Genomic DNA, 71,823 nt, shown 5'->3' with positions numbered 1-71,823 from the left:
TGGAGCATATTTGGATGATGTTGGAGAGGATGAGACCATAAGAGACAAAGATCGTGAGACTGGGCACAATGATATTGATACCCACCACAATGAAAACCACCAGTTCATTCACGTAAGTACTTGTGCAGGAGAGCTGGAGCAGAGGGAGGATGTCACAGAAATAGTGGTTGATGGAGTTTGCATAACAGAAGGTCAGTCTCAGCATGCATCCAGTGTGAGCCATGGCACCAGAAAATGCCATCAAGTATGAACCAAACATAAGGCTGGAACACACTTTAGGGGACATGGCAACATTATACAAGAGTGGCTTACAGATGGCCACATAGCGGTCATAGGCCATTGATGTCAACACATAGCATTCAGAAATGACAAAAAAACAGAAAAAGTAGAGCTGAGTCATGCACTCCATATAAGAGATCATATTCTTCTTTAATAAAAAATCTACCAGCATTTTGGGTGTAAATACAGAAGAATAACACAGGTCTATGAAGGACAAGTTAAAGAGTAAAAAGTACATGGTGGTGTGTAGGTGTGAACTCAGCACAATTAGTGTTAACAAGCCAAAATTTCCCAACACAGTGACCATATACATTACTAGAAACAGGAAGAACAAGAGAAGTTGAAGATCTGGTTGGTCTGTTAACCCCACCAGAATGAATTCAGCCACAAAAGAACCATTTCCAGGAGCCATTCTTCACTAAGGGAATCTGTGGACACAGGAGAAAAGGGTAACATTAGAGAACAACTCAGCCCTTCTGACAATTATCTCATCCTACATGAAAGTATATATACTGAGCATGTCTGAGACTAGCCAACCTGGACCCATAGAATCTGCCTTTACCATTATCATGATAGTCAGTGACATAGACATTCCCTTACCAGAGGCTTGAGATGTAAATTACACAAAGAACATCGCAAACAGCTTACAGAGAGAGGGAAGTGCTGCCATATGCAAAATATGCCGGAGAAAACTAAAGAGAAGAGACACGGATATGCCAGGACAGAATCTTCCTTCCCACATCTCATCATTTCTTCATTCACTTAAGCCCTCCCCTCACCAGTAAAATTACACTTGATCTTAGCGAAAAGGCAGAGAAGCGATCACCAGTAAAATTAGAAGGCAGATACCCTAGCTCCTTGGTGCTGACCTCTAATACATTATAGACATGGTGGAGTGGGAACCACGGTGTCTCTAAACAAAAACTAAGGGACAAAAGGCCAGAGGAGGTTAAGTTACTGCTCCATTTCACAGAATAAAATCCATAAATGTAGAAAAGTGAGAGTCCATTCAGGTAGAAGGAACTTACTGACTGAGATACTGCATTTTCTGAGCCTCTTAATCTCTGAACCCTCTTTGATTGCCTGTGAACATACTCCCCTGACAGTTTCACTTGAATCTCAGGACTGCACACAACGGAAATGAAAGTGGCAGATCTTATACCTCTGGCCTTCCATCTCAAAACAGGACAGACATTAAATCAACAGAATTCAGAAACTCACTCTCTTTGGTGCTAACCCTGTAGTTCTGGAAATGCAGTTTCAGGTTTGAGGTTCCTTAAATTCTAAAAGGATGCAGCCCAGACCAAATTTCAGATATGCCCTGGAAATCTTTCTGACCTACACACAACACACACAAATGTTAATTTCAGATTATGACTTCAAGTCTTCTTAAGAAGCAGGGAAAATTAACAGCATTGTTAACAGGTTTGCTACTTGATAAGACACAGAAGACTGTGATTTAATGATGCATCATGCTTGATTATAAACAGGGTGGAAGCTTACTCAGTCTCTCCCCAGGGAATACAGTCTACATGTGTGCAAAGAAATAAGGGAGTTGGGTTTACAGTCAGGACCATGTTCTCTGTTTAGTTCTTTAGGGACCCAGTATTTGAATCCAGCTTACACATCACTCCAGGGACTGTACATTCCCCCAGGCAGAGACAAAAGTAGACTCCCATCTTCCTATCATCTTCATCACTTTAGAAAAATCTATTTACAGATTCTTACTCTGTGTCTTTCCACATCCTAAGTGGAAAATTTCCAGAGAGTGTTTATAGGTTTCTTCATATCTTTACTATAAATTTTGCAAAGACCCTAGTAACTGATTTCTGTTACTATCTTTCAAGAGTTATCTCAAAAATTTTTGAGTTACTTTCTCCATTCTGAAGTTTTTATGTTTAAACCCCTACTGGAAATTTCTAACTGAGGATCTAGCTGAGTCCTTAAATGTATTAAGTTATTTCATTAACTGAGGTCATCAATTCCTTCTCATCATATGGCTTTGAGTCCTACCACCATGCTTACTAACTTGGGCACAGTAATTCAACTCCATGCCTCAGGTTCATGATTTCTAAAATAGTGATGATAATGATAGCATCTTTTTCATTGTACTGTCTTGATGATGAAATTAAAAACTGTACAAAAATTGGTTAGCATAGTACCAGTCAAGTGGTATATAGTCAAACAATATCAGCTATTAATACATATGTTGTCAAAACTTCCAATAGGTCCTCTGTCATAACACTCACCAGGCATTCCTTTTCCCCTCTAGTTCCTGTGTCCCCCTAGACACTGTAAGATCTATAAGGACAAACTTGTCTTCTGTCTTATTACTTTTCTCACAGTGCTGTGATAGTGCAGAGTCCACAGCAGGCCCTGCATAAATAACTCTGTAAGTTACGTTGTTCTTTGGTGAAAGCCTTTTGAGTATTTCTCACGTTTCTCACATGCTCAGCATTAGGGTCTACAGCCACACTGACTTTAGTTTTTTTATTGAACTATTGAACTACATGCTGAAATATGGTGACTCCAGCTGTTACTCTAGATTTTCCCACAAACTCCCTCTTATTTGGCTATGGACGCAGATGTTAGAATAAGTTCTGAAAGCACAGATCTGTTCCTTCCTAGTTTAAAATGTTCCATGATCTGAAGCTACCCAATGGGCAATTGAAACACCATAATAAAGGCACACTGGAACACTGCAATAAAAACATAACTATCAAAACTATGATTCAGATTTGGATAAAAGTAAAGAAAAAGTCAAGTGAGATACTATAAAGTCAAGTGAGAAGGTTTCCTTCTTAGTCTGAAAGTGCCAGGCTCTTTAACTTTTCACACTGCTCAAAATACGAGTGCCTCCAAAACACATCATCAAGATGGTTGAAAAAAAAAAGACAAAAACAACAGCAAGTAGAATGAGAGAAATATGTTTGATAAGGACCTAGTATCCAAATGGGCTTTGGTGATAGTTTAGTTGGTAAAGAATCTGCCTGTAGTGCAGGAGACCTGGGTTCAATCCCTGGGTCAGGAAGATCCCCTGAAGAAGGGAATGGCAACTCACTCTAGTATTATTGCTTGGAAAGTCCTATTGACAGAGGAACCTAGTGGGCTACAGTCCATGGGGTCACAAGAGTTGGACACGACTTAGTTACTAAACCACCACGGTATCCAAAATACTTTGGCAAGCAAATTCTTTACCTCTAGTGTCACCTGGGAAGAAATTTTTTTTTTTTTAAATGAGACACAGGTTCAATCTCTGGGACAGGAAGATCCCCTGGAGGAGAAAATGGCATCCCCTTCAATTATTTTTGCCTGGAGAATCCCATGGACAGAGGAGCCTGGCGGGCTGTAGTCTATGGGGTTGCAAAGAGTGGGACACAACTGAGCAGGCATGCACATGTTTTTAGCATCCAAAATGCATAGACCACTCTTTCACTCAATAATAAAAAATACAATAGTCCAAAGAATGCATAGTTCCATGGATTGAAATACAGAGTCCATAAATAGATCCACATACATCAGAAACAATAATTTTGACAAAAAGACAAAGACAATCTAAAGAAGAAATGACAGGCTTTTTACACAGTGAGGCAGGAATAATTAGATACACAAAAAGCAAATAAATATACAAAGAACTCAATGTGTACCTCACAACAGTAACAAAATTGTCACAAAATGAATCATAGGTACTCATGTAAAATATAAAATTAAGAAGTTTAAAATAGAAAAAAGGACAAGATGGTGACAGAGTGTCCACTGACAGACAAATGGATAAATATTGGTATGGAGTACTACAACGTCGCTCAGTCATAAAAAAGAATGAAATATTGCCATTTATGTTATGGATACCTCTAATTGAAATAAGTCAGAGAAAGACAATAATGTATGATCTAATATGTGAACTCTAAAAAACAAAACAAAAATTAGACTCACACATACAGAGAACAAATGAGCAGTTGCCAGAGGAGATGGTGTGGGGGATGAGAGAAATAGGTGAAGGGAATTAAGAGGTGCAAACATTCAGTTATAAAGTAAATATCATGGGAATACACAACATAAGAAAAACGGTCAATACAAACCATTAGCAAGACTCATTAAGAAACAAAGAGAGAAAAACCAAATCAACAAAATTAGAAATGAAAATGGAGAGATCACAACAGACAACACTGAAATACAAAGGATCATAAGAGACTACTACCAGCAGCTCTATGCCAATAAAATGGACAACTTGGATGAAATGGACAAATTCTTAGAAAAGAATAACTTTCCAAAACTGAACCAGGAAGAAATAGAAGATCTTAACAGACCCATCACAAGCAAGGAAATCGAAACTGCCATCAAAAATCTTCCAGCAAACAAAAGCCCAGGACCAGATGGCTTCACAGCTGAATTCTACCAAAAATTTAGAGAAGAGCTAACACCTATCTTACTCGAACTCTTCCAGAAAATTGCAGAGGAAGGTAAGCTTCCAAACTCATTCTATGAGGCCACAATCACCCTAATTCCAAAACCAGACAAAGATGCCACAAAAAAAGAAAACTACAGGCCAATATCACTGATGAACATAGATGCAAAAATCCTTAACAAAATTCTAGCAAACAGAATCCAACAACATATTAAAAAAATCATACACCATGACCAAGTGGGCTTTATCCCAGGAATGCAAGGATTCTTTAATATCTGCAAATCAATCAATGTAATACACCACATTAACAAATTGAAAGATAAAAACCATATGATTATCTCAATAGATGCAGAGAAAGGCTTTGACAAAATTCAACACTCATTTATGATTAAAACTCTCCAAAAAGCAGGAATAGAAGGAACATACCTCAACATAATAAAAGCTATATATGACAAACCCACAGCAAGCATCAACCTCAATGGTGAAAAACTGAAAGCATTTCCCCTGAAATCAGGAACAAGACAAGGGTGCCCACTCTCACCACTACTATTCAACATAGTGTTAGAAGTTCTGGCCACAGCAATCAGAGCAGAAAAAGAAGTAAAAGGAATCCAGATAGGAAAAGAAGAAGTGAAACTCTCGCTGTTTGCAGATGACATGATCCTCTACATAGAAAACCCTAAAGACTCTACCAGAAAATTACTAGAGCTAATCAATGAATATAGTAAAGTTGCAGGATATAAAATTAACACACAGAAATCCCTTGCATTCCTATATACTAACAATGAAAAAACAGAAAAAGAGACATTAAGGAAACAATACCATTCACCATTGCAACAAAAAGAATAAAATACTTAGGAGTATATCTACCTAAAGAAACAAAAGACCTATACATAGAAAACTATAAAACACTGATGAAAGAAATCAAAGAGGACACAAACAGATGGAGAAACATACCATGTTCATGGATTGGAAGAATCAATATTGTCAAAATGGCTATTCTACCCAAAGCAGTCTATAGATTCAATGCAATCCCTATCAAGCTACCAACGGTATTTTTCACAGAACTAGACCAAAGAATTTCACAATTTGTATGGAAATACAAAAAACCTCGAATAGCCAAAGGAATCTTGAGAAAGAAGAATGGAACTGGAGGAATCAACCTGCCTGACTTCAGACTCTACTACAAAGCCACAGTCATCAAGACAGTATGGTACTGGCACAAAGACAGAAATATAGATCAATGGAACAGAATAGAAAGCCCAGAGATAAATCCACGAACCTATGGACACCTTATCTTTGACAAAGGAGGCAAGGATATGGAAAAAAGACAACCTCTTTAACAAGTGGTGCTGGGAAAACTGGTCAACCACTTGTAAAAGAATGAAACTAGAACACTTTCTAACACCATACACAAAAGTAAACTCAAAATGGATTAAAGATCTAAATGTAAGACCAGAAACTATAAAACTCCTAGAGGAGAACATAGGCAAAACACTCTCCGACATAAATCACAGCAGGATCCTCTCTGACCCACCTCCCAGAATATTGGAAATAAAAGCAAAACTAAACAAATGGGACCTAATGAAACTTAAAAGCTTTTGCACAACAAAGGAAACTATAAGTAAGGTGAAAAGACAGCCCTCAGATTGGGAGAAAATAATAGCAAATGAAGAAACAGACAAAGGATTAATCTCAAAAATATACAAGCAACTCCTGCAGCTCAATTCCAGAAAAATAAATGACCCAATCAAAAAATGGGGCAAAGAACTAAACAGATATTTCTCCAAAGAAGACATACAGATGGCTAACAAACACATGAAAAGATGCTCAACATCACTCGTTATTAGAGAAATGCAAATCAAAACCACAATGAGGTACCATTACACGCCAGTCAGGATGGCTGCTCCCCAAAAGTCTATAAGCAATAAATGCTGGAGAGGGTGTGGAGAAAAGGGAACCCTCTTACACTGTTGGTGGGAATGCAAACTAGTACAGCCGCTATGGAAAACAGTGTGGAGATTTCTTTAAAAACTGGAAATAGAACTGCCATATGACCCAGCAATCCCACTTCTGGGCATACACACTGAGGAAACCAGATCTGAAAGAGACACGTGCACCCCAATGTTCATCGCAGCACTGTTTATAATAGCCAGGACATGGAAGCAACCTAGATGCCCATCAGCAGATGAATGGATAAGGAAGCTGTGGTACATATACACCATGGAATATTACTCAGCCGTTCATTTGAATCAGTCCTAATGAGATGGATGAAACTGGAGCCCATTATACAGAGTGAAGTAAGCCAGAAAGATAAAGAACATTACAGCATACTAACACATATATATGCAATTTAGAAAGATGGTAACGATAACCCTATATACAAAACAGAAAAAGAGACACAGAAATACAGAACAGACTTTTGAACTCTGTGGGAGAAGGTGAGGGTGGGATATTTCAAAAGAACAGCATGTATACTATCTATGGTGAAGCAGATCACCAGCCCAGGTGGGATGCATGAGACAAGTGCTCGGGCCTGGTGCACTGGGAAGACCCAGAGGAATCGGATGGAGAGGGAGATGGGAGGCGGGATCGGGATGGGGAATACATGTAAATCTATGGCTGATTCATATCAATGTATGACAAAACCCACTGAAATGTTGTGAAGTGATTGGCCTCCAACTAATAAAAAAAAAAAAAAAAAGAAAAAAGAAAAACGGTCAATAAAGCTATAATAACTTTGTATGAGGACAGATGGTTACCAGACTTATTATGGTGACACTTTCATAATGTGTTTAAATATTGAATCACTATGTTGTACACCTGAAAATTACATAATATTTACATCACGTATATTTCAACAAAACCAAACAGCAACAACAACAACAAAATCTTAAAGAAGCCAAGGGCAAGAAGTGTTTTACCCATAAGGAACAGAGACAAGAATTACAGAGGGACTCTCACTGCAAACTATGCAATCAAAAAGAATGGAGTGAAATATTTGAAGTGTTGAAAAAATCACTAATCTGTAATTTTAAATCCAATAATATTATCCTTCAACTGGAAAGTGAAATGATGACCTTCTCAGACAAACAAAATCTGAGAGAGTCTGTTGTCAACAGAACTGCCTTGCAGAAAATACTAAAAGAAGTTTTTTAGGCAAATGAAAAAGAATATAGGTCAGAAGCTTGAACTGACATTTAAAAAAGAGCATCAGAGGGAAAAAGTAGTCTTAAAAAGTTTGTCTTATTCTTCTTAATTTATCTAACAGATAATTGTGTGTTTAAAATAACAGTAGCAACAATGCATTAGTAATTACAACATGGTTCTGTGAAATGAATAACATCAGTGTCATAGGAACACAGAAGGAAATAAGTAGAAACCGTCCAAGCTCCCTGCACTACAGATGATGTCGGATAGAGTTATTAGAAAGTGGATTCGATTAAATTAAAACATGTATTGTAAACTTTAGGATAACCAGTGTAAATATTTTAAAAGAAGGATAATTGATATATTAGGATAGGAGATAAAATGGAATGACAGAAAATGCTCAATTAAATCTGGAGAATAAGAAAACAAAGGGGAAGATTAAGAAACAAAGAACGCATCATGTGCACAAGTAGAAAACACTTATCAGCATGATATTAACTCAGGTTTATTAATACAGATGGTTCCTGACTTAGGACGGTTTGATTTATGATTTTTCAACTTCACCATGGGTCTAAAGCAAATATGGATCAAATGCCACAAGCTGCAATTCCCCATCAATCATTCGACCATGAGGGTAAACAGCCCATACTCTTACAATTCCAAAGCCTTTGACTTTCAGCACAGTATTCAATAAATTACATGAGGTATGCAACACTTTATTATAAATAGCTTTTTTCCTTTGCATATTTTAATCAAAACAACATTCTAGCTTTATGTTAGATGATTTTGCCCAACTGTAGGCTAATGTAAGTATGCTGAACACATTGAAGGGAGGCTAGGCTAAGCCATGACATAGCCTCAGAACCCCATCGTGAGTTGAGAAAGTTTTGCAATCAATTTAAATGTATGTCGTACAGATACACCAATAAAAAGACAGAAATTTCCATAGTGGATAATGAAAGAAACACCAAATATGCACTGTCTAGAAGAAACTCATTTTAAATGTAAAGATTTAAGTTAAGAGTAAGAAGATGGAGAAATACATACCATGCTAACACTCGAAAGAAAGCTGGGGTCACTATATTAATTTCAGAAAACATACTTTAAGGACATAGGAAGCTTACCAGGGACATTTAATCTTTAATAAAAAAGAGGCATTACAGAATGATAATAATTAAGCAGGTAGAAACACTGTAAGGATCCAATTAAAATTGGGAGATGAAATAGCATCCAGCAACAGCAGTATGTACATTTTTCTCAAGCTCACACGGAAAAATGAACGGGTTTCTCTTTCACCCACAGCCTGGATGCTTGTGGTAGCTAAGAACAGCAGAAAGAGGAAAGCAGTTGCTGCAGCCTGCTGGCTCTGAGACTGGCCTTCCTGTGCCTTCCCCCCAGGAAATCCGGGGCAGAGAGGAGCCTGCCTCCTCCATCCTGACCTTTCCAAGACTTGTCCTATGACCCGAATTCCAGGAAAATTTGCTCTGAAAGTACTAACTCTGCACAAACATAAAACTATTCACTTCCTGACATCTTGATGAATATCATTTTTAATACAGTCTTGAAATTCAGTGAATTAAGGAAGAGACTCAAGTAAAGAGAGCCTAGTCTTTCAGTAAAAGTAAGTTTGTTAGGGACGGCTTTTTGACCATTAAATTTGATGCGACTATATTTAGCATTAAAAGAAGATGTTTATATCATTAAGTCCAAACTCTTTTAAATATATTTCTTTTTTTTAATTTTTTTATTTATTTTTATTATTATTATTATTTTTTTCCAGTGGGTTTTGTCATACATTGATATGAATCAGCCATGGATTTACATGTATTCCCAATCCCGATCCCCCCTCCCACCTCCCTCTCCACCCGATTCCTCTGGGTCTTCCCAGTGCACCAGGCTCGAGCACTTGTCTCATGCATCCCACCTGGGCTGGTGATCTGTTTCACCATAGATAGTATACATGCTGTTCTTTTGAAATATCCCACCCTCACATTCTCCCACAAAGTTCAAAAGTCTGTTCTGTATTTCTGTGTCTCTTTTTCTGTTTTGCATATAGGGTTATCGTTATCATCTTTCTAAATTCCATATATATGTGTTAGTATGCTGTAATGTTCTTTGTCTTTCTGGCTTACTTCACTCTGTATAAGGGGCTCCAGCTTCATCCATCTCATTAGGACTGGTTCAAATGAATTATTTTTAATGGCTGAGTAATATTCCATGGTGTATATGTACCACAGCTTCCTTATCCATTCATCTGCTGATGGGCATCTAGGTTGCTTCCATGTCCTGGCTATTATAAACAGTGCTGCGATGAACATTGGGGTGCACGTGTCTCTTTCAGATCTGGTTTCCTCAGTGTGTATGCCCAGAAGTGGGATTGCTGGGTCATATGGCAGTTCTATTTCCAGTTTTTAAAGAAATCTCCACACTGTTTTCCATAGAGGCTGTACTAGTTTGCATTCCCACCAACAGTGTAAGAGGGTTCCCTTTTCTCTACACCCTCTCCAGCATTTATTGGTTGTAGACTTTTGGATAGCAGCCATCCTGACTGGCGTGTAATGGTACCTCATTGTGGTTTTGATTTGCATTTCTCTAATAACGAGTGATGTTGAGCATCTTTTCATGTGTTTGTTAGCCATCTGTATGTCTTCTTTGGAGAAATATCTGTTTAGTTCTTTGCCCCATTTTTTGATTGGGTCATTTATTTTTCTGGCATTGAGCTGCAGGAGTTGCTTGTATATTTTTGAGATTAATCCTTTGTCTGTTTCTTCATTTGCTATTATTTTCTCCCAATCTGAGGGCTGTCTTTTCACCTTACTTATAGTTTCCTTTGTTGTGCAAAAGCTTTTAAGTTTCATTAGGTCCCATTTGTTTAGTTTTGCTTTTATTTCCAATATTCTGGGAGGTGGGTCAGAGAGGATCCTGCTGTGATTTATGTCGGAGAGTGTTTTGCCTATGTTCTCCTCTAGGAGTTTTATAGTTTCTGGTCTTACATTTAGATCTTTAATCCATTTTGAGTTTACTTTTGTGTATGGTGTTAGAAAGTGTTCTAGTTTCATTCTTTTACAAGTGGTTGACCAGTTTTCCCAGCACCACTTGTTAAAGAGGTTGTCTTTTTTCCATATCCTTGCCTCCTTTGTCAAAGATAAGGTGTCCATAGGTTCGTGGATTTATCTCTGGGCTTTCTATTCTGTTCCATTGATCTATATTTCTGTCTTTGTGCCAGTACCATACTGTCTTGATGACTGTGGCTTTGTAGTAGAGTCTGAAGTCAGGCAGGTTGATTCCTCCAGTTCCATTCTTCTTTCTCAAGATTCCTTTGGCTATTCGAGGTTTTTTGTATTTCCATACAAATTGTGAAATTCTTTGGTCTAGTTCTGTGAAAAATACCGTTGGTAGCTTGATAGGGATTGCATTGAATCTATAGACTGCTTTGGGTAGAATAGCCATTTTGACAATATTAATTCTTCCAATCCATGAACACGGTATGTTTCTCCATCTGTTTGTGTCCTCTTTGATTTCTTTCATCAGTGTTTTATAGTTTTCTATATATAGGTCTTTTGTTTCTTTAGGTAGATATACTCCTAAGTATTTTATTCTTTTTGTTGCAATGGTGAATGGTATTGTTTCCTTAATGTCTCTTTTTCTGTTTTTTCATTGTTAGTATATAGGAATGCAAGGGATTTCTGTGTGTTAATTTTATATCCTGCAACTTTACTATATTCATTGATTAGCTCTAGTAATTTTCTGGTAGAGTCTTTAGGGTTTTCTATGTAGAGGATCATGTCATCTGCAAACAGTGAGAGTTTTACTTCTTCTTTTCCTATCTGGATTCCTTTTACTTCTTTTTCTGCTCTGATTGCTGTGGCCAGAACTTCCAACACTATGTTGAATAGTAGTGGTGAGAGTGGGCACCCTTGTCTTGTTCCTGATTTCAGGGGAAATGCCTTCAATTTTTCACCATTGAGGGTGATGCTTGCTGTGGGTTTGTCATATATAGCTTTTATTATGTTGAGGTATGTTCCTTCTATTCCTGCTTTTTGGAGAGTTTTAATCATAAATGAGTGTTGAATTTTGTCAAAGCCTTTCTCTGCATCTATTGAGATAATCATATGGTTTTTATCTTTCAATTTGTTAATGTGGTGTATTACATTGATTGATTTGCAGATATTAAAGAATCCTTGCATTCCTGGGATAAAGCCCACTTGGTCATGGTGTATGATTTTTTTAATATGTTGTTGGATTCTGTTTGCTAGAATTTTGTTAAGGATTTTTGCATCTATGTTCATCAGTGATATTGGCCTGTAGTTTTCTTTTTTTGTGGCATCTTTGTCTGGTTTTGGAATTAGGGTGATTGTGGCCTCATAGAATGAGTTTGGAAGCTTACCTTCCTCTGCAATTTTCTGGAAGAGTTCGAGTAAGATAGGTGTTAGCTCTTCTCTAAATTTTTGGTAGAATTCAGCTGTGAAGCCATCTGGTCCTGGGCTTTTGTTTGCTGGAAGATTTTTGATGGCAGTTTCGATTTCCTTGCTTGTGATGGGTCTGTTAAGATCTTCTATTTCTTCCTGGTTCAGTTTTGGAAAGTTATTCTTTTCTAAGAATTTGTCCATTTCATCCAAGTTGTCCATTTTATTGGCATAGAGCTGCTGGTAAGTAGTCTCTTATGATCCTTTGTATTTCAGTGTTGTCTGTTGTGATCTCTCCATTTTCATTTCTAATTTTGTTAATTTGGTTTTTCTCTCTTTGTTTCTTAATGAGTCTTGCTAATGGTTTGTCAATTTTGTTTATTTTTTCAAAAAACCAGCTTTTAGCTTTGTTGATTTTTGCTATGGTCTCTTTAGTTTCTTTTGCATTTATTTCTGCCCTGATTTTTAAGATTTCTTTCCTTCTGCTAACCCTGGGGTTCTTCATTTCTTCCTTCTCTAATTGCTTTAGGTGTAGAGTTAGGTTATTTATTTGGTTTTTTTCTTGTTTCTTGATGTAAGCCTGTAATGCTATGAACCTTCCCCTTAGCACTGCTTTTACAGTGTCCCATAGGTTTTGGGTTGTTGTGTTTTCATTTTCATTCATTTCTATACATATTTTGATTTCTTTTTTGATTTCTTCTATGATTTGTTGGTTATTCAGAAGCGTGTTATTTAGCCTCCATATGTTTGAAGTTTTAACAATTTTTTTCCTGTAATTGAGATCTAATCTTACTGCACTGTGGTCAGAAAAGATGACTGGAATGATTTCAATTTTTTTGAATTTTCCAAGACTAGATTTATGGCCCAGGATGTGATCTATTCTGGAGAATGTTCCGTGTGCACTTGAGAAAAAGGTGAAGTTGATTGTTTTGGGGTGAAATGTCCTATAGATATCAATTAGGTCTAGCTGGTCCATTGTGTCATTTAAGGTTAGTGTTTCCTTGTTAATTTTCTGTTTAGTTGATCTATCCATAGTTGTGAGTGGGGTATTAAAGTCTCCCACTATTATTGTGTTACTATTAATTTCCTCTTTCATACTCGTTAGTGTTTGCCGTACATATTGCAGTGCTCCTATGTTGGGTGCATATATATTTATAATTGTTATATCGTCTTCTTGGATTGATCCTTTGATCATTATGTAGTGTCCTTCTTTGTCTCTTTTCACATCCTTTATTTGAAAGTCTATTTTATCTGATATGAGTATTGCGACTCCTGCTTTCTTTTGGTCTCCGTTTGCATGAAATATTTTTTTTCAGCCCTTCACTTTTAGTCTGTATGTGTCTCTTGTTTTGAGATGGGTCTCTTGTAGACAGCATATATAGGGGTCTTGTTTTTGTATCCATTCAGCCAATCTTTGTCTTTTGGTTGGGGCATTCAGCCCATTTACATTTAGGGTAATTATTGATAGGTGTGGTCCCGTTGCCATTTACTTTGTTGTTTTGGGTTCACGTTTATACAACCTTTCTGCATTTCCTGTCTAGAGAAGATCCTTTAGCATTTGTTGAAGAGCTGGTTTGGTGGTGCTGAATTCTCTCAGCTTTTGCTTATCTGTAAAGCTTTTGAATTCTCCTTCATATCTGAATGAGATCCTTGCTGGATACAGTAATCTAGGTTTTAGGTTATTCTCTTTCATTACTTTCAGTACATCCTGCCATTCCCTTCTGGCCTGGAGGGTTTCTATTGATAGATCAGCTGTTATCCTTATGGGAATCCCTTTGTGTGTTATTTGTTGTTTTCCCCTTGCTGCTTTTAATATTTGTTCTTTGTGTTTGATCTTTGTTAATTTGATTAATATGTGTCTTGGGGTGTTTCGCCTTGGGTTTATCCTGTTTGGGACTCTCTGGGTTTCTTGGATTTGGGTGGCTATTTCCTTCCCCATTTTAGGGAAGTTTTCAGCTATTATCTCCTCGAGTATTTTCTCATGGCTTTTCTTTTTGTCTTCTTCTTCTGGAACTCCTATGATTTGAATGTTGGGGCGTTTCACAGTGTCCCAGAGGTCCCTGAGGTTGTCCTCATTTCTTTTGATCCTTTTTTCTTTTTCCCTCTCTGCTTCATTTATTTCCACCATTTTATCTTCTACCTCACTTATCCTATCTTCTGCCTCCGTTATTCTACTCTTGGTTCCCTCCAAAGTGTTTTTGATCTCATTCATTGCATTATTCATTTGTAATTGACTCTTTTTTATTTCTTCTAGGTCTTTATTAAACAGTTCTTGAATCTTTTCAATCTTTGTTTCCAGGCTATTTATCTGTAATTCCATTTTGTTTTCAAGATTTTGGATCATTTTTATTATCATTATTCTAAATTCTTTTTCAGGTAGATTCCCTATCTCCTCCTCTTTTGTTTGACTTGGTGGGCATTTTTCATGTTCCTTTACCTGTTGGGTATTTCTTTGCCTTTTCATCTTGTTTAGATTGCTGTATCTGGAGTGGGCTTTCTGTATTCTGGAGGTCTGTGGTTCCTTTTTGTTGTGGAGGATTAACCCAGTGGGTGGGGTTAGACGATTGGCTTGTCAAGATTTCCTGGTTAGGGAAGCTTGCGTCAGTGTTCTGGTGCGTGGAACTTGATTTCTTCTCTTTGGAGAGCAATGGAGTGCCCAGTAATGAGTTTTGAGATGGGTCTATGTGTTAGGTGTGACCTTGGGCAGCCTGTATGTTGATGTTCAGGGCTATGTTCCTGCGTTGCTGGAGAATTTGCGTGGTATGTCTTGCTCTAAAACTTATTCGCTCTTGGGTGGTGGTTGGTTTCAGTGTAGGTATGGAGGCTTTTGGACAGTCACTTATTACTTAAAGTTCCATGTAGTCAGGAGTTTTCTGGTGTTCTCAGGTTTTGGGCTTAAGTCTCCTGCCTCTGGATTTCAGTTTTATTCTTCCTGTAGTCTCAGGACTTCTCCAACTATACAGCCCTGATAAGAAAACTTCTAGGTTAATGGCTAAAAGATTCTCCCCCGTTAGGGACACCCAGAGAGGTTCACAGAGTCACATGAAGAAGAGGAGAGGGAGGAGGGAGATAGAGATGAACAGGAGGAGAAAAAGGGGGACTCAAGAGGAGAGAGACAGATCTATGCAGCTGTCTGTTCCCAGAGTGTTCTCCGTAGCCCAGTTACCTACAAAGATTCATAGAATTGGATTGGGAAGAGAAGGGGAAAGGAGGAAATAGAGGTGTTCTGAGGTAGAAAACAGAGAGTCAAGATTGGGAGAGAATAATCTTCGGTTTAAAAATAGGGCTTCTCTTCTTTTTTTTTTTTTTTGTAAGGTTATAGTGTATTGAAAATGAAAATTAAGGAGTAGTAGAGGAGTACTAGAGGACTTTAAAAGAAATAAGAGAAAAAGAAAAATAGAAAATAGAAGAGAAAAAGGAAAGAAAAAAAAGAAAAAAAAAGAAAGAAAAAGAAAAAAAAAAATAAAAAAAAATTTTTTTTCCCCCCTAATTAAAAAATCGTAAAAGTCTATGGAAATGAAAGTTAAGGAGTAATGGGGGAGTAGTAGGGGATTTTAAAGGAAAATAAAAGAGAAAAAATAAAAAAGAAAAAAGAAAAAATTAAAAAAAATTAAAAAAAAAAAAAAGAGAAAAAAGTAAAATTATATCTAGGAATTTCTCTGGAGCTGTTGCGGTCAGTGTGGGTTCGGCTCAGTTTCAGATAGCTCCTCGTTCCAGCTTACGCTTCTCGATATCTACAGGCTCCTCCGGTGTAGTCAATGTTTCCTAGAGGGATTTTAATCTGTTGCACCAGTCCCTTCTGAAGCGGTTCCCTTTGTTTATTTGGCTTCTGTTGGCCGGTCTCTTCAGAGCCTCATTTCCGCCCTGACACAGGCGGGCGGAGGTGGAGTCTTATTCAGGTAGCTAGTTCCGTAGCTCTGCGGGGAGTGGCTTGCGCTGCAGGGAGGGGCTGGCGCTGTGGGGACAGGCTTGCGCCGCGGGGATGGGCTGGGGCTGCCGGGAGGGGCTGACGCTGCTCTCTCCGTCTGCGCTGCTCAGGCTCCCGGCTGTTCTATATGGAGCGCGCCCCGCGCTGCGCGAGGTTCCAGCCCTCGGGTGTTCCACAAAAGCGCGGAAGGAAAAGCTGCGCCTGCTCTCTGTGCCTTCCCCGTCAGAGCGGTCCAGGCAGCCAGGGGCTCGGTGGGCGCACTCTCCCCAGGTGTGGCGCGCCCCCTCCCTTCCGCGGACCCAGTCTCAGTTTCCGCTGGCGCCAGTCGGGTGCGCGCGCCTTCTGCCCTCCGCGTCCCCAGCCCCAGTCCCCGCCCGCGCCGGTCGGGTGCCTGCGCCCTGTGTCTCGCCGCGACCTTCCCCTCCCCCCTGCCTCCTGCCTCCGGCGGAGCTGGGCCGGTCCGCAGCCTGCGAGCTCCTCTCTGGACCCTCTCGGTCTCTTTGTTCTGCGAACCGCCGGCAGTGTGTTCGGGCCGGTTAATTTACTCTCTCTCTTTTGGTCTCCCACAGTTCATGTTGGCAACTCACAGAAGCTCCCTCCGATTGTCCTCAGGGCACTCAGGCCCGGACCCTACCCTAAGCAATGCCGCCTAAGAGCTCCCGGGACGGATCTCCGTCCTTAGCTCTTTTGTCTCACTTTTTATCTTTTATATTTTGTCCTACCTCCTTTCGAAGACAATGGGGTGCTTTTCTGGGTGCCTGATGACCTCAGCTAGCGATCAGAAGTTGTTTTGCGAAGTTTGCTCTGCGTTCAGTTATTCTTTTGATGAATTTGTAGGAGAGAAAGTGGTCTCCCCGTCCTACTCCTCTGCCATCTTGGCTCCTCCCCCTCTTTTAAATATATTTCATAGTGTTCAGTAAATAGTCCATGCATTAGTTTGTTAGGGCTGTTATAAAGAAATGCTATACTAGGTGGCTTAAAAAATAGAAATTTATTTGTCACAGTTCTGGAAGCTTTAAGTTCAGGATCAAGGTGTTGGCAAGTTTGTTTTCTCCTTGGCCTGCAGATAACCACTCTGTCCCAGTGTCCCCATGTGGATTTTCCCCTGTGAAAAATATTCTTATCTCTCTGTGTGTCCAATTTTCCTCTTCTCAGCTAAAATGTCTCCTTCTCAGAAAAATCCTTCCTGAACACCCAGTCTGCAGTAACCATGGTTACTTCCTGTACCATCTCCTTAATTCAAGACTGCATGGCCTTTCCCATCTATACACATGTATCTGTTTATTTGCTCATAATCTGACTCCTCCTGCTGCCCACTTGCACCCCACCTCCACCTTCCCATAGACAATTAGCCTTATGAGAACACAAGCATTGCCTTGTTCACCGTGGTATCTCTGCTGTTTAAAAACACAAACTGATACAGAATAGGTACTCAGTTTCAATTTGTTGATTAAGTAAACTATATTATTTGTACCTGATGTCCCTGGGACACCTAAAGAGAAACTTTTGAAATCTTTATTTAAAATTTTATTTCATTTATTTTTTAAAATGGGAATATAAATGCTTTACAATGTTGTGTTAGCTTCTTTTGTACAATAACATGAATCAGCTATGTGTATACATATACCCCCTCCCTCTCGAGCCTACTTCCACCCTATACCCCACCCCTCTAGGTCATCACAGAACATCAAGCTGAGCTCCCTGTGCCATACGGCAGCTTCCTACTAGCCATCCATTTTACACACAGTAGTGTATATATGTCAATGCTACTCTCTCAATTCTCCCTACCCTCTTCTTCTCTACCCCCTATGAAAAATCTGACAATCTTACCATTACTTGATATATTACCATTCAAATTTCTCAATTTAAAACCTTATAGGCTCTGAAAATAAGCTGAACAATGACAACTTCCCCTATTTTCTATGAAAGGATGAAGAGCTGATCCTCCTTTTCCTTATAGTGATTTTTCTTATGAAGTGATTTATATAATGAGCTTAATTTATGCTATGATTTAAATCACTTGCATTTCTACTTTAATTTCTATGTTCTCCATGTCTTTATACATTGTGTGTCCATACTAAGATGTGGCATCAATAACTAACAAAATTTTCATTCAGAATACTCTTTTCTTCAAGGTCTTTCTCAATGCAATTTGGACATCTTTGTTCCTCAAACTGTAGATGAAAGGATTCACCATTGGCCCCACAATGGTGTAAAAAATTGTGGACACTTTATCTTCATCTGGAGACCGAGCAGGGAAAGGCTTAAGATACATGAATGCAGATGATCCGAAGAAAAGAGAAACCACAATTATGTGGGAGCTGCAGGTACTGAAGGCTTTGGACCTGCCCTCTGCAGAATGGATACGAAGGATGTTCAAGAGGATCAAGGTGTAAGAAATGGAGATGGTGACACTGGGCACTATGACATTGACACCCACCACAATGAAAATCTCCAACTCATTGATGGAGGTGCTTGTGCAGGAGAGCTGGAGGAGGGGAGGAATGTCACACATGTAGTGATTGATGATGTTTCCATCACAGAAGGAGAGTTGCAGCATGCACCCAGTATTGGCCATGGCACCCACAAGCCCCATCGCGTATACACCCACCATCAGCATGAGGCAGACCTGATGGGACATGGAGACCTTGTAGAGCAGGGGCTTACAGATGGCCACGTAGCGGTCATAGGCCATTGACGTCAAAATATAGCACTCATCAATAACAAAGAAGGAGAAGAAACACAGCTGAGTCATGCACTCTGCATAAGAGATGATGTTCTGGCTCACAAAACTCATGAGCATTTTAGGGGTAATGACAGAGGAGTGGCAGAGATCAATGAAGGAAAGGTTGAAGAGAAAGTAGTACATGGGAGTGTGCAGGTGAGGGTTCAGAGCAATAAGAATAATCAAGCCAACGTTCCCCACCACAGTGACCACATAAATTGCTAAGAAAATGAAAAAGAGAGGCAGCTGGAGTTCTGGCTTCTGTGTTAAACCCAGCAGGATAAACTCAGTCACTGAAGAGTCATTCTCTGGGACCATTCTTCCCTAGGACACACCTGGAGAACAGGACAGAGGGTAACGTTAAAATGAGTACCCCGCTCTCTCCACCCAACCCCACTCTAACGAGAGAGACCCAGAATGCGAGAAGGAACCCCAGCCCACCCTTCTGTGTGCCTTTGTTTTCTCCTCTGTATAAAGGCTGAGGAAACTTTTAAAGAAGTGTATCAAAAACACTAATGGGCAAGTTCTACAGAGATAAAATTCCGTAACCCGTGGACTCATGACAACAGCCTCTCTGCTCCACTTCTGCTCTGACAGTTTACCAGGCCCACCCGATAATCAGTGGTCATCTCAGCAGAGAGAAAGCTGTCATTTCAGGGAATCCTTGGCTTCCACAGATGAGGTGTGGAAGACGAGTAACAGGACAGATAAAATTCAACACTCACCCTTCTGTATGGAGACTTCAGTGTTGGGACTTGCTACCTCTGCTTCCTTATTTTCAAGGAAGAGCAAGTGGCTCTGATGAATTTTAGAGATGAACATCCCAGAACAGAGATTCTTCTTCTTTCCTATTGTTTCTGTTTTGAGTGCGTTTTGGACTGAGAGAGTCAGAGCACAGACCTCGGTACCCCAGGCTCTGAGGTGCCATGAGTTACAGGTCGTGGTTTCTGATGGTGGTTCTGCAGAGTGTCCTCTCCAGCCTAGGGGGTGGAAATAGCATCTGCTGGTGCCCAGGGAGCCACCTGCTAATATGACCCAGGGGTTATTGTGAATTGGGAAATCCTGGGGACCTGATTAAAACTTAGAAGTCTTAGGTTTTCACTGTGTTTTCCCCAGAGATCATGATTTGTAGCAAAGAGAAATTACCTACTCTGTATTTAAGTTGAGTTCACTATAACACTGATGTATTGGAAGTAAACCATTTTGCACACATTTTTGTTTGTTGACAAATGGGGCACATCCTTAAATAGAAAAGCAGGTGACCTTTCCTGAATGCACAGCACCTACCCATCTGTGAAATACTAGTCACTTATTTGTTCAATTAGTTTGTTTTCTCACAACACAAACACACACATTGATATGCTCAGGTGCATTGGAATCTAAGTTACATAAGGGCAGTGATTTTGTTTATTTAGTTCAGTGCTATTTTTGTAACAACTTAGAGTAACACCAGGCATATACAGTAGGTATTGAATAAATATTTGCTTAATAAACACTGAAGGAATGAAAATCCCTTTTCCCCATGTTTCTTGGGACCAATTTTAGATGTTACAATAGAATTATTACCCCACAGGCAATTAAGTCAATGTTTTTCTTTGTAGACCTGAGTGTAGGGCAGGGAAAACATCAGTAAGTTATGCTCTGGGGCCTCAGTTCTTAGGGCCTACACTTTTGTGGGTTTCTGATAGGTACTATTTCAGATGCTGAGGAATTATTAGGGGACAATCCTATGCCTTCTAGGAGCTTATGGTTTAAGAAAAGTACACATATATAAAGAAACACTTTAGTATTTGTTACAAATAAGAAGCCTGAGTGTGGAAGAATTGATGCTTTCGAGTTGTGGTGCTGGAGAAGACTCTTGAGAGTCTCTTGGACTGCAAGAAGATCAAATGAGTCAATCCTAAAGGAATTCAACCCTGAATATTCATCAGAAGAACTGATGCTGGAGCTGAAGCTCAATACTTTGGCTACCTGATGTGAACAACCAACTCATTGGAAAAGACCGTGGTGCTGGGAAAGATTGAAGGCAAAAGGATAAGGAAACAGCAGAAGATGAGATGGTTAGATAGCATCACTGACTCAATGGACATGAGTTTGAGCAAACTGTGGGAGATAGTGAAGTACAGGGTATCCTGGTGTGCTGCAGTCCATGGGGTTGCAAAGAGTCAGACACGACAGCAAATGAACAACAATAACACAGGTAATTATCATATTGAAAACACTCTCTGATACAGCTGGTTTAGTCCTAAACACCCAAGAGAAACTCTAGCTCATGGGCAGAGAGAACTGTGTATAAGAATATTCATAGCAGCACCATTTGTAACAGAATAAAGAAAATAAGGCAGCCCTGGTGGCTCAGGGATAAAGAATCTGCCTGCCAATGCAGGAAACATGGGTTCAATTCCTGGGTCAGGAAAATCCTATAGAAAAGGGAATGGCAACCTACTCCAGAATTCTTGCCTGGAGAATCCCATGGCTAGATTAGACTGGTGGGTTACCGTCCATGGGGTCACAAAAGAGTCGCATACAACTTAGCGACAAAACAACATCAAAAGAAAACTGCTAGTTTTTCATCAACTGGACAATGAGTATTTCACATTATATCCCTAAAGGGGAAAACTTAACAGTAGTCTGAATGAATGAAGTAGAACAAAACTTATCAATGAATCACAAAACCATAGAGTCAAGTGAAAAAAACGAGTTGCTAAAAATGATCTGTACAGTACAATATTTAATGATCTTTGAATGCTTGGATAGCTACTCTCTACAATTTTTATAGATGCATAAAGTTGTAGGAAAGATGACATGAATGTAAAATTATCAACAATGCATCATTAAAGGTGTTTTACAGTGAAACAAATGAGGGAATTAAGATTAGAAAAACAATTGGGGCATATCAGTTATGTCTATAATGTGAAAGTTGGGTGATGTATACATAGGTATTTATCATGTTGTTTTGTGTTTTTTCTGAAGGGTTGAAATATTTTACAATAAAATCAATGAGACTAAAGGTAATATACATTATTCCAAATCATTGTGATATATAAAGTTAATGATACAGCAAGTATCAGTTATATGATATTTATTATATTAGTAACAGATGCTATTAAATGGTGAGAACATATAAAAGCTGGTCAGGGTAAAACAATTTTTTTAAAGTTTCTTCTGGATCTTCTTATAGACCCCAATCCAGTTATAGTTATTTACATAATTCCAAACCAGACCATACAGCTGGACCTTCACACACCACATATGCACAAGCTGTTGCCATTAAGATGAACATATACTGAAAGATAAATTGTCAAATCATAGAGCCTAGGTTACACGATGTGCTTGGACGTGTGATATTTTTGGAGAATCTTCTTTCACGTGGGCAGAGTGTACCCGGACAATACTATGAGGCATTGCAGTACCGCTGGTAATGAGACAACTTTGACAGAAACCCCATGTTGCTCCATAACTTGACTTTCTCTGGCAGATTTGCGGATGGTGATCAGGCTGCCAGAACCATTGATGGACTGCTTGTACTGTAAGAGAGAGAGGAATCCTGGGAAAAAGAGAAGCCAGGGGAGGGTGATGAAGGTACAATAAAAAAGTCACAGAAACACTTCCCTCCCTATGGGCCACGAAGCCCAGACCTAAAGCCTAATGTCTCCCTTTGAACTGGCCCAAGGCATTCAGGAGGGGGATGCTTTAGCAGGAGAGTGCTGGTGGCTCAGACAGTAAAAGCATCTGCCTACAATGCGGGATACCCGGGTTTGATCCCTTCGTCGGGAAGCTTCCCTGGAAAAGGAAATGGCAACCCACTCCAGTACTCTTGCCTGAAAATCTCATGGCCAGAGGAACCTGGCAGTCCATGGGGTCTTGGAAGAGCTGGACATGACTGAGTGCCTGAGCACACACAGGCAGTGCTCAACTCAACACAGTTGAGAATTCTTTCTGACAGAGGCTGTGCTTCTGAGTTAGGAAGTTTAATTCCAAGGGAAATTTTAAAGGCTTCTTAGAAGAGTCCCTGGTGTTTGTAGGTGGTCACTGTGCATCAGACACTGAATCTGTCTGCCTTCAGGCTGTCATGGCCTGACGCTATGCCCCCAGGGCCACTGCCTCCACATGAGTGAACATTCCCTATCAGTTACTCTGTTTAGTCTTGAAGTTAGCAGTTATCTCCACTCTGAATGGGGCAGGTATGAAAGAAAAGGTGGAAAGGAAGGATTCCCTTGGAGGCAAGCATATTGAACATCTCACTCAGCCCACATCCTTGTAGGAACCATCCTCAGAGTGAGTTTAACTCCCCCCCTGGCCCTTTAAAATGCAAAGGTTGGGAGACTTCTCTGGTAGCTCAGGCTGTAAAATGCAAAGGTTGGTAAAATTTCCCTCTATTTTCTTTCCCATCCTCTCACTCTCCCACCTATCAAAGATGGATTGGTTCTTAGCATCCATCAAGGGCCCTGAGGACACTCACCAGAGGTGAATAACAATAAAATGTTTAAGTACGCAGTGAAAATGATCCAGGAGACCTTGTAACTCGAATAATACACGGATTCACCTTGAGTTAGCATGCGGTGATACAGTAGGAGTGCACTGAGCAGAAGGATGCCTGATGTCTGGACAAAAGGAGAAAGAAAAGTCCCTTCTGATGGACCCTGGCTCTCGTACTTAAGTCTTCAACCGAGATATGCTTGACTTCCAAACCCCTAGCACGCACAACTGCACCTTGTCCAATGGCCCATGCCACTTGAGTGGTGGATCCAATTTGGCAGCTGTGTATCTAAACCAAAGAACTGGGAAGGCTGAGTTAGTCAGAGACCACAGCCTGGACCTACAAACCAAGTATGCCTCCAATCCTATATTAGGGAAGACAGGAAGTTACCTGTGAGGAAAGCAAAGCAGGCAGTCATAATGAGAGTATATTTGGTTTGAGGAATCATATAGGTGAATTCAAAACCCAGGAGCAAGTTATGCATGAAAGAAAGGCTGAACACCACAATCAGAATGTTCCTGACCACTTCCAGGCCATCCTTGAAAAGAAGAAGCTGTATTGAGGCAACGACAGATATTTCTTCTAGGGTCATTTCTACCTGGGGCACACAAATCTCTAGGTAAACATGAATGAGGTGAAACATTTGATTAAATAATAAAGAGCAGAGGTATGGAAAGAAAGAGGTAGGGGTCTTAAGCTAAATGGGAGACGGAACCAAAAGAAACTGTTCTCTATCTTTGTATCTCTGTAAACTTCTTTCTCTTCTATTTTTTCAAAATGCATTTCTTGCTAAACACGCTTGTCTTCTAATGGCAATGTAACATGTTCTCTTTGCTGCCAGTCACCTTTCTTTTATATCCTCACATTCTAGATGTGTTAGATACCCTGTTGTTACTATCAGGGCTTCTCAGAGATTCATCAGTTAAGTCTGTGAGTTTCTAAACTTTTCTCCAAAACGTGCAAATGCTGAGCTTTTGGGGGTAGGCCTTGACTGTGTTGATTATGGAAGTGGGCACACTGCAACCACAGGTGGTTGCACTAGAGGATAATGGTGAGATGAATGGAAGTCGAGGAAGGATGAACCCTCATTCTCCACCTATCTCTTTCCATATAATAGCTCTGACTGGATGGCCACAGGGAAGTACAACATATCCATGGATTGTGGCTTATCGTAGGTTTTTGGGGTCCCAACTTCAGTTCAGCTCATTCTTCTATGATGAGTCCTACTACCAAGAATACTAAGACCCAGGAGGAGAAGAACATGTTGGTGGCCTCGACCTTTCTGACCAGTATGTGCACCATTGTGATTGGGGTTTTCCAGTGGAGACCATCACCAATATCTCACATGCTTCTTCTCAGATAGGATTAGTCACAAGAAATAGGGCAAAATCTTTTAGTGACTGCTGATGCAATGGTAGTGGCAGAAGCTGAAAGAGCCTATGGAACAGAGAAGATAAATCCTACTGTTTCCCACTCCTCCATTTGGGCTAGTCTGTTTTCACGGCTGCCAACTGCCATGGAATCATCTTGGTCTGACCCTTGACCCCGAGACCTACTACAGTGGAATCACCAGGTGGCCTAGAGGCCCTGAAAGAGGAACCAGATACAGAAGGAGATATGATGTTACACATAGAGAACACTATCAGCTATAGGAGCAACTAGAGGTCCTGAAAGAGGTTAGACATGTATGATGGAAGACATTAGGATTATATGTTCCAGGACTGATGAACATTAGATAGGGATCAATGAAATGAAGAAGGTAATTGGATCACTATGTGAGATGTCAGCTAGCTAGCATCACAAAAGAGAATGCCCTCTCTTAATTTTGGGTGTTTTGAAGATAGGTGAGGGATTAGTGAGACACAGGTCAGAGAAGAAATGATATGTGTAGTTAGGGAAAACAGGAGTCAAGTTTTTACCTCAATTATTTCCCTTTCCAATTAATTTTTTATCCCTCAAATTTCTTAAAACAGTTAAAACTTCTTTAATATGCCAGGATTTAAGGGGACCCATTTATCTGTGCACAGAGTTTGCTATATCTCATATAATTTTTCCTATTTAAACAAGTTTAAGAAAATAATATTTTAAAAAGCAGTTATGTTTTTCCAGCAAAGCTAAGCAGAAGATGCAGAGATTTTTCATATACTCACTGTACATCCCACACAGGGACAGCCTTCCTTGTTCTCATCATCCCCACCAAAGAGGTACATTTGTTACATTTATAAACCTACAATGACGTATTATTATTGCCCAAAGTCCATGGTTTATGTTTGGGTTCACTCTTGGCTTATGTCTCATGTATTTCCACACTAGACAGTTCTTAATGTTAATATTGACTTCACCATTGAAATCTATTTGGGACTGTGTTCACATGTACAAATGTTTCCCAGTTGAACGTATCTTGGAAAGTAGGAACTATGGTATTGTAGCATTCATGATTGCAAGATTCACTAGTAAATAATGAACATAGTCCTATCTGGAACAATTAAAGCTTTTCCTGGGACTTACCTGGTGGTACAGTGTATAAGAATCCACTAGTCAATGCAGGGGATATGGGTTTGATCCCTGATCTGGGAAGATCCCACATGCTGAGGAGCAACTAAGCCTGTGAGCCACAACTACTGAGGCTGCCCTCGAGAGCCTGTGAGCTGCAAGTACTGAGCCAGTGCAGCACAACCACTGAAGCCCGTGCACCCGGAGCCCTTGCTCTGAAGCAAGAGAAGCCATTTCAATGAGAAGCTCGTCCACTGCAATGAAGAGTAGCCCCCACTCACCGCAACTAGAGGAAGCCCGCATGCAGCAACAAAGACCCAGAACAGCCGTAAATAAAGTAAATGAATTATTTTTAAAAAGAAAGAAAGGAACCAGCTCCTCTCACACACCTGAGGGCAGGAATGAATGCAGGTTCTCAGCGGGACAGGAAGGTCAGTGCCCAGACCACCTGGGCCTCCCTTCTCTGCCCATCTCTGCGTCCCTCACCCCCACCTCCCTGGAGCCGAGCTCCCCTCCCACTTCTCCTCAAAAAGCAGAATCTTTTACTAAACACTAGGCACTCTGGAGACCAAAAAGAAAAACGGAATAATTATTCATCTAAAGCAGTGTCTGTGTCACTTATCAGCTTGATTAAGTGCCTCTCTGAGCCAAACAATTTTAAGACAAGAGTATCCTCTAAGACTCTGTCCCCTGGGTTGGGGTACCATGGACAAGTCTAGGACTGTGTTGTTTCTGGGTCTCTCTCATGGATACTTATTTTCCTTTACTTTTAAATGAAAGTATGATAGCTACCTTCCTCTGCTCTACTTGGAATACCCTTCAGCTTAGGAGTGAGAGACCATAGGCTAACAGTCCTCACTACCTGAGACCTGGATGGTCTGATTCCTGCCCGTGGGATATGTATTCTAGGCAACTGAATATATAGCTCTTTATCATGATCCCTGTAGCTGAAATAGCTCTTCCTGGTATCTTCTTGAAGAGAAAGGCATAGAGGGTCAACCCGAACCCTGGGGCTCACATATATACGCAGAAGATCCCCTTCTGCCTGTTGGAAATTAGCGAAGATGATGACTGCAGTGTTTACGGGTGGGGAGTCTCTATACAGCATGTCTATGGTCTATGTCTGTACTTCTACTCAGACACTTTTCATGTCATTCGGCTTCCCTATCCCCTTCTTCATCAGTTGTCTTTCTGAGGTGTGGACTTTGACATTCAGGACAGATTCTGATCTGCAGAACTGGGCGGTGGCATTTTGCTACATTCTAGCCCAGGATTTCTTGATTATGTACCTCTCTGGAATGCTGAGATGGTTGGATAGCATCACCGACTCAATGGACACGAGTTTGGGTAAACTCCGAGAGTTGGTGATGGACAAGGAGGCCTGGCATGCTGCAGTCCATGGTGTCTCAAAGAGTCGGACACGACTGAGTGACTGAACTGAATTGGAATGCTACTGAAATTAAAAATCTCATTTTCCAACCCCAGATTTGCATAATCAGACAACTGGGGTTAGAGGGAGCCACTTTAGCTTTATCTCCCCTCCGACAGGTAAAACCTGAGGACAGTGTGAAGCTCTCACTGAGATTGAACTCTGGATCATTTCCTTTTTTTCATTTTCATAGTATCTAAGGGATCTAAAAACCGACATTTGATTTTGGTAGAAATCTCTACAAGATGTTGCTTCACATTACCATTTGTTGGATAAACACCAGCAAAGCATAACAGTCATGCAGACCAAGTGTAAGAACACGGCTTCACTCCACTGACCACGGCTCCCTTCAGGCTAAAGCAGCCGTGTCTGGTGGAGCAGCAGCAAGCCCAGCGTGCCCACGGGGGCTGCCAGGCGCTGTGGGTGGGGGTGGAGCGGGGACTCTCCCCGGTGGCTTGTACTTAGGACAGTGAGAGCAGGGTTTGGAGGGAGCAGTGGTTCTTTCCAAAGCTGAATGCCCCGACAGAAAGCTTCAGAAAGTCATAGCTTAAAAAGGGCTAAAAAATTAAAAAACAAGATGAAAAGACAAAAATCATCTCTCTAGTGTCCAGGCTTTTCACTAGCTCACATGACTTTAAATATTCTTCTTTTCTCTATCTTGAGACAGCACCTAAACCATGGCTTTTGGATAAAGGAAAAGAGGAAGAAGAAAGATGGCATCCAAGTCATTCTCTGTGTTTACTCTTATGCTTGTCTCTCTGTGTAACTTCTTGATCTCTGTTTTATTCCACTTCAGAAACTTTCCCCAAGGAAGCAAAGGAGAGTGACAGGTATAAAGTCAATAAAATATTCTATATTGACATCCCCAAAGCAGCAGACGAGTTGATTTTCATGTGTTATTTCACATAATCCTAATAACCCAAGTCCTATATTATTTTCTGTCTAAGGATTAAAGAAAAATATCTCCTAGAGGTACATGTATACCTTAGTATTTTTTTGGATGACTGCACCATGCCATTGGTGGAATATGTGCTTAGTCGCTCAGTTGTGTCTGACTCTTTGCAACCCCATGCATTGTAGCCCACTAGGCTCCTCTGGCCATGGAGATTCTCCAGGCAAGAATACTGGAGTGCATTGCCATGCCCTCCTCCAGAAGAATTTCCAACTGTGATGGAAATTTATTTATTTATTTCCAAAATAAATTACGTAATTATCTGTATGAGAATAAGATCAATGATTTGCTTTGCCCCACAGAGAAGGATTTGATATATTTGAAATAATTATTCTGAGTCAAATAACACATTAAGGATTATGTATAGGGACTCAGCTCACCTTTAATTCAACAAACATAAGTTAGAACACAGAGCAAGTCACCTAGATTATCTCCTTCCACATTGGGAGGGATGCCTGGCATAACTGTGAAGACATTGCTCTAGCTCATTTAACTTTGACTTATCCACATTACAAAAAGAATATGAGATAGTTTGAACACTTCTCCTTGCCTTTGAATTACATTTATTGTTTTTTGCAATCTGGTATCACCCCTCAAGATAATTTTTGCAGCAAATTACAAATAATTTTTAGTTCCAAACAAGCTACTTGCAAGGTGAGACAGTGACACATATATATACACACACACTCACAGGATCATAATAGTCTGATTTGAGGTTTATTTTACTAAACATTATTTACAATATTCGTGATTCGTGGACTGGTAGAGGGCTCATATATGTCTTGGGTATGCTTGAAACTTTCAGTTTAAAATACTTAACTCTAAAAATTTTTTTTAATAAAAATAAAAAATAAAATATTGACTCCAGTAGACCTTATGCAATAATTTTGCTAGAACATATATAAGGAGAACAGGTGTTTATCTGTAATATTTTATTTTAAGGATAAGCAAGAATATTGTATCAAATATCTACTCTTCTAGTACCATAAACCATATCTTTGAGGACTCATTTCCTTTCATTAAGAGCTGATCTCTTAGCCAAATTCAAGTATACAAAATAGTATTAGGAATAAGATTCACATGCTGTACATCAGATTCCGGGAATTTATCTTATAACTGAAAATTTTTTAAAACAGTCACCATATAAGGTGGTTGATGTGTTAATGTGATAATCATCTCAAAATATATCAAATCATCAATTTTTATACCTTAAATATGTATGTGTGTGTGTGTACTCAATTGCCTAGTCGTGTCTGACTTTCTGAGATCTCATGGACCACAGCCCACCAGGCTCCTCTGTCCATGGAATTTTCCAGGCAAGAATACTGAAGTGGGTTACCATTTCCTTCTCCAGGGGATCTTCCCAACCTGTAGATTGAACCCTTGACTCTTGCATCTCCTGCATTGGTAAGTGGATACTTTTAAACTAGGGCCACCTGGGGAGCTTACACTTTAAGCATACACAATATTTATTTGTCAGTTGCATGTCAGTAAATCTGGGTGACACACCCAATCTCATTTTGTGATTTTTCTAGGAAATGAAAAACTTCTTGTATAAAGTAGTGTTATCTTACCTCTTTTTCAGGCCATGGATCTCTAAGCTGGAGAAAAACAAAGCATTCTGATTGAATTAGGTATCTGGGGGTGATTAGTTTATCTTACATCTGAATAGCCCTTTGTGTCCTTCAGCCTAAGTGAATTCTCCCTACTTCTGAAGACAGTTTAAAATCTACCCTTCCCTAAAGACTGCTATTATCGCTATAGACAGTAGTGTTCTGCCTCATCTCTGAAACTCAACCAGTTCCTACCACTTTTTATAATGACTTGCTGGTCTCCTCAGGGATGGGTTTGATATATGAGGAGTGACAGTTCTAAGCCAAAGAGAGCACTGGATACGGTGCTTCATTCATTCAGCAGTTGGTCAGGATGAGGCACGTGTTGGCCCGTCCGCTCCTCACTGGACTGCGAGGCAGTGAAGGGACTGACGCTGCGTCATCTTTCCGTGTGCTCATCTGTAGTAGAAACCCTCAGTACTTGTTACGCCCATGTTCTGTGACTTGTGGGAATCTCAGTTCCTCAACCAGGGATTGAAACCAAAAGTCATAGCAGTAAAAGCCCTGAGTCCTAATCACTGGAATGTGAGAGAACTCCCCAAAATACTTAATAAATAAATTTAAAAGATTCCATCATTTGTCACTTAAAATTATATGACCAAATTTTTTCCACTCCTGGACATATATTCAGAAAAGACAAAAACTAATTTGAAAAGATTCATGCACCCTCATGCTCATAGCAGTACTATTAAAAATAGCCAAGACGTGGCTCGGTGGTAAAGATTTCGACTGCCAAGTAGGAGATGTGAGTTCGATTCCTGGGTCAGGAAGATCCCCTGGAGGCGGAAACGACAACCCGTTCTAGAATTCCTGCCTGGGAAATAACATGTATAGAGGAGCCTGGCAGGCTACAGTCCATGGGGTCACAAAAGAGTCAGACATGATTTAGTGACTAAACAACAACTACAAAAAGACATGGAAGCAACTTAAATTTCCATTGTCAGATGAATATATGAAGAAGATGTGGTATATATAATATATACAATGGAATATTGCTCATTCTTTAAAAAAGAATGAAAAATACCATTTGCAGCAACATGGATGGTCCTAGAGATAATTACACTAAGTGAAGTAAGTCAGATAGAAAAAGACAAATATGATATCAGTTATATGTGAAATCTAAAAAAACTGCAGAAATGAACTTATTTACAAAAGAGAAATAGGCATAGAAAACAAATTTATGGTTACCAAAGGTTTGAAAAGGGAGGGAGGGATAAATTAGGATTTTGGGATTAACAGCTACCCAATACTACATATAAAAATAGATAAACAACAAGGACCTACCATATAACACAGGGAACTATGTTCAATATTCAATATCTTGTAATAATTTATAAAGGAAAAGAATCTGAAAAAGAATACATATATACAGACATATACATAACTGAATAACTTTACTGTACACTTGAAACTGATACAACATTGCAAATCAACTACATGTCAAAAAATTTTAAGGGAGAAAGAGTAGTTATATAATTTTGGGGTAGGAATAAATTTATGGAATATTTGAATTATTCTTATATTTTTTAAATTAAAACTTTATCCATGTCTTAATTAAAAATATGACTGGAAATCTACTACTATAGTTTAAAACGCTTCTTAAGAGAATATTACATGCTTTCCTTTACACATTCTATTTCTTCATCATTGTGTTCTAAATATGTATCTGATATTAGGCTATATTAATTGCACAGTTCTGGAAATATGATATTACACAGGTTTCCACTTGTAAAAAGAATATTATAGGATATATTCTTACAAATATTCAAGCCACTAAACCCCAAAGATCAGAATCCCTTGAAGGACACTTGCTTTTATCTTTCTCGGCATAAAATACTTGAACTGAGAACAGAAGTCACATTCATTTAAACCTGCTTCTTCTTATTGTAAGGATGAAAAGGAATAACTGACATCTTTCCTCTTAAAGTGATGAGAAAAGGGAAAGAAAAGATACTCAGCTAGTTTCAGAGGAGGAAGGTAAGTTTCACAGTCACAATGTTCGTGTTGTATAGGAATTAAAACAAACGGGTTCTAAATTGACTCCTGATTTTCCCGTAAGCTAGAGGTTCTGATGTTTGCAGGCCACTGAGCCTCAGGAGTGGAGAGAAGAGCCTGTGGACGCCTATCGTAGACTCCGATGTGTGGTGTCCACTTATGCTTAGTCAAGTCACTAAGTGTCTAACGTGTGAATTAGTCTGACATCATCAGCCTCTAAAACAGGAATTTTAATACTAGAAATATTTTTATACACAATGGACAATGCACAAAATGTCTTGTTTAATTTGTATGGCAATTCTTAGAAGTATTTATTATTTTTTTTTACAGTTTAAAAGATAAGCTCAGAGAGCCTCTCTGATAGATCAGATGGTACCCCTGTTAGAGCTGGCACTGAAACAAAATGCATTTGACTCGTGATTTGGTGCTGTTTGTGCCACTTTTGTGTTAATGGTTCCCTTGTTTAAAAGGGGGCAATTATCTGACAATCAACTTTGATTTTTAAAAAATTATATTCTAGACCTGTGCTGTCCGATATTATAGCCACTCACTAGCCATGTGTGGTCACCGAGCATTTGCAATGTAGTATGATTTGAGGTGTAGTGTAAATATAAATACATTATTAACTTCAAAAATTTGTACAAAAAATGCAAGATGCTTCATAAGGAGTTTTGCATCATTATATGTTAAAATATGTTTTTGCATATACCAAATTAAATACAGTGTTAAATTGATTTCAGCTACTTTTTTGTGTTTGCTTTTAAAAAATGGGCTTCTAGGACGTTATAATCACTCATGTGACTGTATTATCTTTCCTTTTCTAAATTTTTTTTTTCTTTTTAGTTTTTTGGCAATGTGGTATGTGGGATCTTTGTTCCCCAACCAGGGTTCACACCTGTACCTCTTAACACTAGAAGGGTGGTGTCTTAACCACTAGACCACCAGGAAAGACCCTGCATTATCTTTCTATTGAAAAATGCTGATCTAGATTTCACTTTAAAAAAATACTTTCAATTCTCATAGTTTTAACAGTAGTATGTAGTACAGGGAAATATTTAAAAGCATAGCTTTTAAATTTGCTAAATTGCTTTTGAATTCCAAAATGCACCTAAGGCCTGAGTGAGCACAAATATTCTCAGTTATTTGCACTGTTAACCCCCAACATTTGATTTTATAGTCAGAATGAAAAACCTACAAGTGACTCATGACTGCAAGACTTGATCTGTGGGTGCCTTTTCCTTGGCTCCTCATTTCCCCCACATACTGTAGGAGGGGATACAATCTTGGAACAAAGGACTCAAATGCAAAATAAATCAATGATATAAAGCCAATAGAGTTCGGGGCTTAGTACAGTAAGAATGAAGAAATGGTAATTCAGTCTATTACAAAAACATGCGATTTTTGATGTTAATGTAGTTCCTTACAGTGTTTTCATTAAAAAAAAAAAAAAATTCCCTTCCCTTTGCCTCTCCTCTGATTGTTCCTTAACTGAGATCAGACAAAGAGGAAAAAAAGCAAAACGTTCTAGGGTTGAGGACTTGAACCAGAGAGCAGTGAAAGTTCCAATATTCCGTGTAAGAATTTTCCGTCGATCCCTTAGTCTCGGAGTCGCTACCTTACATCCGGTCCTTAGGAGGGGGCGTGGCTTCCTGGAAATCCTGTCTGCAGTTGTCCTCTGCCTGTAGCGACGCAGAGTGCTGGGAAGAGCTGAAGGTAAGTTACCAGGCTGCTCGCTTCGGGGCTGAATGGCACTTTGCTCCTGAGTATTGAGACCTGCCTCTTTCAACTCCCCTTCCCCATCTTTAAATCTTTCGGGGCTCATTTTAACTGCAAGCCGAGGGTAGGGAACCTAGTCCTGGAGTGCGATGCCCTGAGGGTTTCTGTGGGTTGGGCAGTTCAGGGGAATCCTGCTGAATGTGGGAGGGGGATGTAGCCATTTCCGGGTAATCCCAAGACCCCTCTTTCTACTTCACTTCTCTTTTACTTCATTTTACTTTTGATCAACTTCTCTCGTTCGTTCTTCCTTCCTTCCTTTCCTGTGGACACTTGATGCTTTCTCAATTTTATGTGGTTTTATGCTGGGGAAATGGAGCTTCAAGCCCTCTCCCTCCAAGTTCCCCCTCTCCCACCCCCCCCAACAACCCTCGCCCCAGTCGGACTGCAGCCCCTAAAGCTTTCTATATAGAAATTCAGGACTGACTCAGATCCCTCCCGTTAGTATTTGGATGCTGAAATTTTAGGACTGAATAAGGACTCGGTCAGTCTCCGTTTCTAGAGGAGTCCCGCTTTCACCCACGCCTCCGGATTCCGGGTTCTCCACTTCTCCCCTGCAGCAGGCTGCAGGGGTGTGACCCACTGCGCCAGCGCCAGCTGCTCCTTCCCGCCCCCGCCGCCGGGGCTCCCGCATTCCTGAGGGTCCGCATAGCGCTGAGGCCTCCCCTGATTCACTGAGCCATCCTCTGCTCTCCCTGGTGCCTGGGATTCAAGGCTTTGACCTTGGCCAGCGCTGTGGCCAGTCTGCCTACCTGTTGCTGGGTGTATTTCTGAAGTGCCTTCTTGAAGGAAGAACTAATTCTGACGCAGCTTCATTTGTTTGGGGAAGGGTGGGGGAGAGAGTCCAGGAAATCAAATGTCTGGCAAAGAGGGATTTTTTTGGGGTCATAATTAGGAAATAAGGTTGTTTCTTTATAGGAGACGCCCCTCTGCTTCTTTCACCCCATCTGAAAACCACCCTGGGTGAGTATTACCTAATTTTGGAGCATGGGTTGCCTGACACCTGACGCAGTTTCTTCAGCTGTTGTACCCAGTGTCCTCCTGCTTTAAGCTCCCTGCTGGTGTGGTTAGAAATTCCTCCTGCCCCCAGCTCCAGCCTGTTCAGGAGCTTAGGGAATTTGGCCTATCAGGGGTCTGCATGCAAACCTCTCCTCCCCCACAGCTGCTACTGCCCTCTGATTCTCTGTCACTGTGCCATTTTGCCACACTCAGTTTTTACTCAGCTGCTCAAAATAAAAGCAGACAGGGATGGAAGAGCCTGTCTTATTGGCTCTGATCTGTGAGGTGGGGCACTGTGATAAGAAACAGGATTGCCATCAGCTGGAGGAGCAATCAGGACTTTGTTCTGGATTGGGGGTATTGTGGGATATGCTTTAAATGGTCATTGGGATGAGCATAGATGGCCTAGAATAGTTACAGACAATCTCACAAATACTTGGGTTCAGAAAAGCCCCAGGGCATCTTCAATGGGTAGGACCAGCTCCACCTGTTACTTCTCCACATAAAGGAATCATAATGTAAATCATAATGTATGTACATACATTGATTTGTTAACATGTCACATGAAATGGTTGTCTAAGGTTATAGTAAATCACACATAGGTGATTCCTGGGTGGCTCTGTTGTAAAGGATCCCCTATCAGTGCAGGAGATGCAGGAGACAAGAGTTTGATCCTTGGGTGGGGAAGATCCCCTGGAGAAGGAAATGGCACCCCACTCCAGTATTCTTGCTTGGAAAATTCCATGGACAGAGGAGCCTGGCGGGCTACAGCAAAAGAGCTGGACACACCTGGGCACATACATGTGTACATACCACACACACACATATAAATATATCCTCAGCAGGTGAATCCATCAGCAGTTTCAATTATGAGCCTCAAAAGAAAAGCTGCAAGGTAATTGCTCCAAATTGTAAGGGGGTCCATTTTGGTTTTGGCAGGTTCCTACTTGCAGATGTCTGAGTAGCATGATCTAAGTAATGGCAGAGGTCTATTTAATAATAGTAAAAGCAATAAGAGGAACAATACTCATGTCTATTAACATTGATTAACTGTTTCCTGTAAGTCAGGCACTGTTCTAGGAACTTCACATGTACTAATTCATATGTGCATATATGATATACAGGTAATATGGTTTTCATTTTAGCAAGAAAATACTGAGATTCAGAGGGGTTAAGCTAATTACACTGATTCAATGTATCTAACAAGTGGTGTATTAAATATGCTTTAGAAAAAATAGGAGCCAGCCTTTGAACAAGCCTCAGGATTTTTCAGAGATTTCCTATTTAGTATATACTTACTGAATCTTACAGCTTCCCCACCTGGGTCTGGCATTTAGAAGGAGCCTTACTACTGGGTCTTCTCCAGTGGCTTAGATGGTAGATAATCAGCCTGCAATGAAGAAGACTAGGGTTCCATCCCTAGGTCAGGAAGATCCCCCGGAGAAGGGAATGGCAACCCACTCCAGAAGGGGTTGCCTGAAGGGTTCCATAGAAAGAGCAGCCTGGTGGGCTACAGTCCATGGGGTCGCAGAGTTGGACACAACTGAGCAACTGACTTTTCTTACTGCAGCTGCTGCTGCTAAGTTGCTTCAGTCATGTCCGACTCCTAGCGACCCCATGGACTGCAGCCTGCCAGGCTCCCCCGTCCAAGGGATTCTCCAGGCAAGAGTACTAGAGTGGGTTGCCATTGCCTTCTCCGCTTTTCTTACTATTAGCAACTTTTTCACCTATCTGGTCTTTTTCTAGGTTCCTCCCTCCACCATTACGCCAGAGAGAAGCAAATAAAATGCTGGTACTTGAGTGATTGGGCTTCTCTGATGGCCCATCTGGTAAAGAATCAGCCTGCAATGCGGGAGATCTGGGTTCGATTCCTGGATTGGGAAGATCCCCTGGAGAAGGGAACAGTTACCCATTCCAGTATTCTGGCCTGGAGAATTCCATGGATTATATAGTCTGTGGGGTCGCAAAGAGTCAAAAATGACTGAGTGACTTTCACTTTCATTTTCTGAGTGAATAGTTCCCAGCATGTTACTCTGTTCATCATGTATTTTTTCCACAGTAACCCTGTGTCACCATGGTGCACTCAGGAGGCCTCCTAACCCCCCAGGAGAAGTCAGGTAAGTCTGACCCATAACTCTTACTTGCCTTTATACCTAACCTGGCCTACAGGAGGCATTCAACTCAATTATGTTGAACTCTTGTACTCTGGTCTGTCTCCAGTGCCACTGAAGAGCATCTCTGTGACCTTGTCCATCTGTGAGTTTGTGGCTGGTGTGTCTGCAACCTTAAACTACAAGAATGAGGAGGAAGTTCCTTTGGAGGCTTTCTTTATATTCCCCATGGATGAAGACTCAGCTGTCTACAGCTTCGAGGCCATGGTGGATGGAAAGAAAATTAAAGCAGAATTACAGGACAAGATGACGGTACTGCGGATAAGTACATTACCTCCTTCCTTTTTTCCCTAATGCGTACTCTTCAGGACCTCTAGCAAATGCAACTTCACAAAAAAATGCTGATGTTGAATGCTGTTTCCTCTACTCCCCTCTAACTGCTATTTTCCTAAAATTATTTGGAGGGAAAGTCAATCAGAGTCACTCAAAGTACAGCTGTGGGGGTTTCCCTGGTGGCACAGTGGATAACAATCTGCTTGCCAGTGCAGGGTCATGGGTTCGATCCCTGGTCTGGGAAGATTGCATGCACCACAGGGCAACTAAGCCCACAAGCTGCAAGTACTGAAGCCCACATGTGAGCCTGTGGTCCACAACAAGAGTAGTCCCTGCTCACCACAGTTAGAGAAAGCCCGAGCAGGCAGCAAAGACCCACTGAAACCAAAAATAAAAGCAGAGAGTAAAACTTAAAAACAAAATACAAGTGTGAACCTGGCAATACCAGCCCCCGTTTCTCCCCGCTCGTCTTTGTTCTCTGTACCCCGAGTACCCTCACCAACCATGTCGGCTTGCTTTCTCTGTTCTCAGGCACACACCAGCTATGAGAGTGCCATCATCCGTGGCCACCAAGCCTTTCTGTTAGAGGAGGACATGTGCTCCCGGGATGTGTTCTGTTGTAACGTGGGGAACCTCCTGCCCGGGTCGCAGGCGGAGGTCACCCTGAAGTACGTGCAGGAGCTGCCCCTGGAAGCAGATGGGGCTCTGCGCTACGTGCTCCCAGCTGTCCTGAATCCTCGGTACCAACTCTCTGGTCAGTCTCCTCTCCCTCCAAATACTACTTGGGGGGTTGGTGTAATTGGGGAAACCCCTTCAAAGCTGTTGGGTGCTAGAAAGTGTGGGAAGGGAGCACAGAACTAAAATAGCTTTCTGTAGGATGTTCTAAGGACAGTTGCCTTAATATGAAGACTCCTGAAGTCTCTTTGGAGGACCTGCCCTACACAATCAGCTTGGTGGCCACCGTCAGTTCCCAGCATGGCATTGACAGGATTCAATCCAACTGCTCCCTGAGTCCTATTGAGTACCTTGGAGATAATAAGACTTCTGCTCAGGTAATTCACAAGAGAGCATTATCATTGCTGGTACCCTTTTCCTTTAGATCCTGACCTTGGTCCTCACTCAATTCTTCCTCCTTATTTTTTCTTATTAACCCAGAGGGGATCACACTGCGCTCCCTCCTCATCCCCCCTTTAATCTCCCCAGCCTTCTCTCTGTTCTTGCTACTGCTCTTGGCTGTTCTCCTTCGTGGAAGAAGCCTGTAGCCCTCAACTCTGACCTCAGCCCTGGGCAGAGGCAGTGATAGCTCTAACATGGCTTCTTTGTTCCCAACTCAGGTCTCCTTGGCCGATGGACACAAGTTTGATCGGGATGTGGAATTCCTAATTTACTACAGTGCAGTCCACACCCCTAGTGTAGTCGTGGAGATGGGAGAACCTACAACAAAGCCAGGTATTGTCTTTCTCCCTCTGAGGTTACCTCCTGAGGAGTAACTTTCTGATTTGGAATTATCTTCAAATTATCCTCAGTTTTATTTCCTTCTATCCAGTAGTGGGTAAAACATTGAAACAGCTTACATTATGATGTGAAAGAAATGGTTAAGTTCAATGAATATCTTGTTATATCCTTTAGGCAAATCTAAGCGCACCAGTAGATAATTGAACCAAGGACATGAACAAATAATTCACAAGAGGAAACACTAGTTTACAAACATGTGACAATGAGCAGTCTCTACAAAGGCAAATAAAAATAAAAGTAATAATGTGACATTTTCACTTTTCAAGTTATCAGAGATTTCCAAATCATGCTTCAAAAGGTGTGGTGAATTTGGTACTCAGAGATTGCCTGAACCAAAATAATTTGGTATCAAGCTTTTGAGGGGAAATGTGGCCATATGCATCAAAATAAATGTTTATTTTGGTAATTCTAGGCTTGGGAATTTTACATATGAAAATAAATCTAAATATAAGTAAAAATATGGATTGAAAAGTTCTCTTCTCCCTCAGTTTAATCATATCAAAGACTGGTAAGCAATCAAAATGTCTTACAGTGGTTAAATTCACTATGCTAGGTATATTTGATTAGTTACCATGTAACTACTAAAATAACATACATTAACAGATTGAAATAATATGGGGAAAAGATTTCCAAAGATTGTTAAAGTAAAAATGAGTTGTAGAAGTAGATTACTGCTAGGAAATAATCTATGCATTGGGAAAAACCATTTTAAAACAGAGAAAGTATGCAAGAAGTAATTGTGATTAGTTTAAAAGTAAGTTTACTTTTTAGATCTAACAATTTCTATTGGTTTTGATTCATATACCTTCACATAATCTCACCTGGAATTCCTTTTTTTTTTTGTGGTAAATTTATATACATCAGCTTTACCTTTGTAACTATTTTTAAGTATAAAATCCCATTGCCTTGCATACATTCACCTTGCTGTTCAACCATCACCACCATCTGTCTGCAGATATTTTTCATCTTGTCCTAGTTACTTAATTTCTGAGACTATGTTTAGTTTCTTAATGCTTAGCTTATTATTATTATATTATAATATATTGTAATAATATATACAAATTATTATTGTAATTTCTTTAACATGTCTTTTTTGGGGGACTTCCTTGGTGGTCTAGTGATTAAGACTTTGCCTTCCAAAGTAGGGGGTGTGGGTTTGACCCCTAGTCAGGGAGCTAAGATCCGACATGCCTTGTGCCCAAAAAACAAAAATATGAAACAGAATCTATGTTGTAACAAATTCAGTAAAGTCTTTAAAATGGTCCACATCAAAAAAAAAATCTTTAAAAAATATTAATAGCAATTTATCTTATTTTCTAAATTTTTCTTAATATGTGTGTACTTTTCCTTACAATTATAACTGGTATAACCCATGTCCATCTCTTGTTCTGTGGGGCCTTCTTGGGCTGCCAGGCCACACTGGCTTGCAGGGACCTCAGAGAGGTCTACAACAGCTCCTCTTCCAGGAAGCCCCGTGCTCTGTCTTTGTACATTAGTTGCCTGGCTGTGTCCTTTCCTTTTGGGGAGTTCCCCTCTAGTGCCCCTGAAATTCTCCCGCAACAGTGACCTGGTCTTTGTGTGAGTGTGCGTGTGCTCATATGCTCAGTCGTGTCTGACTCTTTTCAACCCCAGAAACTGTAGCCCACCAGGCTCCTCTGTTCATGGAATTTCCCAGGCAAGAATACTGGGAAATTCATTTGCTTCTTCAGGCAATCTTCCTGACCTAGGGATTGAACCCACCCATGACTCCTTCGTTGGCAGAGGGATTCTTTATCAATGAGCCACCTGGGAAGCTGGACCTGGTCTTTACTCAGTTATTTTAATCCACTGGAGAAAGTTCTATGATGTTGAATCTCAAGTGGTAAGGATTGAGATGTCCAGCCCTCTTCTTGCAAGCTCTATTAGCCATAGGAGGACTTCAGAGAACTCTTTACATGTCTAGAGAATCCCTTCCAGTAGCACCCCTCACATCTTGCTTTCTGTATTATGTATTTGATCAAGATGACTTGCTATTTCCATCCATACCAAGAAGCAAATGACAACTGACTGCTTGACTCACTAAAACAGTTTGTAGTTCGACCAAATGAAGCATCCCACTACATGACAGAAATGCATGGTCTGTCTTTCAAAAACTTAGACTGTACTTTCCATATTAAGAACATGATATTTTTAAAAAATAGTATTTATAATTTAATAAAAATAATCATATAAAATAATTTATAAATAATTTTATAAAACTATTCTTAATCTAAGTTGAGCCATAGACTGAGTTCCTTAAGGGTATTATATCAGACTTCCCTCACTTAACTATTAAAATAATATTTTAAAAAAATTTTTATTGGAGTATAATTGATTTATATTGTGGTGTTTCAGGTATATGGTAAAGTGAGTCAGTTACACATATACATATATTCACTCTTTTTTTGGATTCTTTTCCCATATAGGCCATTGCAGAGTATTGAGTACATTTCCTGGTGCTCTACGGCAGATTCTTATTAGCTGTCTGTTTTGTTTATGGTAGGATGTATGTGTCAATCCGAGTCCTCCAGTTTATCCGTCTCCCCCACCTTATCCCCTGGTAGACATAAGTTTGTTTTCTACATGCATGACTCTACTTCTGTTTCTTAAAATAATCTTGAGGCAGGTATTAATACTTTGATTTCACAGGAAACAGGCTAGCAAGCAGAGGAGCTAGGGTTTGAAATGCCTCATTTAAAAAAGAGGAAGTTGAGACTCTGGAGATGAAAATAATTTGAGCCACGACAAAAGAATAATGGCAAATGACACATATATAGTGTTTCCTGTGTGCCTGGCATTGTTTTAAAGTTTAGCCATATTATATATTAACTCATGTCATTGTTGTGGCAACCTCTCTGACCTCTTAATACAGTGCCAGTCCCACTATAACGAGTTGTCTCTCAGAATGGAAAGTAATCTACCTTACTTATTTAAAAAAAAAAAAAAAGCTACTCCTTTATATCCAGAGATCCTGGATTATATAAAAGTTATTTTTGAATCAGTGTTCTATAAAGTATTTGCTGAGCCACACCCATTTTATTTGGAAGCCATTTTGGTTATTGAGATATCTCAGAGGTAAGAGGTTAAACTGAAGCAGATCTTGTTATCATTCTGAATCCCAGGGGTACTGATAATTTAAAACTGTAATCCTAGAATCACTTTATAAAAATAGGATATTGGGATTTAATTCTGTGTCTTTTATATTCTCTGAACAGTCAGGATAGAGTTGATATAACCCAGCCATTCTTATTTCATCTCCTGTATCTGTTTTCACTTGTTCCTCAAAATAGAATCACAGCTCTGGCTTTTGCAACTTGGTAACATAGGCTAGACACCCATGATCTCTTCCATACTATTATTTGGATGATGCTAGTGTTAGAGTGCAACACACATTTAAGTACTTCTCTTTCTTTGTTCTGGAGAGTATCAGAAGTGCTTCGTACCCAAATAAAGCACAGATGGATTCCTTGTCCTGTATGACACTCATTACACTCTCAGCTCTTATAAATTGTCAGCATAAAAATTATCCACACAGTCATCTTTTTTTTCAAAGTTGTAATTAAGAATTAAGGACAGGCTATCCTGGGGGCTCAGATGGGGAAGATTCCCCAACCAGGAAATGAGGAGAGGACAACCCACTCCAGTACTCTTGCCTGGAGAATTCCATGGACAGAGAAGCCTGGCAAGTTACAGTCCTTGGGGTTGCAAAGAGTCGGACACAACTCAGCGACAAACAGCTTCTTTTCCCTGGTGGCTCAGTGATAGAATCGACCTGCCAATGCAGAGGATGCCAGTTTGATCCCTGGTCCAGGAAGATCCCACAAGCCATAAAGCAACTAAGCCCATGTGCCACAGCTATTGACCTTGTGCTTCAGAGCCTGGTAACTGCAGCTGCTGGGCCTGCACACCCTAGAGCCCTGCTCTGCGACAAGAGAAGCCACCGCAATACGTCCACGCACGACTAGAGAGTGGCCCCTGCTCACCACAACTAGAGAAAGCCCAGGTGCAGCGGCCAAGACCCATCACAGCCAAAAATAAACAAAGTTATTTAGAAAAAATAGAATTAAGGACCCCATATAAATACATTTCCCTTTGATTTGATGTGACGATATCACATAAATTAGTTTGATTCCTCTGGCAAATGCTGGGACATTTTAATGATGTATTTCACTCCCAACTGCTAGGAGATTAACATCCAGATACAGGATTTTAATATTGCTTGTATATAGTAAATTCTACCCTCTTTCTTCTCCTTTATATCTGTAATATATCTGTATCATTTATATGTTTGTAACTCACCTCAAACTCTGTGCCAGCAGATATGGTATAAAGATTAAGCTGTTTTAGATTTGTGTTTTCCAAGCTCCTTAGGTAACTCACTACAATTGATTCTTGAGTTCCCTTTTTCTTACCACGTCTTTATTCTTTCTGAGTAGATGGTGTGTTGGGAGATCCAGCTGCAATGGTGACTTTCTACCCGAATATCCCAGAAGCTCAGCCATCAATTGCCTGTGGAGAATTTATCTTCCTCATGGACTGCTCAGGAAGCATGCAGAGCCCCATGAATAAACAGAGGAAATCTCCGCTGCGCATAGAGGTAGCCAAGGTAAAAGTAGTTTCTTTCTTTTCCTGGTTACTTGCTCAAGTGGGAGTGAATCTTGGGGATTAAATTAGGGTCCATTGGAGCTGTAGGTCTGTTCCCCATCTGAGTTACAGTTAACATGACTGCTCTGAGGTTAGCCTTGGAATAGAAGGGCCTGGGGGATTGAAGGGGCGAAGACCCATTCCTAAGAGTTAGATTGGCAGGGTCATGTGATTGAGAGCATCCTTTCTCACTGTCTTCTCACATGGTCTTCCTTCAGGAAACACTGATTTTGCTCCTGAAGAGTTTGCCTCTAGGCTGTTATTTCAACATCTATGAATTTGGATCTACTTTTGAGGCATTCTTTCCGTAAGTTTCTGGACAGTCCATAGAGAATTTAAAAAGCTACTTTATACAATGAAATATTACTCAGTCATGAAAAGGAACAGATTTGAGTCAGTTGTAGTGACTCCTCCCTCCTCTCTCCCCTACAGAGTAAAGTAAGTCAGATAAACTAGTATCATATATTGACACATAAGGAATCTAGAAAAATGATATTGATGAACCTAGTAGGGAATAGACTTGTGGACACAGCGAGGGAAGTTGCGGGTGGGATGAATTGAGAAAGTATATGCAGCATCATGTGTAAGATAGATAGTTAGTGGGAAGTTTCTGTGCAACACAAGGAGCCCAGCCTGGCCCTCTGTGGTGATCTAAATGGGTGGTATGGAGACAGGCGAGGGTGGGCTAAGAGGGAGGGGGTATATATATATATGTTTAAAACTATGACTGATTCATGTCGTATGTTGGAAACCAACACAATACTGTAACACAATTTTCCATCAATTAAAAAATAAAATAAATAAACAATTTTAAAAGGCTACTTTAAAGGGGTTGCTGCAGAATTGACTTTGGCATTGGAGATTTCAAGTTAAAGTTGTTTACAATTCAGGGACTTAATACTGGGCTATGTCTAGTAGCCTTCATTTCACTGGAGAGTGTTTGTTTTTCTCAGGAATAGTGTGGAGTATGCTCAGAGTACCGTGGAGGAGGCACTGCGGAGAGTTAAGCTTATGAGGGCTAACCTAGGGGGTACGGAAATCTTGACACCACTCCAACACATTTACAAGCAGCCTTCTGTACCAGGCCACCCCCTGCAGGTAAGAATTGGAACAGAGCTCAAAAAGGGACGGAATGGAACCCTCATTGAAGAATCATAGCTCTGGGCTTCATCACAGGATTGTTGAAATATGGTAGTAATTTAGCTGTGGGCTTCCCAGGTGAAGTGGTATAGAATCATTGGTGGTATAGTCTCAGTGGTATAGAATCCGCCTGCTAATGCAGGAGACTCGGGTTCAATCTCTGGGTCAGGAAGATGCCCTGAAGATGGAATTAGTAACCCACTCCCGTATCCTTGCCTGAGAAATCCTGTAGACAGAGGAGCCTGGCGGGCTATAATCCTTGGGGTCGCAAAAGAGTTGGACATGACTTAACGACTGAACAACAGTCCTATAATAAAGAGACTAAATGCCATTTGATGGCATTCCTCTCCCTTAGCTCCATGCTATGGAGCAGGGATGAAGGAAGCTCTTTTGGGAGGTGCCACAGAAGTCCTGCATGAAATTAGCAGAGGAGATGCTGAATATTCTCAGGGTTCTGATCAGACCATGTGAGAGAGGTGAACATTAGAACCCTCATGCCTGTCTGAAGTGACATGAGTCTCTGAAATGAAATAGTTGGGGTTTTTCAAGGGCAAGTTCTGGTGTCTTTAAATATACTTCAGAGATTTGATGGATGTTTTCTTTCTACAGGTTTTTGTCTTCACAGACGGAGAAGTTACTGATACATTTACTGTCGCTAGAGAAGTTAAGAGCCACTATCTAAGGCACAGGTATGAGTTAATGTGCCTGGACCCACATAATGTCACATGTAATCTAGTGCCACCTGATAACAGTATTCATATTCCTTTCAGACAACAGAATGATTCAAGTATTTTAGTTTTAATACTGAAAATATTTTTCTATATATCTCCACTTCGTACTAAAAGAAAAAAGTAATTTTCTAAATAGTATCAACAACATAATGAAATCATTATCTTCTGGTGTCTCTAAACCACAATGGAAACAAAAACTGAACAGTAAGAATTTTTCTTTACTATAAACATTGTGATCAAAATAATACAGAAAACTACAAATTTTTAAATATATAGCTGGGTGAATTATCAGAGTGACACACATGTGTAATTACTACACAAGTCTAGAACCAGAATGTTTCCGACTTCTTCATCTCTATCCATTTCTATCACATCCCAGTTTTAATCTCTACTCGTTTTTTCCCTCTCCAAAGAGGAAATAAAATAACACTGTGGATTATTTTTGCTTGTTTTTGAATGAAAATAAATGAGTTACGCAGTATGTTTTTGTTTCTGTGTATCTGGCTTTGTTCCCTCAGCTATATGTTGAGATTCATGCGTATTTTGCATGGAGCCATAGTTTTCATTGGTATATAGTATTCCACAGGGTGATTATACCATAATTTATTTATTGATTCTACAGATGATAGTCTTTGGTTTCGTTGCTAAAAATTATACTTCTGTGAACATTCTTGCATTCTTTTACATGCATTTTTTGGACATGAACATGTATATACATATATATGAATACATACATACATACATATCTATGCTCATATAATATAGAATTCAAACACACTGACATAGTTGTGAAATTTTGGGGGTATACCAAATAGTTTTCCAAGTTATTGTGCTAATATAATACATACCAGCGTTGTATCAGGGTTCCAGTTGCCGTGTTACTTATCCAAAATTTGGCATTATTTGTCTGTTAAAACTGTAACAGATTTTGTGGGTGTGTGTAGTACTATCTCATAATAGTTTTAATTTACATTTTCCTGATTAATGAAGTTGAGCACATTTTCGTATTTATTGACTTGGATATCCTTTTGTGAGCTTCAAGTCTCTTTCCAAATTTTTTCTATCAGATTTTCTTTTTTTTAAACTGATCTATAGTTCATTCTATGGTCTAGGTACAAACACTTTTGGATATGTTCTAGAAATATAGTTTTCTGTTCTATGGCTTTCCTTTTCACCCTCAAGATGGTTTCTTTTGATTAATAATTGTTCTTAATTTGATATAGGTTTCTCTTTTAGTCATTGGCTTTATGGTTAGTATTTTTTGTATTCTGTTAAAAAGTCTTCCATTATCCAAGGTCTTGAAGCTACTTGCCTTTGTCATTTTCTAGAAGATTTATTGTATTTTCTTTCACAGTTAGAATCACAGTTGATCTGAAATTTATTTTTGTGAATTGTATGAGTTAGGGGTCAGGGTTCTTTTCTCTCTTTCTCTCTCTCTCTTTTTTTTTCATGTGGATATCGTGTTGACCTTTTATCTTTTATTTAAAGTTTGTCCTTTCCTCAGTGATGTACAGAGCGATTTTGACACAGATAAGTATCTATACATGTGTGGCTTGTTTCTGGATCCTCTGTTGCATTCTGTTGATCTGTTTATCTGGACATGTGCCGGCAATACTGTGTATAAATTAGTGTTACTTTCTGATAAATTTTCATTTCCAGTAGAGTAAGTCCTCAGCTTTGTTCTTTTTTCAAGACTTAGTCATTCTTGGACTTTTTGTATTTTATAATTAGCTTGTCAATTTTTACCAAAAGAGGAAACATGTTTGGATATTGACTAGAATTGTATTCTCTTTATGTCAGTTTTGGGAAAACTTTACTATTTGTTGTATCAAACATTTCTATCTACATAATATGTCCTTCCTTTCATTTGGGTCTTTCTTCATTTTTTCTAAATATGTGTTTCCTATATATTGCTTTGAAAGATTTACCAAACCTAGCAAATAGTTGCAAGAATAAAGCAATAGATGTTCATATACCATTCACCCACGTCCACCAGTTTTCAACATTTTAACATATTGATTTCACTTAATTTTTTTGGTCTGAAATAGTTGAAAGCAAGCCCAGATGCCATGACCTTTCATATGCATATCATTTTGCATTCATCTTCTAAGAACTGAGAATATCTGACAAATAGCCAGAATAAAACTACTCGGGCTTCCTTGGTGGCTCAGAGGTAAAGAATACCCCTGCCAATGCAGGAGACATGGGTTCAGTCCCTGATCCAGGAAGATCCCACATGCCACAGAGCAACTAAGCCCATGGGCCACAACTATTGAGCCTATGCTCCAGAGCCTGGGCTCTAGAGCTACAACTACTGCGCGCACATGCCGCAACTCGTGAAGCCCATGTGCCCTAGGGCCTGTGTTCCCCAAGAGAAGCCACCCCGATGAGGAGCCCACGCACCGCAGCTGGAGGGTAGCCCCCTCTCGCTGCAGCTAGAGGAACGTACACACAGCAGCAAAGACAGCACAGCCAAAAAGAAATTAGTAAGTAAAAAAACCAGCTACTCAATTCAGGATATTTAATTTTTATATAAAACGTTATTTACATATAGGTCATTTTGCCAATTTTTTAATAATGTCATATAGAATTTTGTTTGTTTTTGATTTTTGTTCAGGAGGAAATTCAATAATAAGTATTTTATTTAGTTATTATGCCTCTTTAATCTCTTTTCCTCTAGAGTAGTTTCTTGGCTTTTCACTCTTTAATGACACTGACATTTTATAAGAGTACTAGCTAGTTATTTTTGGAAAATTTCAATTATGTTTGTTTGACTATTTAAGTTTATGTTTAGATTAATATTAAATATTTTTGTAAAAAATATTCCAAAGTGAATTTGGGCCTGGCTGTGAATTTTGTCACTTAGTTAAAGGTGGTATCTGACATATAACTTTGAAATTTTTGTAAACATCTTGTTTTCAGTCAATGTTTACCCAGTAGTTTTAGCATTCACTAATGATTATTGCTCAGATTGCTGTTAGTGGTTACAAAATGGTGATTTTTTTCAATTCTGTCAACTTTTCCATATTTATTACTTGGCATCCTACTGTAAAGAAGAATTTTCTCTTCCTGACTACCTCTGTGCCCCTCCCCCCACCTTTGTTGTTGTTGTATCAATGTGTACTTTTGGATTCTTCTATTATTTTTCATTTTTTAAAGATTCATTGCTCTCAGTATCTATTTAGATTCTCAGAATTTCTAGGTTTGGTCAGTGGAAGCCCTTTTAACTTGCTCCTGTGTCTTTTTTCACACATCTCTGGTTTATGAATATGTTCTTTCTTTCTTACAAAAAAAACCCAAAAAACAAAAAACAATTTAGAGATCTTGTTGAGAATTTGAAGAAGATAGTACCAGTATGTTGGCAGGCTGTGGTCTCCTAAGGGCTTGATCACAGTTAGGTTCCTGTAGTTGGATGTCGGGTTCTTAGCTCTCCATGTTTAGAGCATTAATCCTGAGGCTGATATCACTAGATATGGGGATGATGACTCACGTTAACCCAATAAAAAAGATGGATATATAGGCCAAAATTTCAGTGTATTATTTTCATATAATGAAAACTATTTTTGTCATGCCCTTAAAAAAATGTTTGTATTTGTAGTATCTCTGTTTATAGACAGTCTTATTTGGGAATCTGTTTGTGGTTTAGAAGCTGTTTGGTGCACATCAACAAGGGTGGGGAGAGGACCCTCCAGTTAGAAGAGCAGGGGGCACTTTTGTTCCGGTGGCTCAGATGGTAAAGAATCTGCCTGCAATGCAGGAGACCAGGGTTTGATCCCTGAATCAGGAGGATCTCCTGGAGAAGGGAATGGCAACCCACTCCAGTATTCTTGCCTGGAGAATTCCATGGACAGAGGAGCCTGGCGGGCTATGGTCCATGGGGTTGCAAAGAGTCAGGCATGCCTAAACAACTGACACTTGCACTTTTCGTAAGACTAGCCTTTTGAGGGCAGGTGTGGTTTCGGTACAGTGTTAGTCAAACACTGATGGCAGTGTCTGTTTTTCCTAACTTCTCATTTCTGATTAATTCTTTGGATTGATTATTAGAATAATTGATGAGGATGCAGTCCTGTTAGTTTGGTTTTTTTCTGCTTCTAGAATCAGTGTAACATATAATGGTTTGCCAGGGGCATCTTATGGTCAGACTAGTGCTCAAATGTAATTTCTGCTTTTTTGTAGATATGTCATCTTGGACATATTTTTTTAAGTTCTTCGGGCCTTAGCTCCTTACCTGTGAAAATGAGATATTATCCTATCTCTTAGGAACCTTGTGATGATTAAATTGCATCATTGATTTAAGGCATCTGGTCCCCTGAAATATGCTCAATAAATGGTAGCTCTTACTTTTGGTCAAGGAAGAAAACTATCTTTTTATGTACTTTTGATCATTTTGTGTTAATTTTGTAAATTCACTTTTTAGTGCCTGTCTCTAACATCTTCTTTTATAATTCCAGATGTTTTTCATTTGGTATTGGTGAAGGAGTCTCCACCAGCCTAATAAAAAGCATTGCCCGGGTGTCACGGGGCACTTCAGAATTTATCACAGGCAAGGAGAGAATGCAGGCCAAGGTGAGGGACAGGCCTTGTGTCTAGAGGTGGAAATATAAGAGAGTGTGGAGCAGAGTGGGGCAATAACTCCCTGCCAGCATTCATTTACTTATATCCCCAAGGACTTGGGCTATATACGTAATGGGACTACTTTCATCCTTATGCAGAAGGAGCCCAGTATATAGTTTTGGAAGAAATGGTGTCTGGTTCTAGTAGTTGGAAGCCCAGAGCCAAGATGCTGGAATAGGTTAGGGCTTTGGGTTTAAGACCCGAAACAGAGAAACTGAATTTTGAATGTCATGATTGAGATTCTAGGTGTTTGCGTTAGGGCCTCTTTTGGTACTATACCTTATCCTCTGTGCAAATACTACAAAGTAAAGATGAAAGCACAGCAGTAATAGGTCTGGTAAATCGGAAGAGGTGGTAGATTGGTCCATTTGCTTCATATACAGAAGGGAAGGCATCTTCCACCTCTGGTTATATTTCTAAATTCCTCTTTCCCAGATCTCTTATCTAATTCCTGCCTCTCCTGGGTCTCCTTTCCCAGACATTTCCTTCCTTCCTTCATAATTATGTCATTCAATCTCTCAGTGTTAGTTTCCTCATTTGTAAAGCAAGAGTAATAATGCCCATGTCCTGGTGTAGATAGCATTAAGGAATAGGTGTACCATGTATTACATTGCATAACACTTGGTATGTGATATTCAGTGAGTTGCTGTTACTGTTTTGTGCTTATTCTGGTCTTTATCCTTCACCAGGCACTTAGAGCCCTGAAACGTTCTCTGCAGCCCGTGGTAGACGATGTTTCTCTGAGATGGGATTTGCCTGATGGTCTGTCTGCTAAAATGCTTTCCCCAGAACAGACTGTCCTCTTTAGGGGTCAGAGATTAATCCTCTATGCCCAGTTGACTGGGACAATGCCGGTGAGTTCTCATTCTTGTCTGTTCCTCTAGTGAGAGTAGCTATTGTCCTAAACTCTGCTCTGGGCAATTCCATGAAAGCTGGTAGAGTCTCATCAAGAGATTTCTCTTGCCAGGTAGAGTCAGCCCGGCCCTTCTCTATCATTTCAAGTCTCTGATTTCTTGAGTTGCCTGGTTCCCTGTCAGAAATTTAATGGGTTGGGTTGGGGAGCTGCCCCAGTTCTATCCTTTCTTTTGGTAATCTCTTCCTCTGTCATTTTTACCCTTCTCTAATTTGTAGCCAGCAGAGGCAACAGGAGAAGTTTGCCTCAAGTACACACTCCAAGGAGAGAGCCTGGAGAATAAAGTGACATTTTCCCTACAACCCAAGCTCGATGCCAAGTGAGAATTCAGTGTTCCTTTGCTATTTTCTTTCTTTCTTGTTTGGTCTCTGCCATCCTTCAGGGTGATTTCCTTCTCTTATTCTGGGGTTCAGTAGTGGCCCTACCATCACTTCTCCTTTCTAACCTATTTATCTCTTTTTCTTCCCCCTAATCTGTTTTTTCCCTCCTTTTCATCCTTAACTTTTGAAGGTCCTGTATAACTGACTTTTTTATGCTTGTCCCTAAATCACAGAATTTTGTTTTCTTTTAGCCTCACCATTCACCGACTTGCAGCCAAGTCCTTTCTCCAGATCAAGGACATGGGCCTCAGGGAGACTACAGCAGGTGATAAAAAAGATGTGGTGAAAGTCAGCATGGAGTGTGGAGTCATAAGCTCCCACACAGCTTTCATTGCTGTCAACAAAGATCTCAACAGGCCAATTCAGGGGCCACTGTCTCCTCGGGATGTTCCAAGGCCACTGCTGCTGCGTGCTGCCCCAGTGGTGCAATCCTTCCCCCAACAGAAGTGTGGACAATGGAGTAAGTTTTACCCCATTCAAACTCATGCAAAAGAAGGGCCTCTGGACATCTGAACACAGCATTTAAAGAAAAAGTTTGTGAAAGGTCCTTTTTGTTTTTCATCACTGAGACATGTCTGATTCTTTGCAATCCCATGGGCTAGGTATCCCAAGTATCTAGGGATAGATGGCAGAGGATTTTCCAAATGAAATTAACAGGAAATGAAGTGGGAAGACAATAAGTGAATGTGTATTCAAAACAAAGGATATTCAGATGGGGTCATCAAAATATTAGATACTGCAGAAAAGTCAAGGTAAAAGTTGAAAAAGAGCTACTGGGTAAATCTCAAAGACGCCCTTGCCAATCTAATGAAAAACAGTTTTATTGGCTTGGATCAGGAAACAGTCCATATTACAGGATGACAAAGGGTATAAGTGAGGCTCCTCTGATGTCTCAGTGGTTCAGAATCCATGTGCCAGTGTATGAGACCTGGGTTTGATCCCAGGTCCAGGAAGATCACACATGCTGTGAAGCAGCTAAGCCTGTGAGCCACAACTACTGAACCTGTGCTCTCGAACTCAGGAGCTGCAACTACTGAGCCCAGATGCTGAGCCCTGCTCATCCTGGAATCCACAAGAGAAACCACTTTAATGAGAAGCCTGCTTGCTGCAGCTAGAGAAAACCTGCACACAGCAATGAAGACCCAGCACAGTGTTGAAAGTCCACTTTAGTTTTGATTCCTTGACTTTTGTAGTGGCACTGAACTACTAAAAGGAATCAGGAGCTTTGGTATAAGAATGAAGCAGGTAGAGTGTTGGCTTAATACTGAGGTGGGGGTTTTGTCAGATGGGTGTGATGAAAAGGAAATTAGGGACATAGAGTTGATATTGATAAGAGTGATATAGTGTTGGATCTGAGATTTAGGCTAAATAGGGAAGAAAGTAAAGATGGAAGGAAGTTGTTACATAGGAAAAAAAAAATAGAGGAAACAGAATCCAGATGAGGTCAAAGACATAGAGCCTGTCATACAGAGTGGAGTAAGTCAGAAAAACAGATATCACTATGTTAATGCATATATGTGGAATCTAGAAAAATGGTACTGATGGACCTATTTGCAGGGCAGGAATAGAGACGCAGACGTAGAGAACGGACATGTGGACACAGGAAGGGAAGGAGAGTGTGGATCAAATTGAGAGAGTAGCATTGCCATATATACACAACCATGTGTGAAATAGCTAGCTGCTGCCTAGCACAGGGAACCCAGCCTGGTGCTCTGTGATGACCTAGAGGGTGGAATAGTGGGTGAGGGAGGCTCCAGATGTAGGAGATATATACATACACACACACAGTTACAACTGAATTGAATTGTTGTACAACTGAATTGAATTGTTGTACAACTGAATTGAATTGTGCAGGAACCAACACATCATTGTAAAGCAATTATCCTCCAATTAAAAAACACAATCAATAAAAAAGAAAAGAAACTGGAAGAAGTGGATCCTGTATTTTAAAAGAATATTTTAAAAGTTTATTTTGTATAGGTGGAACAATTTGCTTGATAATAAGATTCTGACTTGGGAGGGAGTGGTGAAGTAGAGGGGGTGCTGAAGCCATTTAATTGAAGAAGCCAAGAAGTTTTACATTAGGGTGTTGGACAGGTTATCTGCATAGGTGTTGACATCTCTCTAGATGATGCAGCCTGCAATGAAGTGCAAGTCTGTGATCTTTCAGACACTCCAGTGGGTGACGGGAAGTGACAGAGAAGTTGGAGGTTGACGGCAGCAAGGATATGAGGAGGGTAACCCAGGTGAGACTGGCAGACTGGTGACCTGGCTGCAGCGATTGGGACTGAAGTGGTTTCCATCCACACCTCCCAAACCTGGGGACTTGGGATATGGCCCTCGAGCAATTTGAGGGGGTGGGGCAAGAACAGGTTTTTTAACAGTTTTGAGTTAAGATAACTAGTCGGAAGAAGCCTCTTGTGATGAAACTCAAGATGCCGAAGAGGTCATTGTCCTGTGTCAAGAGTTCCAGAAGCGCTCAGAGAGTGACGCTGTGTGCTGGAAGTGGGCTCATCATAGAAGAAAAAAATACACGATAGAGACGGTGGCTAAACTGATCTGGATAGGAGGGTCTCAAATTATCCAGGGCCTTTGGCTCCACCTGAGCATAGAGGGCGCCTTGGTCTCTATCTCTACACTGGTGTTTTTCAGCTTTCAGAGGCCTTGTCCCACTTCCGTCCTCCTTCTCGGCTCCCCGATGATCATTACTGAGGGGTGTCCCACCAGCAGAATAGTCGTGATCCTGATCCTTTTAAGCCTGTGATTAAACAGAGCCTGTTCTCTCTACGTGAGCATCTTTCCAGGGACTTTTTCTGACCAGTGTTTGTCTACCACCTGTATAGGACAAAGACGTCACAGACGAGAGAAGAAATGCACGTCCTTATCAGAGGGCTGCCCTGAGAAGACAAAGCCTTGTGGTTCTGCCAAAAAGACCAGTGTGGAAACTCGCGGTCCAGGTGAGATGGGCCTCAGTCTTATCCTCTTCTCTATGGGAACTGAAGAACTGATCTTCAATTCTCTGCTATCTTGTGGCTTTCTTTGTTGTTGTTGTTTAGTCGCTCAGTTGTGTCTGACTCTTTGTGATCACTTGCACGGTACCCTGCCCGGCTCTTCTGTCCATGGGATTTCCCAGGCAAGAATTCTAGAGCAGGTTGCCATTTCCTTTTCCAGGGAATCTTCCCGACCCAGGGATCGAACCTGTGTCGCCTGCATCGGCAGGCAGATTCTTTACCCCGAACCACCAGGGGAACCCTGTGACTGTCTCTACCCAGGAAGTTACCTATTTGAAAAGCAGCAGGCAGAGGTTGAGATTTGTCCAGTCCCTGTATTTGCCGGGGTCAGCTTATGACCCTGAAGCCTGCCCAGTAGAGTCTGAGTTGAGCCCTAGATAAATAAACCACGTTGCCATCTCCGCTCACACTCCTTGCCTATGGGCTGGGGCCCTCCTCCTGCACAACTCATCATGTGTGGGCCCCTGCTACACTGCCATTCTTGTACAGGCTGGGTTTACAAATGGGTCTTCCTGATACTGTCTGATGATCGTCTGTCACCAAAGAGTGTTCCTTGGTTACTGCCTTTTGTTTCAAGTAGCTGGCTTTTCATGTACATAACAAATGGAATTGAAGTACATTTCACCATGAAGGCATGTCTTTTCTATTAAAATAGACTTGCAGGACATTTCTTTCTAGTCTCTCCAGTTTTGTAGCCAGAGTTTGTGCTGTACAATTATTTCATTGTTTAAAATCTTATTTGGCACTCATTCTTATTAGATTATCACAGCTTCAGGGTCTAAGGTAGATTCAGAGCTCTGTATTCCCAGTTGCTGTGGAGTTTTAGGCAAATTAGTTCACTTATTAGCACCTTAGCTCGCTCATCTGCACAGCTCCTCACCTCCTTGGGTTGTCAAAAGAACCTTCTTGGGTTGTCCAAAAAGTTCATTCGGGTTTTTCCATAAGATGTTATGGAAAACTTTTTGGACAAACCAATAGTTTGTGTTGGTTGTCTATAGTATCTTACTACCTCAGTAACTTAGAATATCCCCACTCTAAGCTTTTTCACTTATGAATCCTTTTACCAAAGTAGAAAGAAAAATTACCCAGGAGAATAAGCTACTGGTTTTTATGAATTAATTAGCAATTACTATTTGTAGAGAGCTAATTAGTGGCCTTCCAAGTACTTTACATTCTTTGTCGTGTGTTAGGCTCTATTGTCTTGAATTTACAGAGAAGGCTGAGATTCCTGTTAAAGAACAGTTACATTTTGAGTGTTAACAGTGCTGAGATTCCAACTAAGACTGTTGAAATCAGAGCCTTAGGTATTCCCCACCCCCCGCCAATTGGGGTGGAACTGTTTCTCTGGTTACACTTTTTCTTACCTACTAATTTTCTAAGTTGCTCTAAGTACATCATCTCATAGGATTGAGATAGCCAGATGCGAGATACTTTCTATGAAAATTTTGTGGCCTTTAAGCAATTTTCATACCACCAGGATTGGACACTAGGCCATTCTTTGAGATAGACTGTTGACAGCTTCCATTATATCTGCTTTCTTTGGAAATTTTGATAATTAAAACCCAAGTTATATTTGTCTACAATTTTTTTAATATACCTAAAGTTTTAAGGCCCATTTAAACATGACTGATGCTGTGTATAAAATAGATAACTAGTGAGAACCAAATGTATAGCCCAGGGAACTCTAGTCAATGCTCTGCGGTGACCTAAATGGGAAGGAAATTCAAAATTTTATTGTTTATTTTGCTGAAGAGTAGAAGTTAACATGACATTGTAAAGCAACTAGACACTAATAAAAAATAATTTAAAAAATAAAAATAAAATAAACAGGACTGGGTAAGACTTAAACAGTACCATCATGTGGGTTCTTTAGTGACCTGTATCTTTCCCTTGTTACTGAATGTTTCAGTGCAGTCCGTATGTCACCTGAGTGGCCTGCATTGTTACAGAGAGAGGGCATGTGTCCTAGGGGACAAGACTAAAATGAGGATCTTGTGGTATCTGTTTAGTGCTGGGCTCTCACTCCTGTCTCTGAATTCAGACCTGTCTCAGGATGCTCAGGGACCATTAGCACCATAATTTCCCATCCTCTCTTTGCTTCTGCCCCACAGTTGTTCAAGATAATCATCTTGTAGAGTTGATTTCCCTTCAAAAGGCAGATGGTTCCTGGGATCTGAATGAAGGTCTGGCCTTGGTCCTGGGTATGAAGTTGGAAGACATACAGGCTGCACTTCCTGACAAGGTAAGATTCAGAGAAGAAAAGAGAGTGTGTATATTTTTGTGAGGTTGAGGTGAGTGATGAGAATTCGGGTGAATCATGACTCACCTGAGGAAGAATACAAGAGGTCAGGGACTGAATTAATTTCTGATAAATAGAAGTTGATGATCTTTCTGGCTGTGTTGGAGCAGAAAGAACAAGAAATTAGTCTGCTATTAGAAGTTGATGGTTTAGAGTTGATGGATGACAGAGGGAAAGCAAAAATCCTCTTTAACTACATTTTCTGCCACTCATCTTAGTTATAATTACTTATATTTATTGAGCAATTACTCTGTGCCAGCCACTGTGCATTGCACTTCCCTTCATGACCTTATTTATTCATCAATCAATTAAATATGGTAAATCCTACTCATGCTGTGCTTAATAGATGAATAAACCAGGGTTCAAAGAAGTATGATAATATCTTTGTGTACTCAGCTAGTCAGTGGCAGAGCTGGATTCAGTCTAGAACTATCTGTCTTCAGAATCTATGTTCTTTCTCCTAAACAGGGTGGTCCAGAAATTAACAGAATTTCACCAAAGTTAGGATAGGTGAAGTATCAATAGGGACAACTTAGTTATTTCAAATGTGTTCAAGTATGCTGATGAGGACAAATTACATTCAAGAATTTCAAGGTAACTTACTGAATCTTCTAATTGAGAAATTGTTGAATATTGAGATATACACCAAATGAGACATATGAGACAAATGCCAAGAACTTGAAAGACACCCATCATTCTGAATTTCCAAAATGTGGAAGGTGATTAAATAAATTTTAAATATGCTATAATTGCCTCATCTAATATAGTATCTACTAGTCACCTGTGGCCTCTAAGAGCTTGAAATGTGACAAATGCAAGTGAGAAATTAAATTTTCCATTGAATTGAAATGTGCTATAGTTGTGAAAGACAAACTGATTTCAAAGACAACATAAAAGTGTAAACCATTCTTGATAACTATTTTTAAATTGATTATGTGTTAAAATAATATTTTGAATATATTAAGTTAAATGCAATATATTAAATAATTGTACTTCTTTATTTTTACATGTGGCTGCTAGGGCATTTAAAGTTATATATGTGTCTAGCATTATATTTCTGTTGAAATAATTATTCTAAAACAAATAATTAAAGGGATAATTTACAAAAAAGTGGAAGAAGATATGAGAATCATGAAGTTCTAACTTGGTTTCCTTGAGAGCAAGACATGTCCGGCTAACATTTCCTTCCTTCTTATGGTAACAGGATCAATAAGTCAGGGGAATGAAGAGTCCTCCAATAAGGAATCTGAATTTTTAAAAAATATTTATTTGTTTGACTGTGTCGGGTCTTAGTTGCATTATGAGGGATCTTTCGTTGCAGTGCACAGACTCCAGCTGCAGTGTGCATGGGCTTAGTTGCCCTGTAGCACGTGGGATCTTAGTTCCCTGACTAGGAATCAAACCCAAATCCCTGCATTGGCAGGCAGATTCTTAACCACTGGGCCACGAGGGGAGTCCCTGAACTTAACCTGGGGGCCTCAGGGAAGTCTCTCTCTGTGGTACAGGATGCGAATTCTTCAAGCTGGGCCACAGTCCTGGCGGTGCTCTGGCTGCATGACAACGCTAAGGACATGGAATGTGAGTGGGAGCTTCTGGAAAGGAAGGCAGTGGCCTGGATTCGCATCCATGCAGGTAGGAACCCAGTCCTAAGACCCCATCTTTCCCCGTGTTTAGGAAGCTAGCCATCATCCCAGGCATTGAGCCTCCAAGCCTGATAGAGGGTTACCAAGATAGGGTTCCCATATCTCCTCCCCAACCCTCCTGGTTCACACCTTTCCTGATGCCCCAACTGGTTGGATGAGGATGCAATCTGAAATTGGGGGAGTGGAGGAGGTGGGTGTAGAGGGAAGGGGACATGGGTGGGGAGTGTGAGCTGTGAGAAGGACGTGAAGTGAAAATGTGCTGTACTGAGTGTAGGACGGGACGTGGAGCCCTGATTCCTTGGGTATTTATCGTTTCACTGCTGCTGAACATTTCTGGGGCTGGAGAAGATTAAAGGGAGCCTGGGCAGTAGGGAGAAAAAAGTCAGGGGTATTGAAGACAGCTAAGTAGGGCTCAGGGAAGATGCTGAAGAGTTTCGGGGAGCCTGGGAGGAGAGCCTATCCTCTCATCACTGTCCCTCAGCCTTCATTTTTGTTTCCTCCTTCTCCCAGGGTCCGTCAGGCATGAGCTTGTGAAAGCTGCAATTGCTCTCACGAAATCGTCTGTGGATCCTGCCATCTTTGGCCCCTGAAGAGACCCTCCAGAAGAACAAGTGCCTCTGCCATGTTACAGTCCTTGCCTTCACCGTCTCTTCTGCTCTGATGTTTCTGTAGTTTATACCTATCCTGTCAGCTTCTTATTGTACGAGCAGTGGGCGCCCACACCCTCTAGCCTCTTGGTGCCAGCTTCTCTTCAAACGTGCTTTTCCTTCCCCAGCTCCTACCCTCAGCTGAGTGTCACGGGTCCCAGAATCTGTTCCCTTTCTTGGAGGAATTCAAAGCATTCCCAGGCTATAATGTCCCTCCTCAATTTTCCAGAATGACCACATGAAACACAGGTGATGTGGACTCCAGACTAAAGATTGTAGTGTTGATGTTTAGGGAATGCTTGAATTAGAGAATTCTCTGCACTTTTTTTCTGTTTATTTTTGTCCTTAGGTACTTATCAGGACCAGACTGGTGAACTATGCACTTTTTTATTTTTAGATAGGAAGAAGAGCTGGAGGGGAGGTAGAAAGCCAACACTGGGATGAATATAAGCTTAAGATCACAAAGAGGGAGACTCAGGGGTCCACTGTGAGGTCTGGCACTTGGGTAGCTTCTTTCTTTTAAAAATGTTGTTTTTTTAAATTTGGAGAATAATTGCTTTACTGTGTTGTGTTGGTTTCTGTCATACAGTGACGTGAATCAGCCATAAGTATACATGTGGCCCCTCCCTCTTGAACCTCCTTTCTACCCTTCACCCCATCCCACCCCTCTAGCTTATCCCAGAGTACTGGGGTGAGCTGCATGCGTTGTATAGCAACTTCCCACTAGCTATTGGTTTTACATATGGTAATATGTATATTTCAGTGCTCCTCTCCCAATTCATCCCACGCTTTATTTCTTGGGGACTTTCTTGATTGATCCTGCTTGGGCTTTGCTGGCCTCTGCTACATGCCTTTCCTCCCACTGCCTTGGTGACTTAGGTTGAGTTATGTCTGATAGAGACCTGTTTCTCCTTAATCCTTAAATATCTTAGTAAGAAAGCACTAATGGACTCCTTAGTCCTAGTCTGAACTTATGAGGCTTCTAAGTCCAGATCTGACCTCATATAATATAGGAAAAAACAAGTTGAAGGGCAGTTTCCCCTGAGACCTCAACCTAGACCGCTCACCTCATGAGGAAGAAAGGAGCTCCTCGTGTTTCTGAAACTAATGTCCCATATACTCTATCCTGGTAGAAATGACCCTTTTTGATGTGTTGCCTCCTAAAATGATATCATATCAATATTAAAATGGCCATCTCTACCCTGCACTTTGTTGTATTTGGTCTTTATTTATAGAGTTACTCACTGAATCTGCATCAGTTTTTATTATCCCTTGTTTTTTCCAGCCAACTTTCCGGGTGCCTCTACTGTTCACACTGTGTCCTTTCCTCCTATCTTCTGTTGTAGGCTGGCTTCCTGTCTTTTTTTAATGAGAAATATATATATATATATATATATATATATATATGCACACACACACACACATATATATATATATATATATTTTTTTTTTTGGTTGCATTGGGTCTTAGTTGTGGTATGCAGGTCTTTACTGTGTCTTTGTTGTGATCTTTGTGTAAAGATTACTTTGTGTAATCCTTGTTGCAGCACATGGACTTTCTAGTTGTGGGGCATGGGCTCAGTTGCCCTGAGGCATATGGGATCCTAGTTCTCTGACCAGGGATTGAACCTGTGTCCCCTGCACCACAAGTGGATTCTTAACCACTGGACCACCAGGGAAGCTCCTGGCTTCCTATCTTATATGAAGCAGGTAAAGAACACTGGCCAGAAAACCACTGTTGGAATCCTGACCATACATTTAAATAGTCATGTGAGGAGGGACAAATGATTTTACCTTCAGGATCTTAGAATTCCCATCCTACAACAAAGGGATTACACTAAAATTCTATTATTACTTTCAACTTGAATATTCAAGCATTCTGAGCAAGACCACAATATCTGTTCACTTAGGTGGAGAATGGCCCAGAGCTGAGTCTTACTTGGCTCTTGCATTAACTGGCATTGGGAACATTTGCCCGACTTGCACAGTGGTGACTCACTTCCCAAGACTTTCTTACAAGTTTACTACAGCTGAGTGCAACCCATGCAATATGGTTCTGACATCACCGAGAAGCTTGCTAGAGATGCAGAATTTTAGGCAACCCCAGAAACTACAGTATCAAAATCTGCATTTTCACAAGTTCATCAGGTGATTTGTACACACATTGAACTTAAGAGAAATAAGGGCTTAGTCTTTTCATAAAATAGGCTTGCATTCAAGTTTGTCATCTAGATCAGAGGTAACCCAACTTCTGGGCACCAGGGACCAGTTTTGTGGAAGAATTTTTCCATGGACCTGGGGTGATGGGGACGGGGATAGTTGGTTTCAGGATAATTCAAGCACATTTATTGTGTACTTTATTTCTATTATTATTATATCAGCCCCATCTCAGATCATCAAGCATTAGATCCTAGAAGCTGGAGACCCCTGATCTAGATAGTCTCTATCAATGTAATGACAGAAAAGACAGGTTCTTAAGGACCATGACACTTGCACAATTACTCTCTTCCACAAAACGACAGTCCTTTACATTTATCGTGCAGGACGTTGACTATTCCATTCATTGCTCATCTCTCCTTTGCTCACCCTCAGCTTCCAGACATGAGACTTAGGAACTTCTAAAACAAAAAACAGGAAAGGAAATGGCAACCCACTCCAATATTCTTGTCTGAAAGATCCCAGGGATAGAGGAGCCTGGTGGGCTATATATAGTCCATGGGGTTACAAAGAGTCAGACAGGAGTGAGCAACTGAGCAAAAACCAAAAAAACAAAGGACAATCTTACTTATGTTTTCTTTAAATTGCAGAATCAACTCCCATTTTAAAGTATAAACTATAAATGCCCATGCTTTTATTTTTCTAGTTGTGCTCTTGTGTTATAGAATGTTGTCCCAACTATAAATTCCTCAGATCCAAACAACAATTCCTCAGATCTTTGGAACCAACAAAGATATTTTATCACTTGCACTGAAGCCCACTTTCAAGGCTGGTGCTTCATGTTTTAGAAAAATGTCAAACACTATCTGTGCTTTCAGGAACTGATGATCTGGGCAAGGAGCCTGGGAAGGAAGCTGCTCTCATATTGGTTTTCCTCGCCCTCTTCCTGTAGTTGTTTCCTGGCTGCTGCAGACTTGGCCAGAAGGAAGGCAGATAACACGGCCTCAAGAGTCTCCCACTCAGACTGAGCCCAGTGCCTTCAGGGCAGGGTATGCTGTTCTACAGAGACTTATTAGTCAACCCATTGCTATTTTCACCAAGGGCTTCCCTGTTGGCTCAGATGGTAAAGAATCCTCCTGCCAATGCAGGAGACCCGGGATGGATCCCTGGGTCAGGAAGATCCTCTTGGAGAAGGAAATGGCAACCCACTCCAGTACTCCTGCCTGGAAAATCCCATGGACAGAGGAGCCTGATGGGCTGCAGTTCATGGGGTCACAAGGAGCTGGACATGACTGAAGTGACTTAGCATGTGGCATGTTTTCCTCAAGGCTAACACAGTCATGTTGGAGATTATTTAGCATCTGCTGTTTCTCTCCCAACTCAGCCATGGCTCCCTTAAAATCAGTCCCATCTGTTTGACGTACCTGGTTGACAAGAAGAAAAACTGCATGCAATGCCCCATATATTGTTTTTCCTTTCAGTTCTATCAGTTTTTACCTCATGCATTTTGATGTTCTCTTATTAGGCACATACACATTTTAGATTTTATCATTATATAATATGCACCCTTTATCTTATGTAATGATGTACATTATGTACATAATGATACATAATGATTATGTTGTAATAAGCACCTTTATCTCTGATTATTTTCCTTTTTCTGAAATCTGCTTTGTCTAAAATGAATATAGTTAGTCCAGCTTTCTTTTGATTAATGTTAGCCTGATATATAACTTTCTCTATTCCTTTACTTTTAACATAAGTCTTTATAATTAAATTGGGTTTCTAGTGGTACACACACACACACACTTTTTTTTTTAGCCACACTGTATGGCATGAAGGATCTTAGTATCCCAACTAGGGATTGAACCTGTGCCCTTGGCATTAGGAGCCTGGAATCTTAACCACTGGCAACCCACTCCAGTATTCTATCCTGGAAAATCTCATGGACAGAGGAGTCTGGTAGGCTACAGTCCATGGGGTCTCAAAGAGTCAGACAAGACTGAGCGACTTCACTTCACTTGTGTTTTTAGCTACTCTGACCATCTTTGAGTTTTAGTTAGCACATTTTGTAATCAGTGATTTAACTGGCTTAATATTTACTAAGTTTGCTTTCTATTTCTTACATCTGTTTTTAAACATTTTCCTTTTTGGTTTTAATTAAGCAGCATATGTGATTTCATTTTATCTCCACTCTCAACATATCAATTATATTTCTTTATATGTAGTTTTTAGTTGTTTCCCTAGAATTTGCAATATATATTTAAAACGAATCAGGTCCACCTTCAAATAGCATTATCTTACTTTACATGTAGTTCAGGTACCTTGATGAGTTAGAGAGTTTTCATAATTGTTTCATCCCATTCATTGTGGCATTGTTGTTCATTTCTTTATAATTATAATTATCCAATGCATTAGTATTGCTTTAAAAAGTTATCTTTTAGATTAAGAAAAATAAAAGATTTATTTTACCTTTATTTAATCCTTCTCTGACACTCTTTGTTTATGTATATCTGAGTTTCTGACCTATATTATTTTCCTTCTTTCTGAAGAATTCCTTTTAGCATTTCTTGCAGAATAGTTCTCCTGGAAATAGATTTCCTCAGATTTTGTTTGTCTGAGAGTATTTATTTCTCCTTCACTTCTGAAGGATAATTTCACTGGCTATTGAATTAAATATGCTGTGCTTGACTATTTCAACACTTTAAACATCTCATGCCACTTTTCCCTTGGTTATATAATTTTTGGCAAGAAATGTGTTGTAATTCTTATCCTTTTTTCTTCGTGGATAAAGTGTGTTGCTTGACTCTGACTTTTTCCAAGATTTTCTCTGTTTTTGTTTTTTGTAGTGTTTTATTTACTAAGCTAGAGATAGTTGTGGGAAAGCTTGGAATGGAAAAACAAGAGTGCCTCTTCGGTTACAGTGAGTTTGAGATGCCTAACATCCAGACCCCTACATGGAGATATTGAGTAACAAGTCTAGAATTCAAGGGGGGAAATCTGGGCTAGAAATATAAATATGTGAGTGAAGACAGGATTTAATATTGTTAGAATGAATGAGAGCAAAACAGGAAGGAATATAATCATAAAAAGCTTAGCAATTGAACCCTGAATATATATAGTTACACACACACACATATATATATATTTACATATATGTGACACAAAGATGCATCTTTATTATACACTTTTTTTTCTTTTGTAAGAATGCTCTACTGTATCTTTCAGGATAGCTGTTGTTACTAAAAGTTTTGTTCTTTCTGAACCATGACCTACTTGTCTGCTTGTGCCATGGAAACTGGATACTGTAGTTTGCTTGACAGACTGGGCTATATCTCAAACCTGCTAAATCAGTCATCTTTCTGCTCCATCACACACAGAGGCTGTTTCAGTACTGTAGCCTGCTGAGGGTACTTGAACCATATCCCAGCAGTTGACCGGCTCTCATCATGGGAATGGGGACCACAAAGAAATGTGAGGAATTGCTTAGGAACTGGTAGTAACTAAGGACACCAAGCCACTCAAGAGAGTTTCCTAGGATTCAAGCCCCTGATATTTCTGTCATACCCATCTCTCCCCAACAAAAATGCAGAAAGTATGTTTCATTCCTATATTTATTAACTTAATTCCTCCATTAACTGGGTTCCACCTCTTCCATAGAAACCATTAAATTGTTAGGAAGCCCAGTAAAGCAGCTGAACACTTTCTTACCAGAAGAAAAAAGAGAAAAAGAAAGGGAGGGGGAAAACTGATTAAGAAATTTATGACCCAGTAAGTAAGTAAGTAGCCATATCTTACTCTTGCATTTTGGCTCACGGTCCACCTCTTCACTGCTGAGTTTTTGCAGATGAAAGAAGAAACTCTCACTTGGTTACTCATGCCAGACCCCAGTCCTACCAACAAACAATAAAGCACCTGTCACTGGGCCAAGAACGCCTGGACTTAGCCCTGCTATTTATAATCAGAAAGTTCTGCTGAATGATTAGTTGAGAAATCAGTTGTTGCAAGAATATGCTAGTGACTTACTTGAATTTCGGAGTAGAGGAAAAAAGGCATTAAACAAGTCAGGGCCTTTTTTTCTGATTAAAACAAGAGTGATGCAAATAATGCAAAATTTCCTACAAATAAATTGTAGCAAGACAGCTCCCTTGAGAAACACCTACTGAAATTTCTGAGACTCGATTCCTATGAAACAAGACATATTCTGAACAGGTTCTCTTCTCTTTCTCTCTCTCATATAATCTTGCCATGGAATACACGATAAAAATGGTAATAAGGCATACACTAAGGGCATACACAACACTCCTCCAAAACCCTCAAGTGAATCTATTAATAATTCTCTCACACAGGGCCAGCTGCTTTCTGTATGGGGTCGTTTTGGGAAGCAGTGATGATGTAGTGAAAGAGGGCTAAGCTTGGAGATGACTGCGTTCTGTTGTCTAACTTTAGGAAAGTCACAGTTGCTCTGAGTCCAATGGCTTTACTTGTAAAATGCAGTTAATAAGAACTACATTACAAAGTTATTGAGAAAATTAACTTTGAAAACGTGAAATTGCATTGAAAAACTCACCTATCACAAATATAAGGTGATATTAGTTATAAAAATCAGAGTTGATGTTGTTTAGTCCCTCAGTCCTGTTTGACTCTCTGTGACCCCATGGACTGCAGCATGGGAGGAGATGGTGATGTCCTTCACCATCTCCCAGAGCTTGTTTAATCTCATATTCATTGAGTTGGTGATGCCATCCAACCATCTCATCCTCTATCATCCCCTTCTCCTCCTGCCTTCAATCTTTTCCAGTATCAGGGTCTTTTCTAATGACTCAGCTCTTCACATCAGGTGGCCAAAGTACTGGAGCTTCAACAGCATCAGTCCTTCCAGTGAATATTCAGAAAGGATTTCCTTTAGGATTGAATTATTTTTTTCTTTATAACTCAAAGGGAAGAGTCATATCATTCTGGATCCGTTAATTGACTCGATTACATTAGGCAAGTTGCTTAAACTCTTTGAGACTAAATTTTCTACTAGAAATGAGGGAAATAATATTGCCTACTTAATGGAGAGCACTCAGCAGAATTCTGGCATATAGGAAATGCACAATAAATATTAGTTATTATTAAAACTGTCATATATTCACAAAGGAACTAAAGAGCCTCGATGAGGGTGAAAAAGGAGAGTGAAAAGCTGGCTTAAAACTCAACATTCAGAAAACTAAGATCAGGGCCTCCAGTCCCATCACTTCATGACAAATAGAACGGGAAAAGTTTGAAGCAGTGACAGATTTTCTTTTCTTGGGGTGTGGAAGCTACAAAATCATGGCTGGTGACAGAAGCAATGAAATTAGAAGATCACTGATTCTTGGAAAGAAAGCTATGGCAGACCTAGACAGCATATTAAAAAGCAGAGACATTATTTTGCTGATAAAAGTCCATATAGTCAAAGCTATGGTCTTTCCAATAGTCATGTATGGATATGAGAGTTGGATCATCGAGATGGCTGAGTGCCAAAGAATCGATGATTTTGAATTGTGGCGCTGGAGAAGACTCTTGAGAGTCCCTTGGACAGGAAGGAATTCAAACCAGTCCTTCCTAAAGGAAATCAACTCTTAATATTCATTGGAAGGATGGATTGTGAAATTGAAGCTCCAATACTTTGGCTACTGATGTGAAGAGTTGACTCATTGGAAAAGACCCTGATGCTGGGAAAGCCTGAGACAAAAGGAGAAGAGGGCAGCAGAGGATGAGATGGTTAGATAACATCACCAATTCAATGGACATAAACTTTCCAGTATAAATAAAATAATTCCAAAATTAGTAAGAACTTGAACTCAAGTTATTCATTCAAATTGAGAAAAGCCTTAATGGCATACCTGAAAGATTATTTGTTTTACATTTTTCTTGGATATTTCCAGACAAGGAAATAACTATATCATAAGGATTACTTACTTCATTGATATATAATTTCTAATAATTAAACTTTCTGCATTGAAAATAAATCTGTCTTTCTACCAGATATGCCCATGATTCCTGAATCATCACATGGAAGAGTGCATACAAAGTTTATCTATCAGCCCTGGAAGCCTTTGAAAAATCACATTATATGTCTGGGTACAAGATTCAAATCTCTGGAATTCATCATAGCGTTGAGCTTAAAAACACTGGCTTTAAAATTACAGTCTCAAAATAAAATAAAATAAAATAAAATTACAGTCTCAGTGCAGTCAGTTTCTAGTTGTGTGATCAGTTATTTAATCTGCTTTTCAGTTTCTTTATATGGTTTTATGGTTTCTTTGGGATATTAAATGTAATAATAAATTTTAAGAATTAGCATAACACTTAGAATGTGTCAGAGCTTACATGATGGCTCAGACAGTAAATTTGCCTGTCAATGCAGGAGACCGGGTTCAATTCCTAGGTCAGGAAGGCCTCCTGGAGAAGGAAATGGCAGCCCACTCCAGTCTTCTTGCCTAGAGAATTCCATGCACAGAGGAGCCTGACAGGCTACAGTTCATGGGGTTGCAAAGAGTCAGACATGACTGAGTAACTAACACTTTTACTTTCTTTAGCATGTGGCAAATGTTTACTGTGAATTTTTAACTGAACATTAGCTATTTAGTCAAGCAGTTTCTTTTGGAGAAGGTTTGCAGCCAACCCCTTTATTTACACTGATTACCCTCCATGAATGTATATTTGTCTTTAGGAGTATTGACCTGAAGGACAAATAATGATAGTAGATATAAAGCAAATAATAACTGATGAAGTTTCTACCTGGAAAAGTGATGTTTATTAGAGAGAACTGCGTAATTGCATGGATGTACCAATAATTTCAAAAACAGTAGACAAAGGATATCACAAGGAAAAGTTTGAAGCTGTAGAAGACAACCAAAAAAGAGATAGCATTGCAGGTGATCTAAAGTTAGAATTGGAACTTATGCTACCATGCAAATACTCTTGAAGGAACACAGCTATTTCCCACTTCAGAGCATTCCTTACTGATGATCTCACTACTATTATTTCATAGCTGGATGATGAGTAAGGTCAACAAACTGATTGCTCCCTCAGAGCTATCACTCATTCCCAAATAGGGCTTCAGGGGATCTGAATCCACTTCCAAGGAAGCACTCCTGGAAGCAGCAGTGTGTACAGGTCTCAAATGCACAAACCCTATGGGACTCAATTCTTTATAAGTAGGAGAATTAAGGTGTGTTTGGCTGGAGCACTCTGTTCTCTGCTCAGTGGCCCCAAACATGAGGTCTTGTTATAACACTGGGAAATGTGACTGCATTCTCAGGTGGACTGTGAGTGTTTCAAACTCTGCCCATGCCTGCATCTTATCATTAACTTCTGCCCCCCACACACTTGGGGCCACACAAAGGGACCTTCCTGGTCCTTGAGGCTTCTTTTTCCTGAAATGGATTTTAAAAATCAAACAATATTATAGAACCATAGGTTATTATAGTATTTGGTACTCTACTTGCTGCAATTCTTTCTTTTACTTAATATTCCAGAGTCACCTTAGGACTTAATACTTCTAAGTCCACTCAGAAAATGTTAAGAGGACCAGAAGAACCAGAGAAGCATCTCCTGATAGTTGGCGACATTGTACCTACCAAGTCTGGAAGGATGTAACCTGAAGAGGATGTGATGTAAATCTATTTAATAATGTCATTTCATAAAACATGTATTTGCAAATAATTTTAGAATGCCAACATTGAAGAAAGGTATTTAAACACATATTTAAGAAACATAAAAATACGGTTTTCATTAAGATTTATGTTTTTCCCAGATACTTTCATAGAAATTTCATTAACTTTACTATGACACCAGGGAATCTTTGTTGTTGATGTTTTTGCTAAGGTAATTATTATTTTCATTTTGTGTATGACAAAACTATGTCTATGGAAGATATTGTATACATTGTTTGAACTACTGAAGCTAATAAGTGGCAAAGCCAGAATTAATATTAAATGTTCTGATTCCTAACACAATTTTTTCCTGATTATTTTTCAGAGGGTAATGCATAGTGGGAGTTTGCTTCTCAAAGATATTGTGAGATTTCAAAATATAAATGTGCCTTAAAAGAGTGAATCCATGGATTAAACAACTGTAAAGTGGTTTCTAACTTGACCTGAAAATGATTTTAATAGATCTCAAAACTTCTGGTCTTGTCATAAACAACCATCAGCCTCTCAAGACATTCCTTCCAAGAGATGGATAGACTGGCTGTAAAATATCCTTTTCTTAATACATGATATTTTTAATATAGAACCTGCCATTCATAGGAAGGCGGGTTGTTGCTAGTTAAAAACACAGCCAATGTGCTCATCGGCAAAAAGCTTAATTATTTGATATTGGTGTTCAGACTTCAGTGTTCCCGATCCCTTTTCAAGGTCTGACTTCATCACAGCTATGAGGAATGCCTCGGTGGTGACTGAGTTTATTCTGCTGGGCATCCCGCACACAGAGGACCTAGAGACCATGCTCTTTGTCCTGTTTCTGTCCTTCTACATCCTCACCCTTATGGGGAACCTGCTCATCCTACTGGCGATTGTCTCCTCCGCTCGGCTGCACACTCCCATGTACTTCTTCCTGTGTAAACTGTCTGTGTGTGACATGTTTTTTCCCTCTGTGAGTTCCCCCAAGATGCTCTTCTATCTCTCAGGGAACAGCCGAGCCATCTCCTACGCAGGCTGCGTGTCCCAGCTCTTCTTCTACCACTTCCTGGGTTGTACGGAGTGTTTCCTGTACACGGTAATGGCCTATGATCGCTTTGTTGCCATATGTTACCCTCTGCGCTACACAATAATCATGAGTCACAGAGCGTGTGCCATCCTGGCCATGGGCACCTCGTTTTTTGGCTGTATTCAGGCCACCTTTCTAACTACGCTCACCTTCCAATTGCCCTACTGTGGCCCCAATGAGGTGGACTATTTCTTCTGTGATATCCCGGTCATGCTGAAGCTGGCTTGTGCAGACACCTCGGCCCTGGAGATGGTGGGGTTCATCAGTGTGGGTCTCATGCCCCTCAGCTGCTTCCTTCTCATCCTCACCTCCTACAGCCGCATCATCTGCTCCATCTTGCGGATCCGCTCTGCAGCCGGCCGAAAGCACGCCTTCTCCACTTGCAGCGCCCACCTCACTGCCATCCTGCTTTTCTACATGCCAGTGGTCCTCATCTACCTACGGCCAACCCCAAGCCCCTGGATGGATGCAACTGTTCAGATCCTGAATAACCTGGTCACCCCCATGCTCAACCCCCTGATCTACAGCCTCAGGAATAAGGAGGTGAAGTCATCTCTGAGGAAGGTCCTATATCAGCTGGACTTCCTTCCTGAGCAGAGGTAGAGAAATCAGTAGCTACTACTTCAACTGCACTTCATAGTTTATGGAATATTACTCTACAGTAATATTCACAAACATTTTTGAGAGGACAGGTACTATTATGATTACATCCATTTTGTGATGTGGGGACTAAGACTGGAAGAGATAAAATGGCTTGTTAAGGACACACAGGGCTTCCAGGCAGCAGTAGTAGTAAAGAACCTGCCAGTCAATACAGGAGATATAAGAGATGAGAGTTCAATCCTCGGGTCAGGAAGATCCCCTGAAGGAGGGCATGGCAACCCGCTCAAGTATTCTTGCCTGGAGAATCCCATGGACAGAGGAGCCTGGTGGGTTGCAGTCCATGGGGTCATAAAGAGTTGGACAAACTGAAGCGACTTAGCACGCATGCACGTATGCAAGGACACATAAAGAGTGAATGGCAGAAAGAAGACTTGAGGGCTGGCTTTCTGACCCTGGGACGTGTGTGTTATCATGCTGCTGATAAGGGAAGGAGAGAGGTCACTTTTTACTGGAAATGTGTAGCATGTGACGAGGAATGTGGGAAGGGCAGATGGGCAGAATCCACAGAGCTGTGACTGCACTATGAAGCTGTTTCAGAAAATCTGAACTTGGTTTTGTATTCCTCAGCACAGCCAGGAGGCAATGTGACATCCTAGATATCATCGTTTTGTACCTTTGACTTCTCTGTTTATGGAAAGCATTTGCGTTTGGTCCCCATGCCTACATTTCTTTTTGCTTTGGCTGAAATATGGGAAAGTTGAAAAATGTGCTGTTTCAATATAGTTTGTTTTCACAGCTGAACTCATTGAGCATTACTATCACACTTGGGGAATCTAGTGACTATGACGTTTATTCTAACAGAGATGTAGAGATGAAAGGACACTGGAAAGAGGGTGATGGATGTGAAGGGGGCAGAGACAGAGACCAGTCTTTATTCCTGTCTCTGTACTTCTCATAATCAGAGAGCAGCCATGGAAACTTCCAGGCCAGACCAGCACAGTTGTGTCTGTACCTCCAGGTACTGGTGTGAGCTGGCAATCACTCCTGGATCAGAGACAGACTCTTGTCTGTCTCTTCTCTTAAACTCTTAAAAACCTTTTTAATTTTTTGTTGCTCAGTAAACAAGAGTCTAAAGGGGAAGGTTCAAATACACTTCAAATGACTCTAAATTTAATATATCCTAAATCTTTCCAGGTGGTGCGATGGTAAACAATCTGCCTGCCAATGCAGGAGACATAAGAGATGTGGGTTCTATCCCTGGGTCAGGAAGATCACCTGGAGGAGAAAGTGGCAACCCACTCCAGTATTCTTGTCTGGAGAATTCTATGGACAGTGGAGCCCGGTGGACTACAGTCCATAGGATCACAAAGAGTTGGACATGACTAAGCACACACACATACATACACAAACCCTTCTAAACCTCTCTGAGTCTACATGATCTCTTCCCAATCCTCAGCTTCCTGGTTGTAAGAGCTCAGAGGGTCAACCTAGCACAATTTGTAATAATCAAAGATGGAATCCAATTCCTTTTCATTTTCACTCATTCAGATGTCATTTGATAGATAACTCTGCTAGGAGTGGGCAAGGCAAAGATAAAGAAGACACAGATGATCTTACCTGAATGATGTCATAGCCTGCTGGAGAAAACAGACATACAATAGTTAAATTAAAGCTATAGACAGAAAAAGATAAACT

General features: G+C 40.2%; 5 protein-coding genes across 6 annotated transcripts in view; 2 read left to right on the top strand and 3 right to left on the bottom strand.

The window, feature by feature from the left end:
• LOC133067028 (olfactory receptor 8B3-like) overlaps positions 1 to 691 on the bottom strand; it is a 933-nt gene extending 242 nt beyond the window's left edge. The window contains exon 1 of the mRNA XM_061158308.1: positions 1 to 691. This exon is cut by the window's left edge and continues 242 nt beyond it. Within this exon, the coding sequence (XP_061014291.1) occupies positions 1 to 691 (691 nt within the window).
• A 17,590-nt stretch (positions 692 to 18,281) lies between these two features.
• On the bottom strand, positions 18,282 to 19,220 carry LOC133067017 (olfactory receptor 8B3-like). Its single transcript, XM_061158306.1, has one exon. It carries the CDS (start codon positions 19,209 to 19,211, stop codon positions 18,282 to 18,284), a length of 930 nt encoding a protein of 309 aa, XP_061014289.1. The 5' UTR covers positions 19,212 to 19,220.
• A 2,979-nt stretch (positions 19,221 to 22,199) lies between these two features.
• TMEM225 (transmembrane protein 225) lies at positions 22,200 to 24,675 on the bottom strand. Its single transcript, XM_061158304.1, is given in 5 exon segments — positions 22,200 to 22,309; positions 22,312 to 22,440; positions 23,356 to 23,490; positions 23,764 to 23,912; positions 24,500 to 24,675. Coding segments are annotated over 5 exon segments (699 nt in total).
• Positions 24,676 to 33,523: 8,848 nt separating this feature from the next.
• VWA5A (von Willebrand factor A domain containing 5A) lies at positions 33,524 to 59,833 on the top strand. Of its 2 annotated transcripts, none has more exons than XM_061167665.1 (19): positions 33,524 to 33,568; positions 34,547 to 34,591; positions 36,687 to 36,744; positions 36,848 to 37,050; positions 37,603 to 37,825; positions 37,948 to 38,123; positions 38,406 to 38,520; positions 43,041 to 43,210; positions 43,467 to 43,555; positions 44,202 to 44,346; positions 44,998 to 45,077; positions 49,571 to 49,685; positions 50,423 to 50,587; positions 50,865 to 50,965; positions 51,218 to 51,486; positions 53,870 to 53,983; positions 56,149 to 56,279; positions 57,842 to 57,968; positions 58,490 to 59,833. In XM_061167665.1, the coding sequence occupies exons 3-19, from the start codon at positions 36,702 to 36,704 to the stop codon at positions 58,567 to 58,569; spliced, it is 2,346 nt and encodes a 781-aa protein (XP_061023648.1). In that variant the 5' UTR covers positions 33,524 to 33,568; positions 34,547 to 34,591; positions 36,687 to 36,701; the 3' UTR covers positions 58,570 to 59,833. The 2 variants fall into 2 exon arrangements, with proteins under 2 accessions (XP_061023648.1, XP_061023658.1); XM_061167675.1 differs by lacking the exon at positions 33,524 to 33,568 and adding an exon at positions 36,374 to 36,456.
• A 9,359-nt stretch (positions 59,834 to 69,192) lies between these two features.
• On the top strand, positions 69,193 to 70,128 carry LOC133066992 (olfactory receptor 10D1B-like). The gene has a single exon (XM_061158302.1). The coding sequence runs from the start codon at positions 69,193 to 69,195 to the stop codon at positions 70,126 to 70,128; it is 936 nt and encodes a 311-aa protein (XP_061014285.1).
• Positions 70,129 to 71,823: the final 1,695 nt, after the last annotated feature.

The sequence above is a fragment of the Dama dama genome, chromosome 2 (assembly GCF_033118175.1).
Source record: "Dama dama isolate Ldn47 chromosome 2, ASM3311817v1, whole genome shotgun sequence".
Taxonomy (NCBI): domain Eukaryota; kingdom Metazoa; phylum Chordata; class Mammalia; order Artiodactyla; family Cervidae; genus Dama; species Dama dama.
Note: the sequence above shows the minus strand (reverse complement) of the source record. Positions and strands in the feature narration are given on the sequence as shown.

Bases quoted from the DNA above. Each gene is read 5' to 3' on its own strand.
- LOC133067017 (XM_061158306.1), bottom strand. From the start codon at position 19,211: ATGGTCCCAGAGAATGACTCTTCAGTGACTGAGTTTATCCTGCTGGGT.
- VWA5A (XM_061167665.1), top strand. From the start codon at position 36,702: ATGGTGCACTCAGGAGGCCTCCTAACCCCCCAGGAGAAGTCAG. The intron at 49,686-50,422 runs GTGAGGGACAGG...ATCCTTCACCAG, and splicing joins AGGAGAGAATGCAGGCCAAG to GCACTTAGAGCCCTGAAACG. The intron at 50,588-50,864 runs GTGAGTTCTCAT...TCTAATTTGTAG, and splicing joins AGTTGACTGGGACAATGCCG to CCAGCAGAGGCAACAGGAGA.
- LOC133066992 (XM_061158302.1), top strand. From the start codon at position 69,193: ATGAGGAATGCCTCGGTGGTGACTGAGTTTATTCTGCTGGGCATCCCG.